Source organism: the organism of the source record quoted next, unplaced genomic scaffold, assembly GCF_019419815.1.
Source record: "Pyrus x bretschneideri cultivar Hongxiangsu unplaced genomic scaffold, Pyrus_bretschneideri_v1 Contig26, whole genome shotgun sequence".
Taxonomy (NCBI): domain Eukaryota; kingdom Viridiplantae; phylum Streptophyta; class Magnoliopsida; order Rosales; family Rosaceae; genus Pyrus; species Pyrus x bretschneideri.
The window spans coordinates 4315151-4369999 of record NW_025999568.1 but is presented as its reverse complement, the minus strand read 5'-3'; the positions used below and the strand labels follow the sequence as shown (position 1 = coordinate 4369999).

General features: G+C 36.8%; 6 protein-coding genes across 6 annotated transcripts; 2 read left to right on the top strand and 4 right to left on the bottom strand.

Moving 5' to 3' along the window:
• Positions 1 to 13000: 13000 nt before the first annotated feature.
• Positions 13001 to 13801, bottom strand: LOC125478707. The gene is made up of 4 exons (XM_048587143.1): positions 13787 to 13801; positions 13453 to 13680; positions 13232 to 13307; positions 13001 to 13131 (listed from the first exon to the last, which is right to left on the bottom strand). The coding sequence occupies exons 1-4, from the start codon at positions 13799 to 13801 to the stop codon at positions 13121 to 13123; spliced, it is 330 nt and encodes a 109-aa protein (XP_048443100.1). The 3' UTR covers positions 13001 to 13120.
• Positions 13802 to 18267: 4466 nt separating this feature from the next.
• On the top strand, positions 18268 to 20845 carry LOC103936382 (GDSL esterase/lipase APG-like). Its single transcript, XM_048587234.1, has 5 exons — positions 18268 to 18750; positions 19253 to 19383; positions 19568 to 19801; positions 20122 to 20377; positions 20485 to 20845. Exons 1-5 carry the CDS (start codon positions 18492 to 18494, stop codon positions 20679 to 20681), a joined length of 1077 nt encoding a protein of 358 aa, XP_048443191.1. The 5' UTR covers positions 18268 to 18491; the 3' UTR covers positions 20682 to 20845.
• A 14-nt stretch (positions 20846 to 20859) lies between these two features.
• LOC103936381 (polyadenylate-binding protein 6-like) lies at positions 20860 to 24354 on the bottom strand. Its single transcript, XM_048587233.1, is given in 9 exon segments — positions 20860 to 21080; positions 21083 to 21203; positions 21302 to 21532; positions 21644 to 21703; positions 21807 to 22048; positions 22142 to 22435; positions 22532 to 22791; positions 23172 to 23481; positions 23977 to 24354. Coding segments are annotated over 9 exon segments (1953 nt in total). The 5' UTR covers positions 24254 to 24354; the 3' UTR covers positions 20860 to 20922.
• A 990-nt stretch (positions 24355 to 25344) lies between these two features.
• LOC103936379 (protein CHUP1, chloroplastic) lies at positions 25345 to 29366 on the bottom strand. The gene is made up of 5 exons (XM_009346215.3): positions 28899 to 29366; positions 28181 to 28412; positions 27963 to 28060; positions 26474 to 27244; positions 25345 to 26386 (listed from the first exon to the last, which is right to left on the bottom strand). Exons 2-5 carry the CDS (start codon positions 28332 to 28334, stop codon positions 25511 to 25513), a joined length of 1899 nt encoding a protein of 632 aa, XP_009344490.2. The 5' UTR covers positions 28335 to 28412; positions 28899 to 29366; the 3' UTR covers positions 25345 to 25510.
• A 6893-nt stretch (positions 29367 to 36259) lies between these two features.
• On the bottom strand, positions 36260 to 41520 carry LOC103936378 (ATP-dependent 6-phosphofructokinase 6). The gene is made up of 13 exons (XM_009346214.3): positions 41301 to 41520; positions 40298 to 40344; positions 40147 to 40186; positions 39974 to 40036; positions 39750 to 39887; positions 39328 to 39486; positions 39167 to 39220; positions 38932 to 39000; positions 38696 to 38825; positions 38174 to 38430; positions 37263 to 37311; positions 36974 to 37128; positions 36260 to 36704 (listed from the first exon to the last, which is right to left on the bottom strand). The coding sequence occupies exons 1-13, from the start codon at positions 41400 to 41402 to the stop codon at positions 36501 to 36503; spliced, it is 1467 nt and encodes a 488-aa protein (XP_009344489.2). The 5' UTR covers positions 41403 to 41520; the 3' UTR covers positions 36260 to 36500.
• Positions 41521 to 50370: 8850 nt separating this feature from the next.
• Positions 50371 to 51306, top strand: LOC125478732 (protein TIC 20-I, chloroplastic). The gene has a single exon (XM_048587232.1). It carries the CDS (start codon positions 50546 to 50548, stop codon positions 51074 to 51076), a length of 531 nt encoding a protein of 176 aa, XP_048443189.1. The 5' UTR covers positions 50371 to 50545; the 3' UTR covers positions 51077 to 51306.
• Positions 51307 to 54849: the final 3543 nt, after the last annotated feature.

Here is a 54849-nt window from a genome sequence, read left to right as displayed (position 1 = left end):
TGCTCCCCTAAACCCACGGTCTTTCAATTCTTCACGTACAAATCTTTCTACTTGTCAACCTAACTCTTCCCCTGAATGCAAACAAGGGTATGACCATTCCGATGTAGGTGCCTCATTAAAACCTCGTTAGGTTAGCAAAAACTACCAAAAATTACTATTTGCCCTACAAACCAAAATTCGTCAAGTAAATGAATTTTACCCGACAAAATTTTGGTCCGCAAAAACTGGTCATCATTTAGGTTTTGTTAGAGACTTTCCGTGGCAAAGTGAGTCGGTTGGGCAAGAGAGTTTTTGTCGGGCACACATTTGGCGCCAAGGGAAAAAATGGTGCGTAGTGTGTGAAATCTTCCCCGATGAATCATAAAAGGATCCATCGCACAAAGGTTTAATTAGGTTTTGGGATTTAGGATTTTGTTTCATCTCATAAGTGGTATAGCCATCAAGCAAATTGAGTGATAGGGTTGGCATATTAAATTCCTTCAATGATTAACGCATTCTACGAAACTAGTTTGCATGATCCAATCGACAAGTTTTTTTGTATATACTTCGAGATCTGATAACCTGTAAAGGAACACACAACCATGAGTAAGCCCTGGACCGAGGGTGTGCCAATTAAAGGCTCTCCGATGGTCAAGTTAGTAAGAAATATTAAGACTCAAGCAGTAGGTAAGATAATAAGTGAGTAGTGATTGTGTTAACAGACAAGAAGCCTAGAAGGGTGTATTTGTAACAGTTAAGGAGATGACCTTTTAGGATAGTAGAATATGTATTAAACCGGGAGAACCTATGATGATATCTAGGAAGTAGATATTGCATCCTCTTAGGTTTACAAATCTTGTGGAACAAGAATGGTCTATCTCAACGAATTCAATGGATCTCACCCACTGATTCTGAAGCAGGACGATAGTAGCATCGTTCATCCTTTTAATCAGCTCCGCTATGGAGGCTGTTGATTCCATGACCGAACTTCTAAGGTAGGCGTATTACGATCCGTCTTACTCTGATCTTCGAAAATCATGGTCCCACGAATGCCCCTAACTAAACATCAAAAGGGAATTGTTCCCCTTAAATACAAAGACCATGCACTTTGGAATAAATCAAAATATGTACCACTTTCTTCTTTTCAGATGCGTGGCGTCTTAACTTCGTTTCTTGTGAACTTTTGTAGCAATAGAAGCTGCACAATGACACACCCCGACCGAGATCAGGGCGTGCTGGCCGTTACACGAAGGTGACGTAACCATGTGCACGTGCAGAAGCTAATAAGATAGTAATATAAAAGTACGAATAATTAAAAACTAGCATACAAAGTACTAAAACAAGTGCTAGCGTATGTGAGATACAAATTGAGAGCAAGACTACAGCAGTCCAAAGGAAAAGTTGAGACAAAAGTACACCCGAAGGTGACCCTACGCTGGTGAGTATCTGTCAGAAAAGCCGGGAGAAACCTCTGGGAAACCACCGAACCTGCTAAGCAACTAGAACCTGGAGGGGCGCAAAATAAAAGCGTGAGTGGGCAAAAACAAATCTCTTTGAAAACCATTTAGTAAAACACAATTTAACCCCTCGCCGTAAAACCTGTATACTTCCCTGAAAATAAACATATATACGTATGTATAAATATGTCAATCATGCTCAAAGATATGCCATGCCAAAACCTCATAATGAAATGCAAGTGCTCAGGTATAACTCAAATCAATAACATGTAATCTGGCAGCCGGAGTCACCTAACGTGACCTGTACGGCTGCATATAGAGCTCAAATCTCAAACTCAATAACTGAACCTGCCCACGAGTCGGAACCACCTAAAGTGGTCCGTACGACAGGCCTGGGTGTAATATATATGTACGCTCTAGTGCTACGATCACGTGAAGGCTGTGCGAATAATCGCGGGTCACCTACGAGTCGAAACCACCTAAAGTGGTCTGTACGACAGGACTGTGCACCTAACTTGGATCCAAGCTGAGCGTGTGGTGCAGGAGGTGAACATCACGTGAAGGACTGTGCCCTACTCTGGGCGGGAGCACTAACACCGGGGGTGCAGGTTATGAGCTCTCTAAGCATCTCAAACTACTACTGAATGTAAATATGAATACCATTTACCTGGCACTTACCTGTGCGTCCACAACACCAAATACGCATATATAAATGTATACCACTACTAATGCATGTGATAATGCATAAACAATAAGAATATGGTGCATGGCATAACACATATAACCCTTTTTAATCAAATTTCTGGGAATATAAATGTATATAGGTATATACGGAAAACCAAAAGCCCACTCACTGGTATGTGGAAGGGTCGTAGCCCCCCTGCCTCGAGTGACCACGCTCGTCCTCGGGATACGTATCACCTATACGCTAAATAACTACAAAAACGTTAATTTTAAAGCACATAACCAACTTCTCGTAATAACTTCTCATACATTGCTCAAAATGGACAAATGAATATACCAACGTGCTCTACACAACCTCAGGATCACAACCATAATTTTAGAAAAATTTTCCTCCGCCGCACGCGCCCCCACGCGCCGGCCACGCGTAGGCACGTGCGGTGCACACGGACGGCGTCAACTGACGCCGTGAGGAATATTCCGTTAGTTCTAACGGATTCGGTCAACGGCGTCAGGAATATTCCGTCAGATTTGACGGAATATTCCGTCACCTTCTCAGGCGAACCTCCGGCGACGTCGCCGACGCCTGAAAACTGGGAAACCTGCAAATCGTGTTTTCTCGTTCGTTTCTCAACCAATTTCCATGATTCAAAAGCCAAATTGAAGCTTAGGACTAGTAGAACCGCGATATACTACTTTTAAAAGCTAAAAACCATGCGATCATACCTGTCCACACAAACCAAAACCGGCCAACTTCGAACCAGGCTTCTCCGATGTCAAAACACTTCCAACGAAGCACTCCGAGGCTCCTTGGGACACCACCAAGCTACCTATGAGCTTCAAAATCCCAAAAACGTGCTAAATAAATCTTGCATGAATAGTACCCCAAACTGTCTTCGTGAAAACGACGTGAAAACGTTAGAGTTCTTACCTGAAAATGGTACGATCGTGCTCCCCTCGACCTCACGAGCTCGAAAATGGGTTTATTTCCCTCGATCTGTGATGATTTGAGTGAGTTGTGTGTGTCCGTACGTTGAAGGAAGAAGAAGAAAGATAGAGGACTCGGGAGAGAGAGAGAGACAGGGAAAGGGACAGGGAGAAGTGGAGTGTGTGGCTGTGTGTGTGCGGTTCCAAACATGCCAACGAGGCACACAAACAACCAATAAACAAAACGAAAACGAACTAGGGGCAAAAATGTCTTTTCATATGTACATTTTGATATTTCCGGGACGGGATGTCACACACAAGGTCTACAACTTCATAATCTTTTTTTAATTAGCTAGCATATCGTCTCTATGATCTTCTCAATTATCTTTGGCAAGTGATGTCTTAATTTATAAATGCAGGATTGGAGTATCTGCACTATGGTTTTAAGCCACCTATAATCCACGGGGATGTGAAATCATCAAACATATTGCCCAATGAAAGTTTCCAAGCCAAAATATCTGATTTCTACATGTCCAGAAATTTTCTTACGGAGGACGGTTCTTATATATCGACGCGTGTTGCTGGAACTCCAGGGCACCTTGCCCCCGAGTAAGTAATTCTTGTTCTCAGTGCTTGTTTGGGAGTCACTTCTAAGTGTTTGGCAAATATTTAAAATTTCTTTAAACAGTTCCTAGACATTAGATCATTGTGAACGGTTAAGATTAAAAGCAGCCTTGTATTGTCTGCTAGACAGAAAATCTGGTAGAGGATCCAGATATAGAGAGAAGGATATCTATATCTATATATAGCTTTTTGGTGTCATTCCAAATTGATCAAAATCTTTTTAAACATTCCAAGAAAATACCTAACTTATTAAAAATACCACATCCGTCAAGCCCTAGTTAATTTTTCAAAAATAGATTCTATTCAACCACCACTTTGGTATATCATGGACAATATTAATATTAGTTGCCCCAAAATCTAAATTTCAAACATAGATTATATAATATGGAACCCAATGATCAAACTGGTATTGAATTGAATCAGAAATGGACCCAAATCAAAATTACATTAGGAGGGCAATCTCTTAATAAAGAAGAGGGTTAAGAATTCAGATAGGGTTTCAAGGAGTTTGTTTATATTCATATGGTTTCCTCTTTCGCCGATTCCCGGCTCATAAAGCTTCTAGTTTTTCTTTGTGGGCGGTGAAGATGGTGGTGTTGCATCATGGCAGCCCATGCCATGATGCAACCTCCATAACCTTCGTCTTGAAGTTGGTGGCTTGAGTAGTAGGGTGAAGTTGATGGTTTTGCGATAGGTTTACAGGTGATGGCATGATGAGGGTTGTGGTAACCATTAGTTGGGTGGAGACTATGCTTCCATGACCTTCTATTGATTTTGGAGACAAAGTAAGTCTAGTTAATTTAACAGATTTTTAACTGGAACTTAACGGATGTGACATTTTCAATAAGTTGGGTACTTGTTTGGAAAGTTTTAAAAGGTTGAAACCAATTTGGAATTATACTAAAAGGTTGGGGGACTTTAGTACTTTATCCTAGTTTTTTTCACCTATCATTATATATGGCTACACATAAACATTCATAAGATAATGACTTGAGTTGCATGGTCTATATTGCAGTACTACTTATCAAACAGGTTAAATGAGAAAAGCAATATCTATAGCTTTGGGGTTGTGCTGTTGGAGATTATCACTAGTAAACATGTTTTTATCAAAAACACATGATCACATTAGTGCTTGGGTTGCTTTCTTGCTTGAAAAGGGGACATTAACGGGATCTTTGATTCGAGATTCGACAAGAACTTCAATGTTAGCTTTGGCTGGAAAGCTTTGGAAATAGCAATGGCATGTGTATCTGCAGATGCCACCAAAAGGCCTACCATGAGTGAAATAGTGGTGGGAATAAAGGAGTGTTTGGCAACAGAACTAGCTCGAGTGAAGTGGAGTGGCAATGAAACTGAATAGGAAGTTCCGTTGAGATGATGTCTAAGATGAAATCAATCTCTATGGAATTGGAAAGTCCCTCAGTTAGATAGTACAAGTAGACCTATCTTGATAAAAGAGGAAATTGTAGCAATGGTCCTTCAACTTTAATCTGATTGGAGTAATGATCCCTTAACTAAAATTCGTGATTATTTGTCCCTTAACTCATCAAAACGTGCAACTATGGTCATTTTCATTCACTCTATCAGAACTTTCATCAAAATGAGTCACATACCACACACGTGAGGCTGAATTAAAGGGGCAAATATAGAAACCCAAATGAGAAAGTAGCAATGGTCCCTCAACTTTAATCCAATTGGAGAAATAGTCTCTCAACTTTAACCTAATTGGAGCTCTGGTCCCGTGATTTTAACCCATGTAGCAATGGTCCTTCCACCATGACTCATTTTGACGAAAGTTCTAACGGAGTTGACGAAAGGACCATAATTGCACGTTTTGATGAGTTAAATGACCCATGATCACGGATTTTAGTTGAAAGACCATTACTTTAGATATTCTCCATTTTATTGCCCGAGCTAGCCCACTTTTGTGTCACAAGCCTGACCCTAAGTCTAAGTCCAATAGAGACTAGCATGTTCTGAGCCCAGAGGCCAGCTCGGCGAATTTGTGACCATCAAAATTATCTTTTTCCTCTTTTAGTTTTAGTGCAATGTTTTTGATATAAATGTTGGATTTATCTAATAAGCTTAAATGTCAAAATGGTCCTTGTGTTATAGTCATTTGGCCAATTTAGTCTCCATGTTTCTAGTTTGGCCAATTTAGTCTCCATGTTTCTAGTTTGGCCAATTTAGTCCTCGTGTTTATCTCCGTTAACCAATTAAGAACATTCCGCCCAATCTTTGTTAAAAATTTAACAATATTCACTACAACAAAATTGGTCTTTTGTGGCGCACAAAAAGCACCGTAAAAGGTTATTTACAGCGTGAGCCCCCAAGCAATAAAAGCCCCTATCGTAAAAGACGTTTTGTCACATATGACATTCTCTAGTAGCCGTGAATAATTTAAGCAAAACGTGTCGTAAATGCTCTTTAAGGAGTGCCTTGCGCGCCTTAATTGGTATTAAATACAGCATTAATAAAGTGTCGTAATACTACGAAAACAATTACGGCATACATGTGTGCCGTAATTTATATTTGATACAACGCCTGTTGAATGTCGTAATACTGTGAAAGCAATTATGGCACATGTTGTATGTCGTAAAAAAAGACTACCATCAACAATTACTACTAATATTGCAGCTGTAGTTTACATTTATTTTTATTTTTATTTTTATTTTTACCAATTCATCTTAAACAAACCTAACTTCATAACATCTAAATTAATATTGTAAGGAACACAAAAGAAAGATAACAAAAATCACCACAAACACATTAGACTCCAAATACTTAAATTAATTAGTAGAAATTGTCAATTACAATACAATTGAAGGTTTTGACACAAACAAAAAAATGTTTTGTTCCTCTTTACAACTGATGCACCTAAAGTTGACAGAGGAAACAAATCATGACTACAAAGCAGCATCACCCCGAAAAAAAAAAAAAAAAAAAGGCAATCTCCCAACTCATCCTCCATGTCCACTGCCCATAGATCATCCAATTTGATCACAAAAGAGCACCATACCAACAAAAAACAAAGCAATTTCTTTTTATGTGCTGGGCTAATTCTCAAATCTGTAGGACCAAAATATATAACTTAGTAAGTGATAGAAAAACAAGGCATATCTAAAGTGACAGTCACTCAACTAAATTAATCATCCATGTCTTAAGTTGTTAAGGCTACAACTTCCATTGACATTAAGGCTACAACTTAGATATCCACAGCATCCATGTCTTTGGTTAGATATAATACTCATAGCCAACAAACTCAATGAAATATTATCGAAATAATCAAATCATGCACCAATTCACGCTACATCGTGACGAAGATACATTCAAGAAGACACTTTGACACAACAGTGAAAAATTAGAAAATGGGTAAGAGCTGCAATAACACCATAGTATTACAATAATCCATGAAAGCTTAACCAAATTTGTTAACAAGAAAGCATGCAGGACGAGGACCAAGGAAAAAAGAACCAATTGAAAACACCAATAACAACCTAAAAGAAAAGGGGAACATTTTCATGCTATAAAATAGAACACCTTTTGAGATTTATAAAAAGGCATACCATTAGCACCCCCTTGGGTACTACCTGATGTTATAACAGCAGCAACCCTACTGTTTGAAGTTATAACAGTAACAACCTTAATTTGTGGATTGTCTATTGATGCCTCACTTGAAAAGTCACAATGGATTCGCTTCCTCTTTCTTGCCACAATGATATTCTTCGAGAAGAAAAATTAACAAGGTTAAACTATGCATCACATTAGTAGCTTCTCCAATTGCCATAACTATATGAAAATGCAAAAATCAAAACATGCAAGTACTCACATTAGTTTCCATATCTATTGCGCTTTGAAAACTATGTAACATCTCAACCTATTATATAAAAATATTCTCAATTAAAATAGAAAAATATATAATTTCAAAATGAAAAATAAATAAACAAACTTACCATGACATCCACCTTGTCCTTGACCCGACCCCAACCCTAGCCACACATGCAGGCAACTCGATGAACATGTCTCTAGATCCACCATGACCCTACTTGTCACCGCGCGAGTTCCATCTTCGTAGTCACAAGAAAATTAACCCCGACTACCTTGCCTCTGACCGTGTAATGAGAAACAGACCTCAATTAAGAGAGCCATATATTCCCTTTCTCTTTATTTAAATTTAAATATAAAGAAAATGCAAATCAATGAGAAATGACACACATAAGAGATAAAACTTCTAATCTAAAAAATTCTTAGGGTTGTGACATAGAAAAGAGTGGGGGTGCAAGAAAATTGGGAGAGTAGAAAACGTTAGGGAGGAGGTCGGAATTTTTTAATAGAGATTAGATGGAAAGTCCTTAATTGGCTAACAAAGATAAACACGAGGACCAAATTGTCCAAATTGAAAATACAGGGACTAAATTGACCCTATGACTATAACGCAAGGACCATTTTGACATGTAAACCTATCCAGTATAAATCAACCTTTAAGTGGTCTACGACATGTAATAGGAATGTAATATTGGAGAATAATGTAGATTGTGATTTGAACTCTTAAGGTATCAATCTTATATTAAGTGTCTTATATTGATGGAGTCCTTAATTACTTGTGATTATGATACCTCACTTGGTAGCTAAGAAAGTGGGATTTGGTTCCCTTATGGACGGAAACCCTAGTTCTTAGCTTGAACAAATACTAAGGTCCCTGCAAATCTTAGATACACATAACATAATATTTCTCATAAAGTAGTTGTATCCGGCTAGGTATTTGAAGAAGACCTTGGTTATCACAGCCTCCACCCACTACTACAAAACCATTTATTAGTGTCGCTATGATAACCAACAAGAAACGTGTATTACTATCGGATATTAAGCAAAATCCGACAGAAAATTGATGCAGTGGCGGATATAATAAGCGACAGAATTGTCTGCATCAGAAAATGAATTTTCCGAAGAAAACTCTAAAACCGACAAAAATTGTGTCGGCTATAACCGATAGATAATATATTAATAATGAATAAATAAAAACATTTTGTGTCGGATAAAACCGACAGAAAATATATAAAACTGACAGAATTTGTGTCGGCTATAATCAACATGGAATATATTAATAATAAGTAAAAGTGTTATCTGTTGGATAAAACCGATAGCAAATATATTAATAATAAAAAAATATAAAAAGTTCATCATCTCTTTTATCATTTTTCCGTTCTAATGTTCTGAGCTCTTCCCTTTTATCATTTTTCCGTTCTAATGTTCATTCTCATGCCTATGTGGTTTATCCCTTTCATCCCGGTAATTACCTTTTTCCCGTTCTCTACACCCATTCTCAGGCTTACTTTCATTCCTCTGGCTGCCCCTGTTTCTCTCTATCAACTCCCCTTCTTCATCAGAACTTTCTCTGCCTCTAGGATCCCTCTTAGTGGACTTTTCCCTACATCTTTATGACGCTCATCATGTCGCTTAGTTCTACTTCTACGATGACAATATTCACCTCTCGCATCATCATCACTCGAATCACTGCTATATCTTCAAGCCATTATCTTATACAAATGAAAACTTCAAAAGAGACTAAAAAACCAACAGCTCACCAATTTCCACCACCCGTTACTCAAATCCCTACCATAAATGACATCACACCGTTAGTGATTACGCCTATAGTGGTGCTGAAAGATTCAACACAAGTATAATGCACATAATTCATGAAAACTTTCTCGACTGTGATACTAGAGAGGATGACACGTATATAACCATCCACAATGAGCAAAATTACCATATGTTGTATGCTTGATTTACTTAATTTCGTTGTTCTGTAATCACACATTCGCAATTTTTGGGTGTTTGAATTTCACTAAGACGAATCTAGATTCCAGTGAGATTGAAAAATAACCACTCTTTCACTTTTCCAATTAAGAAAATAGAAAACAGTATACAGCGTTAAAGGATTTAAGCTGCAAATTGAAATATGAGTTTTCAAGAACAACAAGAAATAAATTCCACAACTTTATATATATTTAACGCCTTTTACAGAACAACTAAACCCTAAATCGCTAAATCGCTAAATCATGAAATTATCCAAAAACCCTAAAATCGTACAAAACTGAAAGAAGATAAGGATACATGGGTACGGAGGTGCTTCAATGAAGGAGAAAGAGTGGAAGAGAAAAGCAATGGAGATCCCAAATCACACACAACATTCAAACATCAAACACTTACACAATCAACGGAAACGACCACCATTAATAGAAGAATGAGAAAAGCAATGAAGAAAAAGAGAGGCTCGCTCGTCTTTCTCTTCGGTGCTCTGTAACGGGCTTCGATTGGACTTTGAGGAGCAAAAGAGAGGAGAAAGAACAGATGAAGCAACGGCACAGAGAAACAGAGAAAGCAAAAATCCAAAAACCATGTAACAGGGAAGAAGAAATGTGCGTGTACGATGTTTGTATGCGGTGGGTTGGACGACTCTAGAGTTGTATGCTCAACAAAAAATATAAAAAGGAGAAGGAAATGAGCAGAGGAGAAAAGGGGGAAGGAAGGAAAATTTTCATTACTGTCGATTAAAACCAATAGAAACATTTTTTTTAAAATAAAAACCGACAAAAAAGAAAATGACGGCAAAAATCCCCCAAAAAATTTGTTACGATTTTAAAAAATAAAATAATAATTTTTTGGTTTAATAAATAATTAAATAATATGTATTTAAATAGAATACGTTTTAAAAATTAAATAAATAATTGTTTGGTTTAATAGATAATAAATAATGTAAAATATGCGATAAAGAAACGAAAAAATAATTGTACAATGAAAATGTCATCACACAAACTAAATATTGTCTAATCAATACTTGAGAAACCTAAATAAAAATTTAGCACAAATTACTTTTCCCACTTCAAAATTTAGGCAAATTTAACGAAGATATGCATTCTACGAAACTAGTTTCCATGATCTAACCGCCAAACTTATTTGTAGATAATACAAGATTGCATACATAAAAAATCGCAAAAAAACAAAACATTAAGAGATTAGGTAACGGAAACAAAAGTTTTTTACGGTTACAAACGAAAAATCACAATTTAACGATTATATTAGCTCCGATTTTAATGATTTTTTATAGCTACACTCCTCTACCCTATAAGAATGCAATGAATAAATTTGATCTTCTATTTAAAATATTTACACTAGTGGATACCACAAAATCTTATTTTATACTTAATAGAAGTATAACATTAATTCTTAAGTGTTTAATTAATCTATTGTTTTGACACGATACACATTCTACGAAACTTTTTTCAATGATCTAACCGTCAAACTTGTTTGTACACACTCCGAGATCGCATACATAAAAAATCTCAACAAACAAACATTCAGAGATTAGGTAACAGAACAAAAGTTTTCAACGGTTATAAACGAAAAATCACAATTTAACAGTTATTTTAGCTCTGATTTTGATGATTTTTTTTACAGCTACACTCCTCGACCCTATAAGAATGTATTGAATGAATTTGATCTTCAATTTCAAATATTTACACTAGTGGATACCACAAAATCTTATTTTATACTTGATGGGGAAGTATAACATTAACTCTATGTGTTTGTTTAATCTACCGTTTTGATGTGATACGCATTCTATGAAACGTTTTTCAACGATCCAACCGTTAAACTTGTTTGTACACACTCCGAGATCGCATACGTAAAAAATCGCAAAAAACAAACATTCAGAGATTAGCTAACTGAACAAAAGTTTTCGATGGTTATAAACGAAAAATCATAATTTAACGGTTATTTTAGCTCCGATTTTAATGATTTTTTTTATAGCTACACTCCTCGACCCTATAAGAATGCATTGAGCGAATTCGATTTTCAATTTAAGATATTTACACTAGACACTAGAAGATAACAGTTCATCTATCACGGTGGATGCCCGTGGTAGATTGCAATCCACCACGGAGATTGCGCCCGTTAGGTATCAAGACGTGATGAAAAGTCTTAATTTATACCACGGGCAAAGAGCGTTGTTAATTAGATACTAATCACGGACCAAGCTCGTGGTAACTCAAAATCTAACACCACGCGTTATGGCCATTGTGGTTTACTAATTGACCACGGCGAATGCCTGTTATAAAAAAAAATTCAAAATTAAAAAAATAATAATTTAAATATATAAAAGATCAACAAATTTGCACATTTACTATAATACAATATTTCATGAATAATCATATACTCAAAATGTATTACAAGACGTACAAAGCTAAAACCACCACTGATTTGTACTACAAAATACTACACTACACATGAAGCATCAGATAGGCCACTAATAACAAGAAAATCATCACTTGAAAGACTTCACTTTTTCTTGAACACATCCAAACGAAGTCCTTTGAAGTGAAATACTCTAACCGTGTTTTGTTACCTTATGAACAATTGAAACAAAAAAAAAAAAAGTAAAATTACACAATTGTTGGCATTGAAAATGAGTAAGCACCCACAACAACAAAGAGATTCAAATAGGGCTGGGTTCGGTTTTTTTCGGTTCGATTTTTTCTCAAAACCGAAACCGAACCGAAATTTCGGTTCGGTTCAAATTTTTTTCAGTTTTTTTCGGTTCGGTTTTTTTTTCGGTTCGGTTTTTCTCGGTTCGGTTTCGGTTTTTTCCGGTTTTTTTTTTTTTTTTTTTCTCCCTCCAAAATTATTTAAAAAAAAAATGGAAATATGAAAGTTCACTTCACATTCAAAGCCACTTCTTCAAAGTCATCCACATGAAAACCTGTAAAGAAACCCAATTAGATATAGGAAAGAATGAAGCTCTGAAAATTTGATTACCAAAAAAACCCCAATTAAATATTGAAACCGAGAGTAATCTCACTAACTCTAATTGTAGATAGTAAACTAAAATTATGCAATACAACAAACTGAAGCCAAGCCAAACAAAATTAAAGCACAACCCAAAGGAAACAAAATTAAAGTACATAGAGTGGCAGAGTGCTATGGGAGTAAAGCCAAGGTAGATCGATAGAACACCAAACGAAATAACTACCCCTGAATTTCATGAAGGATTATGCAGAAAAGGCAGGATTATGCAGAAAATGCAGAAAAGGCAAAAATGTTGATGCAGGATTATGCATATAAACATTTGCTATGTCAGTGTGTCTCATGTCAGGGAGTAAAACCAATGTTTATAACCAAAATCACAAATGTCTGAATAATGTTTATAAACCAAAATTAAAACAATGGTTATAGCAATATAGCACCCAATAGAAATGTCTACAGAGTACAGATTATAACCAATGAAATCGAATATTACCAATTCAGAAATCGAATATTACAGTTACTACACAAAATTCACGATCTTCGTGGTAGAACACAATCGAAAAATCGAGATACAAAGCTAAATTTAAGCAATTCTTGGAGAAATTGGCGAACACAGTTCCCTTTCGATTTCCCAACACTGGATTCATCAACTACCAAAAATCTGACAACCAAAATGCATAAAACACTGAAAAAACAGTAATCAAACACGAAAACAACTATTCAAAACATACCCATTTCACCAAAACAAAAAATAAACATACCCATGAAGTTATTTTCGAGGTCACCCAGTTCGACTTTAGATCCATCGATGACGGCTGTCCTTGCTTGCCCTAGATTCTGCAATTTCATATGGGTGTAAACAAACAGAGGATTAGAACTTTAGCGAAAAGGGTTGAATGATTTCTCAGAATCCAAACATATTAATAAATTTCCCATAAATAAAAAAAATAAAAAAACAAATTGGAAAATTGGAGAATCAGACCTCCATCTTCTTCTCACCAAGTAGCCCATAACAAAACCTTTTCCCCTTTGCCCTCTTTCTGCGGCTCTTCTTCTTCTCCTTCTTCTCTTTCTCTCTCTTTGTCTGTATGCAAGCTGTGGGGAAGAAGAAGTAGATGGGAGGGGCGAAGCGGAAGGGACCAAGCGGAAAGAGGCTCAGGGCCTCAGGCTGCGCGAGACTGCGAACGAACTCTGAACTGAAGAAGAAGAACTGAAGGCAGGGAAGGGAGGGAACGAGAGTCTAGAGAGAAGAGGCCAGGCGGAATGAAAAATAAAGGGTTTTGTTAAAAAGATTAAAAAATTAAAAATAATCTCACAAATCCTGGTGGCATGAGGGTTCGAACCCATGCCTCCAGCTTGTAAAGTTTCACTGAAACCAACTTGGCAACAGGTTCTGTTTTGTTATGATTGTATGACTAAACTATTTATAAATATTCAAAAAAATTATATATATATCGGTTCGGTTCGGTTTCCAAACCTCAAAAACCGAAACCGAACCAACCAAATTCGGTTCGGTTCGGTTTTGTAGTTTCGGTTCGGTTTTTTTTTCGGCCTCGGTCCGGTTCGGTTGTCGGTTTTTTTCGGTTTTCGGTTTTTTGAACCCACCCCGAGATTCAAACCTGGGCAGGAGTTATTTATTTTCCTAATCTTTTGGGAAAACTTTTACTACTAATCCCTCTTCTGGAAAGAGAGTTCATGCCTCCGTTACACCCATAATGGAGTACGCCGAAAGAATGTGGATGTCCGGCTTGTATCCCTTTCTCCAGAAAACAAAATTTTGAAATATGAAAAATCCCAATTCGTTCAACCAATGTTCTAGATGTATATTCTAGGAAGAGAGCAACATGCAACCGCAAAGAAAACAAAAACATAAATTGAAGATAGCAACGTGACATAAGGAGGGTATTTAGGATTGAAATCATCACCTTTTCCTCTCTTTTTTCTATTGCAAAAGTGATGAAATCGCTCAATCTTTTGCTCACCTTTACCTGCAGGATTTTAAAAAGTAAGATCTAAAAGAAAAAGAGAGTGTTGAGAGAGTTCTCCGAAACGTGAAGCTCGACCTTGGTTCTTCTTCAAACTAGGAAGGACATGAGGGAGACAACAATCTGGTCGACCTCGATTCTTCTTCAAACTGGAGAGAAGAGTGTTTGATTGATGAGATTAACCGTTTCACTTCCTTTATACTTTGGGAATTGTGCGGTGGTTGTGTGAAAATTTCAATTTTAAAGATGTTCAAAATTTTGGTTTGCCGCCTTCTCTAAATGTTTAATTTCAAGTAAGTATAAATGATTCTCACACATAATGTCCGTGGTAGACGAAAGAAAAGCGTTGTGGATATAAATAATATTGATCACGAGTATTACCTGTGGTAGATGTAAGAAAAATGATGTGGAAATTAACAATATTGATCACGAGTATTGTTCATGGTGACTTGCTATATTTACAACGTGCAGTATTGTCCGTAGTCATTTACTATTATTTTATAGCGGACTAAAATTTGCCTGTGATAAAAAGTCATTATTCATCACATGCTTATTATGCCTGTGGTGAATTTGTACTTTTTATAACGGGCTTACAAAGCCTGTGATAAAATTGTCATGATGAGCTGATATATTGAGTGAAATCTTATTTAATACTTAATGGAAGTATAACGTTAACTCTTAAGTGTTTATTTAATCTACCATTGTGACACAATACACATTATACGAAACTTTTTTCAATGATTTGACCGTTAAACTTGTTTATACACACTACGTGGTATTGTCAACCGATACGAGAGCAAATATTACGTTGAAATTAAGATGTCTACAATCTTTCAATCCCTATCATGTAGACATAACTATTAGAAATTTCAATCCCTATCTTTCAACCTCGAACTATCACAATTGCAATTTAATTTCCAACACCTATCATAGTAAAACAAATTAAAAAACAATAAAAGGTTAACAAAAATATGTTTATCTACACTCTTGATTATTTATTAAATTCAAGTTTTGTATATCCTCATAGCAATTAGAGTGAAATATTTAATTAATTAACATAATATATACCTATATTACTAAATATTACCAATTTATGGTATATTAAATATTGTCAATTTAACATAAATATTTAGAAATAATATTATCGAATTTCTTCATAACAATTTAAGTGAATAAAAATAAACTAATGGAACACAATTATTCCTAATTTATCTTACTAATTAAATTAAAATCTCTAAATAAATAAAGATTGAAGATGAAGAAATCCGAAGAGCAAGAGGAAGAAATCTAAATGAACAACAAATTGAAAAACTTTTGGTGTAAAAATAATAAAATAGTTAATTTCTATCAGTTATAACCGCCAGAAAACTAAAATAATAACCACCAGAAACTAAAATAATAAAATAGTCAATTTTTGTCGGTTATAACCGCCACCATTAACTTCAAAACCATCAGAATCTATTAAAAATATTTATAAAAAAAATTCAAAAATATTGGCAGTTATAATACTTTTATGGCAGTTGTATCCGCCACTAAATATCCGCTAGGAATTTATGTCGAATATAACCGACAGGACTTCATTGTTATCTGACACTAACTGAATAATGTGTCAGATATCTTTTATTCGATATAATGGCTTATTAAACCACCACCATCATCTGACACCTAAAGCTAATATTGTAGTAGTGACCCTCTCTATTTGGTCTTCAATGGCTACCGCTTCATGATCAGGCAAGCCAGCTCTTTCATTTGTGTTTTTTTGTATAACCATATAGTAACAGTTGGTATTAGAGCCATTAATTATATATATGATTAAAACCTATTAGGTTTAACGTTGGATTATATACATGAACTGCATGTTTAATCCAAGTTGTGATTGCATATGCTTGGCAACACCACCATGCTGTTTATATCAGTGTAAATTTTTTATTATGATCAGGTTGTATAATTATTCTGTTTTAAACAAGATTATTTCTTAATGATCTTATGGCACGAATTTGGACATATTAATCAAAAATAGCTATAAATCGTGTATCAATCCTATAATCATATAGGAATTTGGAGAAGCATATATATACATATATGCATATATATGTCTATTGTGCTATTATGTAAGTATTTACTGTATTTTGCAGTGGGATCTAAACATGGAGTTGAAGTACTATAGAATTTATATAATATTTTTCATAGAATTCAAGTATGCAATTTAAATAATGGTGATGATTGCTTCGAATTCCAACAGTTTTCCAAATTCCAAATTATACATAGAGTAAACGGCTGATTTATCTCTTGAACTTTCACTTAATTTTCGATTTTCCTCCTGAACATTTTAGTTGGAAAATTAAGAACTTTACCAATTTCCTCCTACTGTTAGTTTTTCATTCATTCCATCCAAATTTATGTTAAATGGAAGCATGTGCACAACATGTAAGGTAGTCTGGTTGCTTCGTTCTTTAAAATAATTAAAAACCCTAGATTTGTAAAATGTCGACCTATGCAAATATGTATAATTCTATAGTTTTTGTGTCTGAAAATCTAGTGAATTGACGATTTTATTCTCAAATGAAATCACGTAATGTGCACATGATAAGAGTTAATATTAATTTGGATAGCCTTTTTATGCTGGTAGTTTACGCTTATACCTATTATAATTACATAATAATATATGGTTAGGTTGATCGCATTTTTATGCAGGCCTTTTTTATTGCATATAATATGTTTTGGTCGAACCACCAAAGTTTGGAGGTTGCTAGTATTTTGATCAAGCAAGTACATGTAATTTTTCAAAGCCATTTATGTATATAGGTTGTCACTACTATATTTCTTCTCGAAAAAGATTTAAGTCTGAGTCTCATTTAATTTCCAGAGACATCAAACAAGCACAGAACGCGTCGCAACGTTGAAGCTGGCAAAGCTTGATGGCAACGAGTATCCACTTTGATTTGTTGCAGATCTTGACCGTAGATTGTGGCAAATGTGGGACCTCACTTCAAATGCCAGGTCCGAAATCATCAATAATTATAAAGAACGGTTCCAACCAATTATTTCTAAAACATTAAGAGACCTCATCCATTTGTGACTCACAATGTCCGTAGGACTCGATGCACGTTTTAGTGTATTTTGATCGTCCTTGGGTTAGGTTTAAGATTAATTCAAGGTTAGTTAATCAAAATTAATTATACGTATTTATTTTTTTTTATCAAAACAAAGCAATTATAATTGCGGTTATAAACTTAACCAAGGTTGTTAGAGTAGTATGAATTTAGTGTAAACTTCAAAATAAGCTAATCGCGCTCATTTCATTTCCTATTCTACCGCCCAGGTCTATTAGAGTGATACCATGCTCAGGAACCCATTTAAGTGCAAAGTTTTTATTTCAATTTCTGACAATTGAATCTGACCCACAATTCAATTTTTTTTTTTTTTTCCTTTACAATATTCTAAACAATGTATCTTTAACACGGAAAAGTGATATGAACTTGAATGACACCATTCCTTAACCAATTGACGTAATGCATTTGCAACATGTTAATTTTATTAGTTTTAGTTGGCTTAGTAAAGCCACCTATTTCCATGCTTTATTTGTCCAACCAGTCGTGCTAGGCCAGAAGATTTTTCAGAACCACCAAAATAACTCCATCACATGCAGCTTTGATATGCCTTTTAACTAATAATGCCTCCACCTGCTATCCTCTCAACCACCCTATGCAACCCCATATTTAATACCCAAAAAATAAAAAAAAAACCTACGTTTTGTCTTCAAATAGTAAAGCAACACCAAAGGGGTCAGTAATTTATTAAGTTTGGGCATCAGATTGAATAAATCAAACGATATAACGGACATAACTTGTGTGATTCTCATTTCCTAATTTTTAGTGCATGGGTAATTAAATCCATAAAACCAGTTGATCTATCATTCAATGCCTAAACACAGACTCCACCTTCCCTCTGCAAGAGGTAACTTCTAAAGGGCCATTTTCAAAATCACTTTATAAGTTCTATTTACACAACACAAAGCACTTCTGTTTTTCACAACATGGAAAGCCTTTTCTTGAGAGCAGCAGCTTTTGGTTTGGTTTTGGCTTTTTCGTTTGTGATTGGAGGAAATTATGCACAAGAGTCAACCACACTTGTTCCGGCAATCATGACGTTTGGAGACTCTGCAGTTGATGTGGGCAACAATGACTACCTCCCTACCATTTTCAAGGCTAATTACCCTCCTTATGGAAGGGACTTTGTGAGCCATCAGCCTACTGGGAGGTTTTGCAATGGCAAACTGGCAACTGACATCACTGGTAAGTTGAAAATTTAGCTTCCAACAAAAGTTCTTTTGTTATTAACAATATTAAACAGTAATTAATTGCTTCTTAATTAGCATAATGGGCAACTTAATGTTGATCTGCATAAGATTTTTAGTTAACAGAACTGAAAGTTTAAATTGTTAGTGAAATTAATGACTGTTTGATTGCATAGCCAGTTCGACTGTTTTGCTTCTTTTTGTCTTTTGCAGCTCAGAATTTTGAGTGCTTTAGATTAATAATATGGTCACTTTAGCTGCATTTGCGATTAAATTTGTTAGAGGGAGCATGCTAACTGATGATATGATATGGTAGTTGATGTGTTAATTAACAGTTGTCGGTAGTAATTGACACATGATTTGATGTAATAAGTGCGCATCAACTGCCTCGTAAGTCTCTAATGTGGTTAGAGAATATGATTTTTCTTGCATTATTCTTCGTGATCATAAGGAAATTTAACTGACTGGTAAAAATCTAATCTTTGTCTTTATATATGCAGCTGACACTCTGGGGTTCACTACTTATCCGCCGGCGTATCTTAGCCCACAAGCATCAGGGAAAAACCTTCTGATCGGTGCCAACTTCGCTTCAGCTGCATCCGGTTACGATGAAAAGGCAGCAACCTTAAACGTAAAATTCCAATCTTATTTATAACAGTAGTCTATGCTATGAACTTATATATGTATTATGTTTTTATATACAAATGATACCCGGGAGGGCATTTTGAACACAGGATCTCAGGTGCAAGGATAAATGCTGTTATATATATGTTAATGTCGTAACTTTGATACAATTGAACTTGTGTGGAATGCAGCATGCAATCCCATTGTCCCAGCAGCTGCAATATTACAAGGAATACCAGACAAAGCTTGCCAAGGTAGCAGGCAGCAAGAAAGCGGCATCGATCGTCAAGGATGCTCTCTATTTACTGAGTGCAGGAAACAGTGACTTTCTTCAGAATTACTATGTCAACCCTTTTGTTAACAAAGTCTACACTCCTGACCAGTATGGCTCCATCCTTGTTGGTGTCTTCCAAGGCTTCGTTAAGGTGTATATCTTCTCACTGCTCCTCTTAAATAGTTCTAATCGTAATAAAACGATAATTCAGTTATTGCACCCGACTGTTGCCTCATTTAAGTGAATCTCACTAACATTAATACATCACTTGTCACGCGGACTACGTTAATTAAGTAATGGAATTTTGGTTAAATTTCTATTTTAGATTTCTGATTGTGAAACTAATGGCTCGTTTGAGGAGATGGTTTGATTCAAAACTAATTTACCTTGTGATTAAATCCGCGAGTCCTTTTTTTCAAACATGTCGTCCGAATGGATCCTAAGGTTTTGCTACGCTTCCTTGAAAACTAGGATTTGTATCACTTGGGAGCCAGGAAGATCGGTGTGACCTCACTCCCTCCATTGGGTTGCCTTCCGGCTGCAATCACCTTATTTGGAAACCATGAGCAAGGATGCGTCGCTAGAATCAACTCTGATGCCCAAGGGTTTAACAAGAAGATAAACTCCGCAGCAGGAAATCTCCAAAAACAACTTTCCGGTCTTAAAATCGTCATCTTCGACATTTACAAGCCGCTCTATGATGCCATTAAAGCCCCAGCAAATTACGGTACTGAACTACGTCTCAACCTGTAGCCTAACGAAAAAATATATCTACTTGAGAAAAAATATATGCATACGGATAAGAACCTATTATTTTCTCTGGTAATCTTACAGGATTCACCGAAGCGAGGAGAGGTTGCTGTGGAACGGGAATTGTAGAGACAACATCACTGCTGTGCAACCCCAAGTCGATCGGAACTTGTTCTAATGCGACTCAATACGTGTTTTGGGACAGCGTCCATCCGTCTGAAGCCGCTAACCAAGTTCTAGCCGATGCATTGATCCTCCAAGGCATCTCCCTCATTGGATAAGGGGATTATATGGATCTTTCTATATCTCAAAAAATGTTTAAAGACTGCTACTACTTGCTTTTAGATACTGCTAATGTTTGCAAAGATGGCGACTCAAAAGCTTAATAAGTTGTATGCAATTTGTTAAGTTATCAAATGGTTTATAAACTGTCTTGTTTTGTTAATTGAGAGAGAGAGAGAGAGAAACATCATGTTCTAATTGATTACTATTGAAGAGAATTACAGATCCAATTAGTCAGATTTAAGCTAAACGTTTAGCAAATCTTTTGCAGTGATTTGCAAATTTACCAAAAGAGAGCATCAAATGCTTTGATAGGACCTGTAGCAGTAAAAAGCTATATGGCAAAAGGCAAAATGACACCGGCTTTGAGCTCAAGTAGCGGCCACCCTTAGCGAACATGGACGATCTTTGCTGGTCCTGGAACCATTTGCCACCTTCAAAACTTGAGCTGCTGCTTTCTCAGAACTGTTCAACTCCCACAGCATTCCCGATGTTCCTGTTACCTGTGCTGCACGCCCAGGCTGGAGAGAGACACAGCAGATAACAACAATGTTATAGAGTCACTTGTCAATGAAACATAAAAATCCTCTGAATCGAAAAAACATGATTACTCAGAGACCTCAAGGTTCTCAACAAACAAGCCGCGTCGATCCCTTAGAGTTGTCTTCGAGTTGGAGCTACCAGTGATTGATGCTTCTGTGAGAGGAGCTCTGCCTCCTGTAGTTGCTGATCTTGAACTTCCTGCAGCAGCTCCACTCTGTTTGTAAACCTTCTTCCGGTATCCTGTAGCTTCATAACCTCCATGATTCCAAGAGTTGGTATGATCATTTGAGTTAGCATATGTCCTGGACTGTTAAAAACAGGCGAAAGTAACAAAACAATCAGTTCAAGCCACAACAAAAGCCAGCATTATAACTTGAGACACTTTCCTTGTCGTACAAGTAACAAAAACTGAACCTACATTCTTCTGGAAATTCTCATTCCTAGTGCTGCTACCCCACTGTGGTTGTCTGCTTAGAACCTGTGACATCATGAATCAAGTAAGAATAATTAACACTAAATACACACATGCAGAAACACACACAAACGATGAGGCTGATTAGGAAATAAGATGGATTACTTACAAAAGGGTAATGCGCATCAACATTAGTACCAAAACTTTGATGCATGACTGGCGGGCATAGTAGAGGAGCCGTAGGAGGCCTTGGGGAAACGCTGTACTGGACCGGGTGCAGGGCAGGCCAGTTTGGAGATTGCAAAGATCTTTGTCGCAGCTGAAGAGTATAGTAATCTTGCAAAGCCTTGCAGCGATCTTCTTTTCGTTGAGCTACAGACACATAAAGTTTTCTTCCTTCAAACATAGCTCCTGAGAAAAACAAACTCAAATCAGACAGGCATAAACCAAATATAGGCTTAACAGATGCAAAAGCAGGAAAAGACACAACAAGATCTTGTTTACCGTTAAGATTACTGAGAGCTTTTGCAGCTTCTTGAAGAGTTGAGAAGCAAACAAAACCAAAACCTCTGCTCATCCCGTTGCCATCACGCATCACCTTCGCCGATAGAATCTTCCCAAGGGCACTGAAATGTTCTCCTAATTTGCTATCATCAACAGATTCAGCTAGATTCTTAACATAGAGATTCGTAGACTCAAGTTTCTCAATCTGACTGTTCAGCATTTCCTTTTTACATTTTAAAAGCTTTTCCCTCTCAGCTTTCTTTTGAGCCCTTCCTACAAACAAATGTTTTGATCCTGATACACATTTTGAGTTTGTTTATTAGAGAAAGTTGCAGTCACATTTATACTATCAACAAAAAACGCTACAACATGATTAAGTTACAGGTTTACCCAGCAGTGCACCATTCATTCCCTCAACAGCCTTCTTAGCCTCTTCTGGTGACTCAAAGTTAACAAACCCGAAACCTTTTGACTTCCCTTTCTCATCCTTCATGATGACAAGACTATGAACACTTCCATACTGAGAGAACATCTCTCGAAGCAGATCCTCAGTTACATGTTCATCCAGATTTTTCACAAACAGATTCGTAAATTTGGATTCATCCTGGGCTGGTATCCTCTCACTTTTCTTCACAAATTTCGATACATATCTAATGAAAAATGAGGGAACAAAATTATTGACGAACAAATAATAATATCACTAAATGCAGAAACTATAAACAACACATGTAAATGCAGAAACTATAAACAACACATGTAAATGCAGAAACAACAAGAGAGTTCTTTATATCAATTATAATTAACAACAAATGCAAAACTAGTTTATCGATAAACATGTAACCATTAACCAATAATTAACAACAAATGCAAAACTAATTTATCGATAAACATGTAACCATTAACCAATTTATCAATACCATGTATGAAAGGGATCTCAACACATTTGACAAAACCATCTATAAACAATCAAACATCACAAAAGCAAACAAAATGACAGAATAGACAAGACAAAAGGAAACAGAGGGCTTACAACTTCTTCCCCTTAATGATTGTATCATTGAGAGCATTGACAGCAGCCATAGCCGATTCCTCTTTTTCAAACTGGACAAACCCAAAACCCTTGCTCTTCCCATTTATTTCGGCTACCTTGCAAGAGTGTATAGTCCCAAACTCCCCGAACATGTCCTGCAAGTGAGTGCTGGTGATTTCAGGGTCAAGGTTCTTCACAAAGACATTTCCAAGACCAGTTTTCCTTGGAACGGGATCCCTCTGACACCACATTATTCTCATGGTTTTCCCTTTCAGCTCAGTGTGGTTCAGACAAGCCATAGCCTTGGATGCTGACCAAAACAGACCGAAAGCTTGTCAAGAAATCTAACCAAAAAATCATACACGATAACAGAGGAGAAGAAATTAAGGACGCCGAAAACCCATTTCAGAAAAATGGAACAGGAAAATCCCAAAATTAAACCCTAATAAAAAAAATTTGGGAACCCATTTCAAGAAAGACATTCTTTAAGCACAGAACCATTGGAAACCCATTTATGGAAATTGAAATTCGGTTCTCCATTAGCAAGAATTCCCCAAAACCCTAATCAAATAGCTAGATTAACGAACCCTAGGGGCATCAGAACTAGAATAAAACTCCAAGAAAAAAACCTATTAAAAGAAACCCATTTCACAGGTTCATCCATGAACAAGAAAACGAAAACGTAACCAAGATTTAGATATTCACACAAAGAATTTCAGAGAGAGAAACAGAGAGATGTACAGAGAAGCAGAGCCACCATTGTTGAAAGAAAAGATGAGAGAGAGAGGGTGGGGTTTTTGGTTACCGTGAGAGTGTGAGTAGAAGTTGACATAGCCGTAGCGGAGGGACTCGCCGGAGTGAGAGTCACGGCAGACACGGACGGAGGCGATGGGACCGATGAAACGAAAAGTAGCGAGGAGGTCGTCGTCGGTGACGTGTGGGTCCAGGTCGCCAACATACAGCGAGAAATTATTCTCAGGATCGGCCGGCGCCTGCGGTCGCACTGTTACTGTCGGCGGTAGTGGAGGGGCTGGTGGTGGTGGCGGCACTGGGGTTTTGGGGTCTGAGAGCTCTGCCGCCATTTTCCTTGCAGTTCAAGAATTGCAGCTCAGAGAAGAGAGAGAAATTGAGGGAGAGAGAGAGATAGAGATTTGTCTGTTTGTTACAACGGAGAGGGAGGTGTGTGATACTGTACGGGTATAAAAAGCGATTGCGAAGGCGGGAAATTTCTGTACGACGTCGTTTTGATGAGGCGTTTTAAGTTCCTATACGATACAGTTGGCATCCAATCCACAACCGTTGAGAGGTTTGATTTAATCTAATTTGGACGGTTGTGATTGTGCTTGCCCAAGTAGAAAATTAAACCTAACTGAATGGTTACATTTAACCATGTAAGAAAAGAGGAACGCTTAGTGCACTAATTCACTAGTTTCTTTTACCTCACAGATATTATGTACATTTTTTTTTATTTAACGCACATAAATGATCTATATTGTAATAAGAGACATTATTGGAAGAAAAATAAAGCTTATCCAAAATGTGCAAAGTAGGAAATTCTACCGTGTAACTGGTCGTTTATCAACTAGGATGTTCAAGATTTTTCCGCAAAAAGAGATTCGTATTTTTCGCATGTCAACAATCACTGGACAATATAAAAGGTAGATTGCCATATTCAACCCTCATGCGAAGAATAAAAAAAATGAAGGGATTCCATACACAATATTCTGTCACTCGAGTAATCAAGATCATTCACTCATACACAATATTCGATTCATTTCCAAATATAGCAATTTTGAACTTCCGTCAGAATGTCCCTCGTTAATTATCAATTATTCACATTAGATTAAAAAGGTGAACTACTGTAAATTGCATTGGTTGTGGCCACACACATATGGCACAAACGTAAAGTAGCTCCATTATGATCTTGCTACATCAGTACATCTAACAAAAATGACGGAGAAGACTTCCATGGTAAGCGACGCTATTGTGGCGGTCCACCAATGCCATGAAAGCAAATATGTTATTGAAGCTAAATTTGGAATTATAAACTTGATTCGCTTTTTTTTTTTCCTCTGTTATTACACGCGATATTGAGGGAGATGGCAATCGATCGTTTTAATCCACTCTTATTACCGCAAAAAAGGGTAGATAGGGATTATTCGTTCATAAAATGTAAATCAAAAGTACACTCCTCTCACCAATTGAAATTCTTTCCTATTTTTACACAATTAGTTCTTAACTAGCTTCAACTGTAAAAATATGGTAAAAACTGGCTCTTTTGCTATTTTCTTAACTATAAGATTCACATGTATGTGTATGTATATAAACCGGTTGATCAACTACGATGCTGATGCTGATTTTCTGTGTACATTCGGGGTCGCGCCACGAGAGTTTACCAAAGCTTCTGCATACTTCACCAGCTCAGCTTTCTCAGTAGAGTCTGAGCCTTGGTCTGATCGATCTTTGAGTGGGAAATCCGCAGAACCCTCCCTGCTGAAGGTCTTATACCCGGAGGGGGTTCCCACGTCACTATGCCTTTGAGCCCTGCGTACATCCTTGGGATCCTGTTCCTTTGGACTTCTCCATCTGGGAAGGTCTAAAGAAGCTTTCGATGAACTATGAAACGAAGTTGCAAATATGTTACTTTGACCCTCTTGTCCACCATAAGCTGCTAGTGATTTACTTGAACTGAAAAATGGAGATGGAGACTCGTTATCTTCTGCATATCCAGTTTTCTCTGTTGACACAGCCTGGTTGTGGTAAGGAGTGTCTTTTCCCTGTATGAGTCTCCTAAGCTTGCTAAACAATTTGGTTTTACTCGACATGTTGGTTTTTGTAGCAGATGAATTGTCGACAGAAAAGTCATCAAACTCAGGGGAATCTGTGAAAAATGAAGCTTGGGAGGATGACCATTGTTCAGAATCAAAATCAATGCTCTTATCCCCGAATCCTTCAGTGTTTGCATATTCAACTATTAGCTGCTTGGCTTTCTTCTCTGATCTTGGGCTTAATGATTTACTTAAGTCCCTTGCCACTGTTTTACCAGATTGGGGCTTATAATTCCGCAGTTCGTAGCGTAAGCAAGCATTTATCCACCGGAGGTAAACTAATTCTTCAACATCAGAACACCGATCAACATGGAGTTGCTGAATTTCCTTTGTCAAGTCGTCATTTTCTTGTCTTAAACGCTTACTCATTTCCTTCAATGCTTCTGCCTGCAACAAAGTGTAAAACGTAAATTCTAAAGAATAATGATCAAGGGAAGACACGATAACAATTGAAAACTATGATCAGCTAGTTACCTCCGGATCTTCCAAGATAGAATTTGCAAGGATTTGTGTGGACTCTAGGCTCCGTGCCAATTCAGAATTTTCGAGTTGCAATTTCAAATTAGACTTTTTCAACTCTTCAGCTTCATCCTCCAAATCTTTTATCCTTCTCAACTTCAATTGAATATCTGAATTACTATCAGCAGCTTCGCTATCGTGAAACTTCTCTACTCTTTTCTTCAGAGCTAATATCTGTTCTTTGTTCTGTTCAGCTTCAAATCTGAGTTTCTTCTTTAGAATCTTAATTTTTGCCCTAGTAGCCTCAAGCTCAGCCACCACCTTTGCATGATCGGCCACTTGTGACTCCAGTCTTCGGTTATCTGCCTCTAAGGACTGAATCTTGAGAGAGAAAAGCTTAGCCTCCATACCATTTATCTTCAACTGGTTTTGGAGCTCCATAACAGCAGTCTCCTGCTCCTTAAGGCCATAGTACTCGAGCAACTGGACTTCAAGACTCCGCTCCCTCTCTCGAAGCGATCTAACTGTGTTTCTGAGGTGTCTGATTTCTTGCTCATATTCATCCATATCTGATCGATATGCTTTGGGAGTGTCTGCATCTGACCTAGGAGTTTCGACATTCTTCCTTGGAGAAAACCCAGAATTTGCAGCACCAAAGTCAAATTCCTCCACAAGCTCATTGAACACTGGTAAGAGTAACCCATCTTTGCCTCCACCGTGTTTGCTGCATGGAGAAACACTGGACGTGCAATTAACATTACAGACCTTTGGCATGTGCATCTCGTCCTGTTAAAAAAATACAGAAACATGCTTACTTCACTGAAATAAAATTTAACAAGAACAAAGCCACTCGTTGGGTTCGTCTTAATTAACGGGAACCTCATAACCAAATGCCTCTTCCTATATTGGCAACAGATAATTCCTATATTGGCTCGTAACTAATTGTTATCTGGACATAGAAAAGGTGACCAGAATTTAATACAGATATATTCCCCTTCATGGCCGGAAAATGAAAAACACAGAACACAAGCAATCGCTAGACAAGCAGACAGTTGACAAATTAATGCATGATCAAGTTCCGTCCAAGCAGTAAACCTTCTATGTTTAGTTGCCGCACATAAAAAGGGAAAATAAGGGGAAATAATGAACTGAGAAATTCCATAATCCTGTCTTTAGTTTCCGTAATTGGAAAAAGTAATCCTTAATCATTCAAGTGAGAGGATTATATGGATAATCATAAACAAAAATACACAAGTGAGAGGATTATAACTAGGATGAAATGCTACAAACGCGAATAAATCATTCCAAACTGGTTTTTCCTACTTTATTTTTCATAGTGAAACTACGTCGGCATGTAAAATTCATCTGCTCATATAACCAAGACTCTATGATCCAGAAATACCATTATTGTAATTAACTTGCTACAAAGTTTTGAGATCAATCGACAGCACAAGCAGAGATTCCATAGCATATAACTAAGACTTTATGATCCAGCTAAACGTACATATTTTTCCGAATTGCATGAACTGTGTGATTTCCTTGCGGCATTAAGGTCATCCTTCCGCCGAGGCCTCACTGCCAAATCAACTTCACTTTCTTTATCTGCATACATAAAATGATCAAAACAATGACGAAATCAACAATTAAGTACGACAACAACAAAATGAAAAAAAAAATAAAAAACACAAATGAAGGAGATCAATCTAAAGTGAGAAGACGAACCCGAGGAGCACGAAGAGCGTGGTGAAGGCAGGGAGGGCTTCATCTTTCTGGTTTTGAGACGAGAAAAGAGAAATCCAGCAAATGAGAGAGCAAAAGCCACCCCAACTTTCAACAAAAGGGGCTTAATGTCCCTGTTCTTTCCCCCAACCATCATTAAAAAACCCTAATTGCGAATCATTAACCCACATAATTTAGAAACATATTATGGGTCCACTTCTGCTTCATCTTCCATCTACATCACCACCCCATGTCAGATTAATCCACACAGGAGAAATTGGTAATAATTAAAACACCAACTAAACGTTTCCCAAAACAATAAACATGAACTTAGTTATCAAAAAATGAAGGAAAAAAAATGATTTTGATCAAATTTTATGGCCCAGAAAAAGAAATAATCACATAACCCATTACAGATTAAGCCAAAAGGGTCACAAAAAATGAAAAAAATAAGCAAAACCCAGCTAAATCTAAAAGTCTGATTTGATCAAAGTTCATGCCAAAAAACAGAAAGAATCACATGACTACAGAAAAAAGCCACAAATGATAAAAATAAAATAAGATAAGCAAAACCCAGCTCAATTTATAAGTTTATACATAACCCAGAAAGAGAAACTTCCATAAAACCCATGTCAGATTAGCAACAAAAACTCAGATTAGCAAAAACAAGCAAGCACCTTTTGAATTTATGCTGATTAAAAAAATGAAGCGAGAAACTTACTAGTATTTAATGGAGCTTTTTCTTGGAGGCAACGAATCAGCAAGGATCAAGAGGACGGTATAAAAGTTTTGATTTGGTCTTTGATTTATGTTGCAGTTGAGGATTTGTTTGTTTGTGATTGTATCTCTCTCCTCTCTCTCCTGTCTTTCCTGGGATGATGAAACAGTTAGTAATATAAAACAAAATCTTACATGAAATACTTTTTTAATACAAATGTTCCCACTAATGTTTGTCCTATGTCATGTTCGATGTGATGTGCAAGAAAATGGTTAGAGAGGGATAGAGAAGGAGAGGAGAGAGAGAGGGGATTGAGATTCTGGTTCCAGGTGGGCAAACGAAAAGGGAAAGTGAAGAGGTTTGAGCCCTTTGAATGGAAAAGGAGAAGATAATTAGAGGGTTAATCTAATAATTCAGGAAGGTTTTGGACATGGAAAGTGGTGGATGGGCTATATTTAAGCTGCCTCTGTTTTTCTCCTGTTCTTTTTGCAGTTTTTTTCTTTTCCCTCCATTTGCAAACTATATATTGGGTGGGTGAGAAGGTGGGGAAAGTTGGAATTGTATTAATTATGGGGGTTATTTACTTTTAATGGTCAAAGCGAACCCCTTCATTCCGAATAAATCCAATCTTCTTAAGTAGAATTTGAACCTACAACCATTCAGTAACAGATGATTGCTAATTGTTATGTAACATAATTCTTACTTTTATTATTATTACCAAACATGCTTTCAATTCATCAACTAAGTACTTAGGTAGTACTAAATATCAATATATGTGGATGAAATTATTGAAAGTTTACACATAAAGTACTTAATTTGCAGGCATAAAACAGTAGCCAACTAGTCAGTCCATATATCCGAAAAATAAATTATTGAGTTTCAAAAAGCAAACATATTATTTACTTCATAAAATCTCTAGATTTTAATTATTAAGATTTTACTATGAATACTGTTATTAAGATTCATGACTCTCATTTTTTTCTCTTTTTTCTTTTTTTGCCCTCAATATTATTGGTTTCTATTATTAGATTTCTTTTTTATGTTCTGTATTATTTTTTGGAGATAATTGTTATTAACATAAAGTTTCATAAATTCCTTCTCGGTAAAAGATTGAAGGAGAAACTAGGGGCGGTGTGTAAATGGGTTTTTAAAGGGACTAGGATTATCTCCCCTCCTTTTTCCATCTCGTTCCATCCCCTCATCTTATATTCTTCATTTTGTCTTTCTCATTCTATAAAAAATTAATATAAGATGTTGATATTCTCTATTTTGTCTTTCTCTTTCTATAAAAAAAATTAATATAAGATGTTGACGTAGCTTAACTGTGACTGTTCAAATAAAATAAGAAGGAAGGGGAGGGAAAAAAGAGGGAAGAGAATCCTACTACTTTTTTTAAGTACTGATAACAATCAATTTATTAAAAGGATAAGCTCTTGTTACATCTTTCAGTAAACTAAAAGAACCTTCAGTTAAATCATTCATAATTACTGGTCAAGTGTCTCTCAAACAAATGTATGATTTTCCATATAATGTTACAAATATTTCTTGCTATATATTGCTAGATAAAAGGTGATGAATTAGTTTCTTAGTTAACACCTATGATTGTGTTGGAGAGATAATTTAGTGTGACCGGATTATGGGAAAGTACATCATGTGTCACGATATAAATAGTGGGATATGTATATTAAAATATAAATAACTTAAAATATAAAAAATTTCAATATTTATATAAAAACATATAATATACTACCTGTATTGTGATCACAATAAAAAATTTCTCGTTTGTATTGCGTACAGATGGAGGAGAGAGCCAATTGACAAGAGACTCAAGTTTGCAAGTTTGCATTGATTCCTTACCTACTGTAGATTTCAGTTCCCATGTGCCTGGGAATGGAAAATAAATTAATACTTTTATAATGTCAAAAAATTAAATTAATAATTAGTTTGAACAAATTATTGGAAACTTCCAGCGATATATATCTTGCTTTATTGAATAAATTTTAAGAAAAAGTAATGAAAATAACTTGAAAATTTTGAGTTTTAACGATAAAAACAAAATAAAAGTAAAGTAAATAGTATTAAAATTGACTTTTTAATTAAAAATATAATTTTTTTATAAAAATAAATAGTAGTAAAACCTTTCGATAAAGCTCTCTAAATTTTAATATGTGATGTTAATTGGAAGCCTGAAACGCATTCATGCCACCCAACCAAAGTCTAAAGCATCATTGACCCATAAAATAAAGAAAACAAGTCCAAATCATCCATCAATCCAATGGACTAGATATGTGTTTTGAACAATAAACTGACGGATGTGCACTCTTCAACGGTAATTGTGTTAAATGCATATATGCACATAATTAACTATGACCTTCTACTGTAGCCAATTTCGAGAGACGCATACACAACAAGAGCGTCAAAGTAGTTGTATCTCAAACTTAACACGAGTCTTCATATGTTTTGATTTTTCTACGAAACATTTTTTTAAGGCATCATTCACTAAGATCATTAATTTATTGGGCAATTAACATGAACAATCTTTTTTGACATTTGGTATCATTTTTTATTACCGTAGAAGACATAACAATCACATAACACCAAATCATCTCTGCATAATGTCAAAAAGTAATTATTTCTGCTAATTGCTCTAATTTCTTTCTTAAAGATTGATGTTGATGTTACCCCTCCTTAGTTCATTTTCCTCCCGTTGTTGTAACAAGGAAAATCTCTACAACTCAAAATTTTCCTTCTTTAGGTTTCGTGTTTAGGTTTTCGTTAGGCTCATGTGACATCATGTCACAATTTACGATTATCTTTTTAATGCTTTATTAATTATTCTAAGTGTGTCAATTTTTTTGTCGCGATACATTAGTAAGAATCATATATGGAATATGCTTTACAAAATGGAGTGTTGAAGACGTACATGTAATAGACAATTATTAATTCAAACACGCAATTGTTTGAAGTTGGACAATTACCTGGAATGATCACTTTTGAACATTTAGTTACAGAAATGATTAATTTTTAGTAATGATATATTGATCAATGACACAACCATGACATAACGACCACATGCACAACGATAATATAATGATGACATGGTAAAAATTGATTATTTTTTATAACCAAATATCAAAAAGTAATCATTCCAACCAATTGCCTTTTAAAGTTTGAGTCATGAACAATTAATAGGTTAGCCTTTATGTCACATTCACAGCCCCCATTAAATACCGGGCCCAACTCCACCGTAGCACGATATTATCCACTTTGGGCCCCGACCACACCCTTATGGTTTTGTTTCTGGGAACTCAAATAGAACGTCCCAGTGGGTCACCCATCCTGGGATTGCTCTCGCGTAAACTTGCTTAACTTCGGAGTTCCGTTGAACTCCGAAGCCAGTGAGCTCCCAAAAAGTCTCGTGCTAGGTAGAGATGGAAATATACATATAAGGCTTACAGGATCCACTCCCTAGACGATATGGGATGTTACACTTTAGGAGCAATGAAAAGTTACAATATATAAAGAGAGAATGCAAAAAATGGCGAAACATTCATAATTTCAAAATTGCCCTCTCTCATTAAATTTTCAAATAAAATAAGAAAATCACAAACAAAAAAAAAACCCACAAAGTGATTATTAACTAATTTTATTATTTTTTAAAATAAATTATTATTTTGTTTTTCGCTTTTTGTTTCTTCAAATAAAAAACCAAAAGAATCAACGCGTATGAAAAAAGGCTAGTGTGTGTGTGCGCACGCGCACGTGTATATATCACTATATTTTTTTTTTTTAAAGAGATGATAAAATCATTTACACTAATTATCTTAAACTACATAGAGATGAATAGTTTAAATTCGAGACAATAGACCGAAATCCTTGTCCATGAAGATAACCACCACGTATTTCTCTCAAGCGACCTTTCAATACAACAATCTTGCCATGCACTAATGACACTCGTGAGTGTTCAGAATCTTGAACACGATCATCAAATGGTGCATGGCTTGAACTTGAACACGTTGAGTAGCTAATTGCCATCTTTGAATTATGTTCCACCAGTAGACATCGATATAAATTTAGCACTTAATGCAGTCATAACTAATGAGTTCTTAATGATTACAAAAAACGAAAAGACAAAGAATTAGGTGTGGTAGAGTAATCCAAAGTTAAGGAAAATAGTATTATAAAATGTTATGTTAAAAATATAAGGTGACAGAAAATTCATAAAGAATTCTACTTTTAAAATGATTTCCTTAACATTTTTCTAAATATAATCCTTAATGACCCATGTGACTTTTGTAGGTGGATAATTAGATAGAATATGAATAACATAACGAGAAAATATTTGTCAAAATAAAAGTTCAACGTGAGAATTGGCAGTAAATGCAAGTTAAGGAGGAAAATCGGAGATATACTCAAATTCGTTATTTAAAAAAAATGGTGATTCAAGAGAGACAATATTTTGTAAACCACATCTAGATCACCTCTCTAATAGAGGTGAGACTTACTTATATTGTGGACCCTACGTCTATTAAAGAGAGGGTTTAGGTATGGTTTACAAAATGTGATCTCCCAAGCATTTTCAAAAACAATAAAACCAGTATGATTTTGCCTTTTATTTATATAGTGATGCTAGAGATACCACATTTTTAAACGATATTTTATTGACTACATAGTGTGGCGATTGATGATTGATTTCCTTATTTAAATCCTTAAGAAATGAATTCCACTATCAATTACTATATCATGTAATTTACAAAATATGGTCTAAAAAGTATGGTATCTCCAATAGTTAGTAAATTCGCGTATAATATGCATACATACACACATACTTTTAAAAAATACTTTTGTTTTCTGTACTCATCTTAAATTAGCGTACAATATGCTTAGGAAACATGTACATATGTACTTTTTAAAATACTTATGTTTTTCGTACATGTCTTAAATTATCGTATAATATGCACAATAAACACGTATGTACGTACTTTTTAAAATATCTATGTTTTTATACACTTCTTAACGATTCATTAAATTGCACATTTTTTTAAAACTCCAACTTAACTTTAAATGTGAAAATTTTCACGTTTAATACACATTATTCTCACACATTTTTCAATAATACATATAGAATTTACGTTTTTAATATGTATTTTTAACATATTATAGAAGGCCTTCAGTGGTTTAGCTCTATATCGATAAGAACACATGTATTTGTTCAACAATTCTCTTTTACAATGAATGTAATCTTGTATATATTCTTTATAAAGGACCAAAAATACCTTGCTTACATATCATTGGAAAGTGCATTAAGATAAACATGGCGGTAAGAAGAGGCAATACAAAAGTGTGTTAAGAAGAGGTAATACAAAAGTGTGAACTATAGTCAAAGTGGATCGTCCTACACTAGCATTTCCGCAGAATAACTCTCCTGGAGGCAAGCATATTATAAGAATAGCATCTAGTATGTCCTTTACAATATTTACTGCCCGATAATCAATTCAATAGTAGGTCCATTTTTAGCCTCGGTAAAGTCCATCTTCTTGTGATAGGAATGAACAAGAACAAATAAGTTTTAGCTAATATAATAAAGATACCAATTATCGCTCCAAAACTCCACATTTCATTTATTTCAAATAGCTTATAAACATACGTGTCCAGGATAAATATATTCTAACCTCCCAATAACTGTTACAAGTAATGAAGAAACCAATAAATTTAGATAGAAAGCAAACATAAAATAACCCAAATTTTATACCCGAGTATACTAACTCCTCTTCTGCTTCTGGTAAATCAAAAAGTAATATGTCACATCCTGCTAGGGAATAAATGATAAAAATGATAAACCGTATAGGGTTGGTTGTGCCCAAGAAAGGCACTTGTTACAATGAAATCATGGAGATGTTTAACAAAGTCCAAATAAATATCCCATTACTTGATGCTATAAAGCAAATTCCTTAATTCCGATCGTAGAGTTCAAGAAAAAAGCACAGGCAAGTCAACTAGCGAGGAATAAAACTAACAATCAACTTCCCATTTTTGATGTCCCACAATTGCGCTAGGTTAGAAACTAAGGAGAATGACAGGGGTCACTGGGTCATAAAAGCTAAAACTTGGGGCAGAGGAGGCTAGATTAGTCAAAAGACGGTTATCAGTTCAAGGACACAGGGTGCCTCTGATTTTTCAAGGTAAGAAGGGGTAGGGAAAATGGCTCGAGCCAATGTTTGAGTATCAGGCGCCACATCGCTGAAGTAACCCATGCCATGCTCCTAGGAAAAGCTTGAACGACCTTCAACAAAAGGGTACATGTACTCGAAACTGACACAGGTGGTAAGTAGAGATTACCTAGGGGCGTGAGACAACTCTCTCTAAGGAACTTGGCAAAATAGCCCCGTAAGTTCAGGTGAAGGGGTGCCCCCTCACAAAGGGGGTCGCAGTGACCAGGTCCTTGCGACTGTTTACCAAGATCACAATTCTCTACAAAGTCGTAAGAGTTGAATTACTCATGCCTCAGCCTATTAGTGAACTATCTCTCTAAGGATTGTGGAAAAATGTTCACTAGAAATATTCTTGTTATTGCTTCGACTCATATTCCCCAAAAAGTGGAACCTACTCTAATAGCTCGAAATAAATTAATATATTAAGATACGAAGGTTTCTTATTCCACAACAAGGAAAGCACATTTAGCACCACCTTAGGGGATGACATGGCCTTAAATAAAGTTAAAGGTGAGGTTCAAACAGGAAGGCTTACGGTGGATACCTAGGCACCGGAGACGGGAAAAATGTAAGCGACGAAATGTTTCGAGGAGTTGAAAATAAGTGTAGATTTGGAGATTCCTGAATAGGTTAACCTTTCGAACTACTGCTTAATCCATGGACAGACAAGAGACAACTTGGCAAATTGAAACATCTTAGTAGCCAAAGGAAAAGAAAGCAAAGACGATTTCTGTAGTAGCGGCAAGCAAAATGGGTGCAACCTAAACCGTGAAAACGGAATTGTGGGAGAGCAACATATACGTTGTGTTGCTAGGCGAAGCAGTAGAGTGCCGCACCCTAGATAGCGAGAGCCCTGTAGCCAAAAGCATCACTAGCATGCACTCTAAGCTAGCATGCATAGTTTTACTAAGCGATTATTGTAAGTAGTTTCTCCGATTTATGCCCCGAACTTGTGAACAATTTCCATTTCCACCTAACTTTTATTTCATCGAACTACCATCCTGAATTTTTGTAGATGGTCAATTACCTTCCCACCGTCATACTACTCCACAATGCATCCAAAATTTCGTTCATAGTTATCAGGTGGACAGTGCATAAATGAGCCCAATCCTCTAATTATAAATCATTCTGAAAAGAGTAGGGAAAGCTTAGTTGGGAGAAAGAGTGGAGAGGAATCATATCTGCCCACAACTCATAACTTCTCATTTGTTTCATAAGTATACAATGACTCCTTTTAAAGATAACGATACGAAAACACAAAACAGCGACAGATTTAGGGTGCTCTTCTAAAGAATTACATCACACATGAAGACAGATGGAGCGACAATGAATAAGAGCGCCATGAACACAACAATCTTTGATTTCGGAAGCATGCTTCTAGTTGAACCCTTTCCTATTCCTTTGGTATAGACGCTGCAGTTGCTTCAGTATGGTTTTCCCCAACTATCAGTTGGGCTTTTGTTTCCTCTTCCTTTTCCTCTTTCTTAATTGCTTCAACCTTCTTGAGGTCCAAGAAGCTTGGCTGATTGGTTGACGACAGTAACCGTGCCCACATTCTGTCAGTGATCACAACCTTGTTCTGCTTCTCGGTCACCCACTGCGCATGAAAGAACAATCAACTTGAGCATACGACTCAATCACAAGAATGACAATTCATGGCAGTATCCAAAAATGAGAGTGCTCTTGTATCCCAAATAATGTAAAATCGATTTTTTGCCTATGTTCTTGTATCACTTGCTTCGTCATATTGCCTATTAGCTTTTGAAGGGGAATGTAACATGCTAGAGTTTCCCCACTTCTGAATCATATGTGCTTCCCTTCTTTTACTGAGATAGCTAATTAAACCAAGAGTAACTTTCAACTTACACGGAACGGAATGTAAGCGTGCCTCCCGTTAACAGGGCCGACAGTGAAGCCCGTGTATCCAGCCATCGCACCATGAATGGCACTGTGAGCAAGGAGGGTGCAATATACATTATCAGATGCATTGCTTGGAATTGCACGGATCATGTAAGTAGGATCTGCAAGAAATGAATGACAGTTGTTAGGTTATGTAAGTTGTTCCACCAGACTTTACGACAACATCCGTAGAATCAGACAATAAAAGGGTAATACTTCAAAATCCGAAAAGAGGCAATGTTTCAGTGTAACAAACCTATATATTTGAGATTTATAGTGATATTTCTCTGTTTCAAGAAGTGGTCCTACAAGAACATAATCAAAACCAATACAAATGGTAAGAAGTGGCATACCCACGGTTAAGTCACTTAAAAATGTTAGGGATAAACAATAGCATATGATGTCAACGTCATCAAACAAGTAGGCTACACTGCTTGTGGCTACATTGTTTGTTTAAGATTAAAAGCGTTTGGCTGCTTGACAAAGTCTTCTTGAGTTCCCCGCCCCGTTTTCTAATGGGGGGTAATATCAACACTCTTCTAAAAATCCCCGCCTAGTGCCGCCTAGGCCCTGCCAAGGCACTAGGCGGTTGGCCACGGCCCCGATTAATGCCTAGGCGTTTGAAAATTTAGAAATGACGCCTAGACCTGCTGAGGCACCCGCCTAGACCGCCTAGCCTGCCCAGACTCACCTAGACATCCGCCTAGGTTGCAACTCACTTAGACAGAAAATAGATAACTTTCATTTTGCATTATATTTTTTTAATAAATTGTAAGAGACTTGTTGAATACTTAAATGAACACACATTATATGCTTGTGTCCCCATGTTTTCATTATGTTTCAAATTTTCAATGCTTCATAATATATATGTCATTCTATTTTGTAATTTATGATGTAATTATTTATATTTTAAGTATAAATAGACACTTACTTACACAAAATATAACAGATTTACTTAAGTCTGCCTAGGCGCTCCGCCCGCTGCCCGCCGCCCGTCTTTTAGAACATTGAATATCAAAAGGAAAAAAGGCTACTGTGCATCCCTACCCTATTCCAGAATGGACATGCTTACAACAGCTAAAAAGTGTATAAAAGACAAACCACACTGATGAGGCAGGGCTAACAACATTTCTAACATCAGGCATAGAAATAACGCTGGCATCTTACCCTAATATTTTGCGATAACCAGAGACCAACATCTTGGAGAAGCTTATTTCCAGAAGCATCCTGCTGGTTCATGCTTTCAGCAAGAAGTTCTTGTCCTGCACCTTCAGCCATTACTATAACCAGGTGACCATCCTCCTTCAGTCTTCTTTCAATGTATTCATAAAGTCCACCTGGTCCTTCCAGATAAAAAGGCGATTCTGGAATCAGACAACAGTCAACATCTCGGCTAGCAAGAGTAGCATACATTGCTATGAATCCTGCGTGACAAGAGAGTATCAGAATAAGAACTACATAACAGTGACTGTTACCCCACAGTTAGTCTCGTCATGGATGCACATAGTCAACAACCCAATATATACTAAGGGATATCTAGTCAATATGCAGAGGGCACAATTATTACACATGGTCAGGGAGAATCATATCAATTGGAGAAATAAGATAGTATCAAGTGACATAATAACATCACATCAGAAGCCTATTTTCACATTATCTTCCTAAGATTATAGAGGAATGACACTTTACCACTGTAGCGGCCCATTAACTTGACAAAGCCAATACCATTCTCAACGCTTTCTGCTTCAACATGGGCTGCATTAATGGCTCGTTGAGCCTCCTCAACAGCAGTGTCGAAACCAAAAGACCTGTCTATAACCTAAATAAAAGCAATTATGGAACCCAAAATTAAGACTGCTTCCAAGACCAAATGCTAGATTTAGATCAAATACATCAGACAAGTGATGCATGGAATAAGGGAGTACCGGAATGTCATTATCGATGGTTTTGGGAATTCCTGCCACCACTACTTTGAGGCCACGCCTCCTAATTTCCTGCATTGAATAATGGCAGGTAAATAACAAATTATTGGGCTCAACTTACTTATAATTTCATCCCATATTGTTGCCAACACTCTCAAGATTGTTGAATCTTCCAAATTCTTCGTGCCTGGGTAGCAATGGAGATGAATGCTAGTATGGCCACATCAAACGGAATTACCTCAAAAATCACCGAAGCTCCTTTCTGAGTTCCATCTCCTCCAATTACATAAACCTGACGTGCACAAACATAGTTAGTCTATGCACAGAATTTGTTTGAAGAAAGAAAAGGCAGCATAAAATGAAATCTGAAAATCTAGAGTAACATAAGACAAGATCGACCTGATTAATTCCTCTGTCCTGGATGCTGTCCACAATCTTTGAGGTAACATGCCCACCTCGCGAGGTTCCAAGGATGGTGCCACCTCGTTTATGGATGTCATTCACAACCTTCGGTGTTAAGGGGATTGTATTTCTGGCATAAAACCCTCTATATCCACCCTACATGGAGAAAATTACTTCCTTAGTTCATGACATTGTTCAACCGTATGATAAAAGATTATCATTGAATTGAAGGCCAAATTATCCACCAACAGGCCTAAAATTATAGTCTGTTATATTTACCTCATGTAGAATGAGAGCAAGGGAACAAAAAGGTTCGGTTAACTTTTTATTCATGCACATTTGCACAATTTATTCTCCTATTTTGCAATATGAAGATGGAGATTTAAAATGTCTTTGAGTATACGTCAAATATGCCTTACCTCTATTCCAAGAATTCTTTTGACACCATACATGTGGTACAGACCACATACTATTTCCCTAATAACTGTATTCAGTCCTGGACATAGACCACCACATGTCACAATGCACGCATGCACATCATTTGACTCGAAATACACCTGAGAAATATCCAATTGCATGTGATTTGTCTGGAATACATAACACAAGGACGATAAATACAGGGAAAAAATTAGGAATGTAAAACCTTCTGACGTGGTCCAGAGCGTCGAAAGTGTGTCCCCCTTGGACTATCCTTATGAACAACAATCTATACAAAGCAAAACATTATAGAATTAGAGAACCTGAAGTTGTAACATATAGAAATGTTCATATCAGTACGAATTTGAGCAAAAAACAAATGCATTATTAGTAGAGCACCTTTTGAGCAACGGTATCATCTGCATTAACGAAATACTGCCTGGCCAAAGCAAGATCAATTTTGTGAATTATAAGATCACAACAAAATAGTGTTGAACGAAACACAATTGCAGTGAATGTAAAGCAAAGGAGCTGAAAGAGTCAAACTTACTTAACAACCGAATAGGACGGATTGTCTTGTAATGGATTGGGATATGTCTGCGAGATGCCACAAAACATATAAAACTGCGTGTTAGATTTCGTTTCCCCTTGCAGCAAAACAATCCAGTTAGAATTCTCATACAGAGAACTAATTCACCCCTCAAAGCACACTTAGCAAGCACAAATGTTAGAAACACAAAAATTATAGAATTTGTTTTCCGTGGATAATTAACGGCCTGTTTAGGACTCTTCTGCTCCCTTTTACTTGATCTTCTTTTATTAAAAACACGCAGAAATATTCATTTCAGATCCAAGCGCTTCCTCAAATAGCAGTAGGAAGTGCTTGACGAAAAGCCGCTTCTCCAAAAAGCATTTCCACAACCCATAAACGCTTGAAAGTTTTTCTCCATACGTAATCAGAAGCACTTCTGATTGGCAGAAACCGCTTCTAACTCTTCCAGAGGCACTCCAAACAAGCCCTAAATGTCATCACTTTTTTTCATTGAATCAAATCTAAAACAAATAATGTTAGTCATAACAATTTAGCAATATCCACCGGGCACAAAATACCAAAAACAATTAAAAAATTAAAAGAAAAGTCGCCACAATTCTGGTTACTGAAGAAACAACTAAAAGCTCAAGAACCTAATTATATGGAAATCAGATTACTTAACTTAAAACGCAACTTAAACAAGTCCCAGAAACAACAAAAGAACAAATCGAAAGCTTTTTTGTCATGGATCCAGTCATGCCAAAACGCTGCGTTTCACTCACCGCCTAAAAGCAACCGCCACTACAACACCGAACATGCGAAACACCAACCAGAAGAAGATCGCATGTTTTTAGCAGCTACAATTATTAAATTTTTTTTTTTTCGAATTAAAAAAAAAAAAAAGCAATCCAAGTCTGCAAGTAAGTAGCATGTAACACTGATAATCCGATTAACTTTTTTCTGATCAGCCAAACAAAGCCTTAGAAAAGAGAGAAGTAGGGGGAGAGAGAGAGAGAGTTACGGGGAGATCGGGGATGTAATCAACTAAGTGAGGAACATCTTCGAGGACGTAGCCACCGGGGCCCGTGGCGATTTTGGGCTCGGAGTTGTCGGAAATTGCCATGCTGCCACTGGAGGGGCCGTTCACTCGGGGAGTGGAGGGGCTGGAGGTGGGAGGGGAAGCCGAGAAGTAGCGAGGGTGATCGGGAGTCGCAGTGTAAGAGTTAGTAGGGTCGAAGCAGCGGAACCTGGGCCTAGAAATGGAAGCGGTGCTGGCCATATCTCGAGATTCGGGACTAGTACTAAAAAGGCAAGATACTGCACCGCGTATTTATAGCCGTTGATGACGATTAATCGGACAGCTCCCACGTATTGACTTGGAAAATTTACTTTTCTAATTTCATTTTTTATGTGAATTTCTTGGGCGAGAATTTAGAACAGTTTCAAAGATGTTTTGAGAATGTATTGAATTATTTCTACGTACAAGGATGGGTTTGTCAATTCACATCTTTGTGGCGACGGTATTATATTTAAAATTTATGTTATTTTTTTGATACGTCATGGTGGTGTTAAACGCGTTCCACCCAAGTCAGCCACTTTCTTTCTTCGTATCTTTTATTGAAATTATTTATGTACTCGGTTATACTGCGGTTTGTCTTAAAATTGTTTTTATCTGATAATTTCAATAAAATAGTTCTAGAAATTCAATTCATACACAATGAAATTCAAGAACTAATACTAAGAGTCCCATTCTGCTAAACTCTATGATCTAAAAAATTTTCGTCACTCATTGATTGATATTAATCCAACAGTGAAAGGAAAAGTAGAAATTTTCGTCACTCACTGTTGATCTTAATCCAACGATGAAAATAATAATAATAATTGTGACAACCCGTTCCAAATTTTACGTTTTTATTTTATTTAAAAAGCGTGAATTTACGAAATTGCCCTAGAGGCAAGGACTTTGACTTCTGTTAACCATCGTCTAGAGAGACGTATGACTTATTCTTTTAACATATTCTCGTAATACTCGTGGATGTGAACGCATAGGCGAAAGCCGTTTGCGAGTCCGGATTATAACGGTATAGTTACGGCTGTTCGAAATTGGTTATTCAAGGTTTAGTGTTGATTAAATTAAATCCTCAATCAGAAATTGGTTATTTAAGGTGAAGCCCAATCAGAAGAAAAAAAAAAAAAAAAATCCCAGCTTTCTCGTGGGTTTTTCCCACTCGCGACCACCCACTTTCCAAGGCCGATTCCAGCCAACTCCGGTGGAGTTTTTCGATGCCGCCACCACCATCTTGAAGCTCTCATTCCCCTCTACAAAACTCACCCAAGAACCACCTTGATTAACCATGGTATGAGGCGGTTTGAGACCACGAAAGTTGACGAAAATCAATGGTGCTCCAGCCACCCTTCTCGATTTTCCGGCAAATCGGCAAAGCAATGGCCGATGCCACTACTTGGGCTTTGTAGCCCATCATCCCAGGAGCAAAACCCAACCAACCTTGACCCCGTTGGACCACCGTAGACGACGAATCGATGTCGGGAAGTTTTAGGCACCCGCCGGCTTCGTGGGCAAAATTGACCATCTTCCGTCCACTTTTGGACTTCGTGGCAGATATGAAAGTTGCTCCACTCACTGAGATCTTCATTTCTGTGAAGTTTGAGAATTTTTGGAAATAGTTTAATTTTCCGGCGAGTCGGGGTGGCCGACCGCCACCCGCGGCGGCGCGTGGCCAGTGGGCCGCCAATGCTATTTTTAGGCTATGTCAAATGTCTTGAATTCAGTTTTGTCATTTGAATGACGTAGGTTGATAGTTGGAACCTAAATTCGTTACGATACGTTACTTGATAAAATGTGAATTGATGATCCGACCGTTGGATCGTCACCAAAATTGGATACATTATAATACGTAATATTTAAAGATTATAGGAATTTACGGATTGGGAATCCGACTTACGGATCTTCCTGAATTGGATTTGTAAGTTAGTAAAATAAATGTTCATGGCCACTTGTTTTAGGCAATTGGCGGAGATCTAACCGTTGGATCGTAATGAAATTTTAATATGTTATTCTAGAAACATATTGTGGATCTTTGGAAGTTGCGGATTGGAAATCTGATATGCGGATCTTCCGGGTCAAGTTATACAGGGTTGTAAACCCTACCGTCGATCTTTGATCGACGGTTGACTTGTGGTCAATGGGTATCAAACTATTTTAGAATGTCGTTGAGGTTGTGTTTTATGTGAATTACATATTCTACGGATAAGAGTTTTGAGATGTGATTTGATAATTGGTCACAGGGACCAATCATTCAGGACGCCTCGATGCGTGCGCTAGAGAATCATAGCCTGGACTCCAGGTGAGTGCATCTTTTCCTTTTTATCGTACATATTATTGAGAGTTCTATCGACACTTTTAAATTGATTAGGCATATTACTTTCATACATATTTATTATGAATGCTTGAAGTACTATATGAACTACGAATGGTTTGATCCCTGTCTAGGGTACGTAGGCAGTCTAACGAGACGTTAGATGCAGCCATAAAATATTTGAGACAAAAGCTTTGCTTGGGAAATTGAGTAACGCGAAGGAAATTTGTAAAGGCAAGTTTTAGTTTTGTGAATTAGTTAGTTAAATTAGAGTTAATTGGGTTGTCATGGATAATTATCCCTGAAAATAAGTAATTTGGGAGTAGGGCGTTACTGATTGTACACTTCACACCATATTGTTTATAATTGAAAATGCTACGACATGGTTAAGTAGTAGATTGCATCATGATATATCCATATGTATATTACTTGCATATAATTATTGGGAATGCTTTCAAGTGCAAAGGTGAACTCAGGACACCCAGGTAAGTTCAGGTGAGTTTATGGTAATAGTTGAATCGATTGCGTTATAGCATGACTACAGTTATGAGTTAGGCAACTTTGATACTGTCGTACTAGTTGCCATGAGTTGCACATGTTATATTGAGATGCATTGAGAGCTCATAAACCTGCACCCCGGTGTTAGTGCTCCCGCATGTGGCCAGGGCACAGTTCTTCACGTGATGTTCACCTCCCGCACCTTACGCTCACCTTGGATTCAAGGAAGGTGCACAGTCCTGTCGTATAGACCACTTTAGGTGGTTCTGACTCGTAGGTGACCCGCGATTATTCGCCCAGTCTTCACGCGATCGTAGCACTTGAGCGTATTTATTTACACCCAGTCCTGTCGTACAGACCACTTTAGGTGGTTCCGACTCGTGTGCAGGTATACTTATTGAGCTATTGGCTAGCCAGGATTGATGAGATATGGATAAGTCGTACAGGTCACTATAGGTGACTCCGACTTATATGCTAGCCATGATTGATGAGATATGGATAAGTCGTACAGGTCACTATAGGTGACTTCGACTTATATGCTAGCCAGGATTGATGAGATATGGATAAGTCGTACAGGTCACTATAGGTGACTCCGACTTATATGCTAGCCATGATTGATGAGATATGGATAAGATGTACAAGTCATTTTAGATGACTCTGACTGATATATCACTTTGTATTGATGTAGTTCATTTGGCCTACTTATTAATGTATGGTGGAGTTTATGGCAAACCGTGGTTTTGATCATTTCTGAGTATGGTTTGGATATATGTATATATGTTGTACTGTCTTATGGAAAACGATACGGGTTTTACATTTAGGGGCATTACTTTTTGAGAGGTAGTAACTTTGGGAAGCTTGGTTTTATTGCTTACTCACACCTTCTGTTTGGTGCCCTCCAAGTTTTAACTGCTGAGTTTGTATCGACAAGAATCTGTGGCGAATCTTAGTATTGATGGATATTTTTGAGAGTATGATTCTTACCCACACTACTGTACCTTACTTATGCTCTGACATCGTGTGTGAAATGGGTTCGCTCCCACTCGTAGCGCACTCTGGTATTTAGACACTTTTAGATTTAAATTCATTCACTTTTTATACACTATCATATTTTATGGTTTCGTCACCTTCCAGGTGTCGACTAGCACAGCTCGATTCAGGGTCCAAGTGGACTTTCTGAGTCGGGGTGTGTCAATAATAATAATAATCTCATCGTTAAATTAAAATCGAATGATGATTGACTCTTATTTTTTAAAACTATTAAGTTTGAAAGAATAAGATTGCCAATTATGTCAGAAAAATAAAATAAGGTGGTGAAGTTAACACAACACTTGGCCAATGTATAACTCACGTTTGAATAATAAATTAATTTTCTGGATTATGAGGTTACGAAATTACATGCATGTGGTTGCAGCTCATCTGCCTAATTATCATTTTTGGCATGTAATAAACCGTGGGAATTTTGGCTCTTCAGATTGAAATATTTATAGGCTATTTAATAACTATTTTTTTTTTTAGAAGAATAACTTTTTTTTTTTTTAGTATTCATATTTTTTTTTTATAAACGACATCATTATTGGGTTAAATTGTCAAATGTAAGGAGGAAGCAAGATCAATGGAATCAATTTGACATTAGAGTGCATAGGCATTTTTTTTTTTTGACACTGTGGTAAAACGTAATATGCTTGAAAATTTGTTTGATACTTACTTTTAGTTTTCAATTTTAACTGAAAACAAAAAACTGAACACCAAATGTCACATCCCGGCCCGCTCCACTACCGTAGCACGATATTATCCGCTTTAAGCTTACCATTCCCTCACGGTTTTGTTTTTGGGAATTCACGAGCAACTTCCCAGTAGGTCACCCATCATGAGATTGCTCTAGCCCCCTTCCCGCTTAACTTCGGAGTTCCAACGGAACTCGAAGCCAGTGAGTTCCCAAAAGGCCTCATGTTAGGTAGAGATGGGAATATATATTTAAGGATCACTCCCCTGGACGATGTGGGATGTCACACCAAATTTATAAAAAAAAAAAAAAAAAAAAAAAAACCTTTTAGTTTTAAAAAAATAAATTAATATCTCATTTGGAGATGTTTTAAACACGTCATGTTTAATTATGATATATTTATATAAAGAAAGTGTATAAAAATAAAGGAATTTTAATGAAAAAATCCCGGTACTGTTTACTTTAACAAAAAACTACATTTTTACATTAAAAAGTCAATCATAATACTATTCACTTTACCCTTCATTTTGTCCTTATAGTTAAAACTCAAAATTTTCAAACCATTTTCATTAGTTTTCCTTAAAAATAATTTATCTTTTTTTAAATCCCTCCTTCCTTCGTATCTTTATGTAAGTAAACATGGCCTTAGTGCATTTTATCCATTGTTTATCAAAATCAATAATGTCAATTTCTAAACAGTTTTGATGCCTTCATTCATTATTCACGCTGATATAGTGCGCTAACTGGTGACGTCGAGATGCATGCCTGATGGCTGTGGGTTTGTCCGCTTCATGAGTCACGCCTTTTGATTTGGGATTTTTTTTTTTTTTTTTAAAGAACAAAGGATATCATGTATATTAAGAGTGTAAAAGTGAGTTTATGTCTGAAAATTGATGAGTAATAATGTGGTTCAAATTCATATTTTACAATAATTAAATTTAAGACCTCTCATGTAACATCCCACATCGCCCAGGGGAGTGATCCTTAAATGTATATTCACATCTCTACCTAGCACGAGGCCTTTTGGGAGCGGCTTCGGGTTCCGTAGGAACTCCGAAGTTAAGCGAGAAGGGGGTTAGAGCAATCCCATGATGGGTGACCCACTGAGAAGTTGCTCGTGAGTTCCCAAAAACAAAACCGTGAGGGAATGGTAAGCCCAAAGCGGACAATATCGTGCTACGGTGGTGGAGCGGGCCCATGAAGTGATCCGTCCTGGGCCGGGATGTGACATCTCATTTAAAAATGACGAAAATTACCACTAAATTATAATATTAAATGACTTTTCAATTTTGATTTTTTATATCAAATAAACAAACTAGTGAAGGTCACTAAAGAAGTCGGGGAGGCAAATTATTGATGCATGACGTTGTTGGAGCGAGCATGGGTTTAAGTTGCTTTAGATGTCACCATTTTTATATATAAAACCAACAACTCTTTTTGAAGTCACAAACTTGATTAAAATTTTTTTAACAAAAATGCTTCCAAAACAAAAAAAAATTCAAAAGCAACCCAAAATAATGCATCCAATAATGCAGGGGTATTTTTGTTATTTTAATAGTGTTTTTTAATAATTAATTCTTTTTGTACAGTTTTTTTAATTCGCACCTCACAATAGGCTAGTAATAATGTGATTCAATTCGTTGTTCATTAAATATTATTTTCTCTATTTTTAATCACGTTCAAAACATCTTAAGAGACTGTAATGCCAGTTATAAAAAAAGTCTTTCGCACGCTCATAATAATGCGATTAAATTAGTTATCAAATGATTTTTTTTTTTAACAAATGATATTATCTACACTAAGGAGGAGGGGGTGGGCTTAGCCTCACAATGGGTTAGAAATAATATGATTCAATCAGTTGTTTATTAAATATTATTTTCTCTATTCAATGTAAATTTAATGTAGATGGAAATTGAAAGACTGATTTTTATTATGTGAATTCATCTACTTTGATTGGTTTGTGAGAGGTTTTTTTTAGCATGATCTAATATTATTCATTTACTTTAAATATCTGACTTTCCTTTTGTCAATTCACGCATATAAATACATTTAAAATATGTAAGTCACGCTTAGAATGCAGTGATTAAAAAAATATCTTTTTCACGTGGGTGAGTACGTGCACGAAGGCTATTAGAAGAACAAGCAAGGGAAAAAGAAATATTTATATTCCAATCCAATCAACCATGCAAAGTTAAGTATTGTCTTATTTTTTCAGTCTCCTAATATTTTTAATATTTGAATGTTCGAACCAATTACTACTGTTCGAAAACAAATATTTGCAGTTATATTTTGGGTAGTGATTTTGGTTCTCTTGTTTTAACCATTTGCACTTTAGTTCGGAACTTGGGATGATATTGTATCGACTTGGTCAATTGCTTATGTGTGACAATGTTCTCATTTTTGCATGACCACTCGTTTCCTTGCCTTTTGACTTGTTTCTACGATAGTGGTTTTTTTGCAGCAACGATAACGGTTGTTTAGCTGTAAGGTTTGATGTTTGGGTTTTATGTATTTTGAGCTTCAACTTAGGTTTTGGTCCCATGTTCTATCTTTTTGCTATTTGTATTTGGGCCCGTTGAGTTAATGAAATGCATTCTCCTTGCCCAAAAAAAAAAAAAAAAAAAAAAAACCTTGTTTGTGAACACTTGTGTATAATGCACTTTTCCACTCGTAAAAGCACTTATTTTGGTAAAATTAGCTCATTATAAACATGTATAATTTTTTTTACTAAACGTTCCAGTGCTTCTCTAAGATCATTTTCACCCCTCATGGAAATTGGACAATAGGCAATTATTGCGTTAGTAAATAGTAACTGCTCCAGTACACCTTCATCTCGTAAAATAAGTTGCCAGACAATTACTATTAAAAAATTGATTAAAAAAAAATTATTATTTCTCTCTCCTCCTCCCTCCCTTTCTTTTTCTCCTTCTCCTTTCTCTGTTGCTTCCCGTCTTCTCCCACCCTCACCGATGAAATCTAACGATTCAAACCCCCCAAACTTTCTCTCTGCACCCCAAACCCCCCACCCCCCCCCCCCCACACTCACACGCACACCCCAAAATTACCAACTGTCCATCACTAGACTCCCCGCACAGTCAGTAATCCTAAGGTCAGACAAGTCAAGTTCTTCACTTCACCCAAGCTCATCGCCTCATTCTCTCCTCCTGTCATCGACATCTCCCCTTCTGATTGCTTCATCTTTCCGATAATGATCCCCTTGCAAAAAAAAAAAAATTTAACATTGTTGACGTTATACCACACTCGGGCGTAGGGTCACGCAAAGATTGCCCGGTTGAGTCGTTCGATAACTATAGGCCCATCAATTGCTCAAATTTTTGTTATGAGCTAGAGTAAGATTTTCCCTTTTTTGGCAATAATTGCCCAATTGCCTTGGTAGTTTCATGTCGGTTGGCAATGCTTTAAAAAGCACTTCTACAACTCATAAACTTTTTTATGTTTTTCTATCAAACGGCAAAATTAGGGTAAATCTCAGTTTATTACCCTTAAGTTTCGTGGTTTTCAACATTTGGTACATGAAATTTTTTTCATTACAGAGTGTGACATCCCACATCGCCCAGGGTAGTGGATCATGTAAGCCTTATATGTATATTCCCATCTTTACCTAGCACGAAGCCTTTTGGAAGCTCACTGGCTTTGGGTTTTGTAGGAACTCTGAAGTTAAACGAGTTCGCGCGAGAGCAATCCCAGGATGGGTGACCCACTACGAAGTTCTGGTGTGAGTACCCAGAAACAAAACCATGAGGGTGTGGTCAGGGCCCAAAGTAGACAATATCATGCTATGGTGGAGTCGGGCCGGGGATGTGATGGGGGCCTGGACGGGGATGTGACAATTTGGTATCAGAGCCAATCCCTGGCGGATGTGTGCTGATGAGGACATTGGGCCCCTAAAGGGGGTACATTGTGACATCCCACATCACCTAGGGGAGTGGATCCTGTAAGCCTTATATGTATATTCCCATCTCTACCTAGCACAAGGCCTTTTGGGAGCTCACTGGCTTTGGATTCCGTAGGAACTTCGGAGTTAAGCGAGTTTGCGAGAGAGCAATCCTAGGATGGGCCACCCACTAGGAAGTTCTCATGTGAGTTCCCATAAACAAAACCGTGAGGGCGTGGTTGGGGCCCAAAGTGAACAATATCGTGATACGGTAGAGTCAGGCCATGCCCGCCGGGTGTAGTTCTGTGAATTTCGGAGAGTGTAAGCCATTGATTTCTGGTGGCCCTGTCTTGTCATGTGCTTCCCGTTTTCCGATTAAGGCGACTGTGTTTCCATGCGTCAGGTCATGGAGAGCTCGCCAAGAAGGTAAGTCTCTCGGTCGTATATTTCATTGTGAATGTCCTGGTTGTTTAATTTCGGTATGAAAAGTACATCAGTGTGTAGCTCTCAATCCTATCTCTGTTAATGTGCTTGACACACACTTCACCGGCTATCATTTACTGACACAAAAATACGTATGTGCTCAAATAGAATTTCACGTATCATTTGCCAAACCAATGTTGAGTTGAGTGCGGGTTTTGATTCGACATCTATTTTGTCCTAGTTATGCCACTTTTGAACCCCTGTGCTGCATCGAGCCCATTTTTCAGCAGAGGCATGGTAGCTTGTTACGCACAATCCCTGCATTGAAAAGTAGATACGAATCTCGAATGGCTCCTCAAGCATCTAAGGATGTTCCATACAGTTTTCGGTTCCCTCCAATGACTAAGAAGCCAAAGTGGTGGTGGAGGACATTAGCCTGTCTCCCCTATTTGATGCCCCTACATGAGACATGGATGTATGCTGAGACAGCGTATCATTTACACCCTTTCCTGGAGGACTTTGAATTCTTAACATACCCGTTCCTTGGGGCCATTGGGAGGTTGCCCAGCTGGTTCTTGATGGCATACTTTTTCGTTGCGTATCTGGGAGTTGTGAGGAGAAAGGAATGGCCTCATTTCTTCAGATTTCATGTGGTGATAGGCATGTTGCTGGAGATTACCTTGCAGGTGATAGGGACTGTGAGCCGTTGGATGCCGCTTGCTGTCTACTGGGGTAAGGTTAGGATGCACTTCTGGACGGCCATTGCATTTGCTTACCTTTTTACCGTGTTGGAGGCCATACGTTGTGCTCTTGCTGGCATGTATGCTGATATCTCCTTCGTCTGTGATGCTGCATATATTCAAATTCCATATGACTAATAGAGTGAACGAAAGCACAAGAGAAACTCATAAAGAATGTTGTCTTCGCATTGTTTGGATTTTGTTGTACGAGATGAAAACTTGTTTGCCGAAGCAGTTTTTCGAAAATCAACAATTGTGTAAATGTTTTAATTGAATCAGCTTGGTGTGTGTTCTAGCTGACTTCTCGTTCAGGTCTTGTTTGCTTATTTCATTGTTAATCAGAATTAAGGTGTTTTGTTGTTTTTCTATTCTAATTTTATGCCCATTTCGATTTCCTTTTCTTTTTCTTTGATGTGGGCGGTGTCAGTGTGTAACATATCGATGAAAAATTAAGGATTGATATGGAAAGGGGGTGAAATGCAAATTTTACCCTATATCGGCGAGATGTAGGAAAATTAATGAATATCGATTATATATATCGATCCACCACACAAATTTTGCCATAACTCAATGCAAATTTGGAACTTTTGAATTTTTTTTTTTTTTAAAAAAAAAATCTCTAATTTAGACTAAATTTGAATGAGTTGATATACCCACTCATTGCAATTTTCATAATTTTTGTTGAAGGGAATTGATATCAATATCAATATTGACAAGTGTCCTTTTACCATAGTGGTAGAAATGTGTTGAGCTCTTGCATAACAATGTGGGTTCAAAACTCGTCAATGGCTAATCTAACAAATTCTATCATTTGACAAAAAAAAATATCAATATTGATATTTTCACCTATATCCATATTTTAAATGCTAAATGTGGGCAAACGGCCCTTTACCATAGTGGTGGAAATAAGTTGAACCCTGGCATAACGACGTGGGTTTAAACCCCATCGGTAGCTAATATAATATTTAATTTAACAAAATTTATCGTCCGATCAAAAAACAAACCCCTGACTATGGGAGGGTTGGGGTTTGGGCTGATTTGCATCTTGAGATCATGAATGGACCACTGGCGACCAAAAGCATGAAGTGTGGGCCTCAATGTAAACTTCATACCTAGCGGCTAGCCGTTTGGTGGAGGCAGAGAAACTTATTTGCACCCAGACTGTAAAGGTAAGAGTACAACTTGGATCGGGACAACCTGAATGTAAAGGTGGAGGCAGAGAAACTTATTTGCACCTAGAATGTAAAGGTGAGAGAAACTATTTTATTTTGACCTTTTCAAACCTAATTTTTTTATACCCAACCAATAACTTCCCAAGCCAGCAGCCCAAGTTTTCTACCTTTTGAAACTTAATTTTTAACGTCATTTCTCTTCTCCCCAGTATCCTTCGCCAGTCCTCACCAGCGGCTACCGCCACCACTCTCTCCCTCCTCCTCCATTTTATTTTCTGTGGATCCTTCATCATCATTTCCTTTGCATCCATTGATCTCTCTTGCGCGTCGCACCTCCATCCCCACACAACCACGATGCCACAACCAAAGAACAACCAGCTCACTACGATATCTGAAGACGCCCTAGGATTCTTGAGATTGGTTCACTGGGCACGGGGAGGTGAAAGGGAGGCAGGCAGAGAGGTCTGGGTTTGTTGATTTGAGTGGCAGATTTGGAGTTTTTCAGGAATTAGATGGGGTTATAATGGGTAGAAACTTGTATTCCGGATTCCTCCTTTGTCCCGGAACTCAAATGACACCTCCTACTCAGGAGTTCAATTCCCCCAAAATTCGGAATTCAATTCCTATCTTTCGAGTGGACCCCACTCATTTTGATTCCTTCAAGTTTTGGTAAACACAAGAATAACCCGGAATCACACTCCGACTTTTGATTCCGATTACGAACACGTAAACACACCCTAAGGGTGGGTACGGTACAGTTTGGTGTGGTTTTACCCCTAAATCGAAATCGGAATCTTAAAATATCAACGGTTCGGTTCTACTTAAATTTATTACTAGAATTGTACGATTTGGTCTACACCAGTTCTGACTCAGTCCTTGTCGGTTTACGGTTCCGAATACTAAATTATTTGAACACTAAATCATTATGCATTCAAATACATCTTCTAAAACTGTTTATATAAAGTTGCATGCAACACAAAAAATAAAAAAATAAAAAAATTGAAGAACTCAAGTAGAATTACTGAATTAGTCTCTTGATATTGGTCTCAGCAGCAACAACAACAAGCAAAAAGAAATATTCAAATAGCATTAAAGGAAATATGTATTGGTCTCTTGATATTGGCAGCAACAGATTCTTTTTCAAACAGCAGTTCCTATACACAATCAAACAACATATAATCAAATCAAACAATTTATTTCAAAGAGCAAACAGAATCAAACAACTTCTTATTTCAGAAAGCAAGCATGAGCTTCCCCAGTTTTAAAAGGTTGATATCACCAAATTTACATAAACATAAGAATGTATCTTGAGGATAATAAGTTACGGAGTACAAATTAACCCGCTGTAAAACATTTCTGCATTCAATGTAGTAAAGACACAAAACCATGCAAGACAACTCTATGCAAAACATATAGGCATGGATCTAGCCATCTTAATCCTACTTCGAAGCAACAGAATAATTTTCACTCAAGCAAACAAGGTTATCAACACTAAGGATGAAGTCGCACGCACAGCTGCTTGACAATGATTAGTTAAAGTAGGTTACCTCAGCTGCCTCTTCACTTACTGCATTAGTTGGTATATTGAAACACACTAAATATCAGTGCAATCAGAACAAACATTGTGCAGTTAAACAATAATAAATGATTTAAATCCAAAATGTTGCTCGTGTTAATAATTATTAAGAAGCATATCCACATTAATCAGTCTTTCACAATTTGAAAATGATATTAAAATAGCAAAGAGAACTCAAATACTTTAAACTCCACCATATTCAAAACCTTAATTAAGGATATGCTGGCTAAACAAATTAAGTTGAGGAAACCTGATTACTCAGAGTCCGGCGTATTCTTAAAATTCAAGGAACTAAATAGCCAATTTCTAGCTCATCCCTTTGAGGACCTGTATTGGTTTTTATGAATTAAACCCACCAACAACTCAGTTCTTTTGGTATCTCCAAAGATATCTCGAAATCGAGTCCACGACAAGTCTGCGCTGCGGGAGTTGGAGTTGTGGGCGAAGGCGAACCAGTCTCTCTCTCTCTCTCTCTCTCTCTCTCAGGTGAGGACGTTTCTCCATTAACGAAGAAATCATCCGAGAGCGTGGACAAGGAAGAGGGGTCAACTGTGTGAAATGGGGGAATGGGAATGTGAGGACGTTTCTTCGTAAAAAAACTGAAGTGCTTTCTGCAAGAAGCACTGTAAATATTTTTCCAGGTTTACTTGCATTTTTTACTAAGAATTGGTTCCAAAAATATTTTCACAAAAAAACCAAAGTGCTTTCTACAAGAAGCAATGCTTTTCTAGGTTTACTTGCATTTTTTATTAAGAATTGGTTCCAAAAATATTTTCACAAAAAACCCTAAGTGCTTTTTGCAAGAAGCACTGATGCTTCTTTCATCAAGCAATGTAAATGCTTTTCCAAGTTTACTTGTATTTTTTTACTAAGAATTAATTTCAAAAATATTTTTACTAAAAACATTTTCAGTCATTTTAAAAGCACTTCAAACGAGCTTTTACCAAGTCTTTACCTACTCATGTGATTCAAATCCAACTCGATTTATAGCCTGAGTTAATGCCATCGTAACTTCTTGCATGCATGAAATTTCTTCTCACAGTTACGTCTTGCAAATGATAATAACGTGCACATTATTGCCTCTCCCCAATAGTAAACAAATATCCTATTGGGACGAGATTAGAAAACCATTAATATGATGATGTAAGACGATGTTTTAACCT

Coding starts and splice junctions, on each gene's coding strand:
- LOC125478707 (XM_048587143.1), bottom strand. Junction 13,308..13,452: donor TTGGTGAGAAGAAGATGGAG/GTCTGATTCTCC, acceptor ATGAAATTGCAG/AATCTAGGGCAAGCAAGGAC.
- LOC103936382 (XM_048587234.1), top strand. CDS start 18,492: ATGGAAAGCCTTTTCTTGAGAGCAGCAGCTTTTGGTTTGGTTTTGGCT. Junction 18,751..19,252: donor ACTGGCAACTGACATCACTG/GTAAGTTGAAAA, acceptor TTATATATGCAG/CTGACACTCTGGGGTTCACT. Junction 19,802..20,121: donor TCTTCCAAGGCTTCGTTAAG/GTGTATATCTTC, acceptor CTTGAAAACTAG/GATTTGTATCACTTGGGAGC.
- LOC103936379 (XM_009346215.3), bottom strand. CDS start 28,334: ATGATGGTTGGGGGAAAGAACAGGGACATTAAGCCCCTTTTGTTGAAA. Junction 27,245..27,962: donor CATGCAATTCGGAAAAATAT/GTACGTTTAGCT, acceptor TTTTTTTAACAG/GACGAGATGCACATGCCAAA. Junction 26,387..26,473: donor CTATCTTGGAAGATCCGGAG/GTAACTAGCTGA, acceptor ACTTTGTTGCAG/GCAGAAGCATTGAAGGAAAT.
- LOC103936378 (XM_009346214.3), bottom strand. CDS start 41,402: ATGGCAATTTCCGACAACTCCGAGCCCAAAATCGCCACGGGCCCCGGT. Junction 38,431..38,695: donor GTTAATGGGCCGCTACAGTG/GTAAAGTGTCAT, acceptor CTTGTCACGCAG/GATTCATAGCAATGTATGCT. Junction 36,705..36,973: donor ACGCTTACATTCCGTTCCGT/GTAAGTTGAAAG, acceptor TTTCATGCGCAG/TGGGTGACCGAGAAGCAGAA.
- LOC125478732 (XM_048587232.1), top strand. CDS start 50,546: ATGGCTCCTCAAGCATCTAAGGATGTTCCATACAGTTTTCGGTTCCCT.